The following is a 72,089-nucleotide window of genomic DNA, read 5'->3' on the forward strand; positions in this document are numbered from 1 at the left end:
TGGAAAAAGCAGAGAAACATGAACTCAAGAGTGGATAGTTCCAAAATTATTTCATATTAGTTTTTGCCTGTATTTTATTTGCTTTAACAATACAAAGAAAGGCATTTAAAATCTAATTTTCATGCATATAAATTAAAGTTCAGGAACATTAAGCAGAATGTCTATGAGAAGTAGATCTAGGAATAGAACCCCAACACATGCTATAATCTGAGGAGAATTCTTGAGAAAATATCATGGAGGGTGACAAAAGGCAATTATCAGATTTTAAGTGATCAAAGCAAAATTAAATTAAAGATTTTAAGGGTAGGGCACTATATATTGCTGCTTTTCAAACAAACAAATTTCATTTTAAAATGGAACCTTCCGGGGCACCTGGGTGGCTCAGTGGGTTAAGCATCTACCTTCATTTCAGGTCATGATCTCACGGTTTGTGGATTCGAGCCCCGTGTCCAGCTCTGCGCTGACAGCTCAGAGCCTGGAGTCTGCTTCGGATTGTCTCCCTCTCTCTGCCCCTCCCCAACTTGTGCTTGCTCTCTCTCTCTTTCTTTTTTTCTCTCTCTCTAAAATAAATAAACATTAAAAAAAATTTTTTTAATGGAACCTTGATGTACCTGGGTGGCTCAGTTGGTTACACATCCAGCTCTTGATTTTGGCTCAGGTCATGATCTCACAGTTCATGAGTTCGAGTCGAGTCAGGCCCAGCACTGACAGCGCAGAGCCTGCTTGGGATTCCCTCTCTCTCTTCCTTTCTCTCTCAGCCCCACCCCTGCTCCTCTGCTCTCTTTCTCTCTCTCCCTCCCTCCCTCCCTCCCTCCCTCTCTCTCTCTGCCTCTCAAAATAAATAAATAAACTATAAAAACAAATAGAACCTCAAGGGATGCCTGGGTGGCTCAGTCAATTAAGCATCTGACTCTTGATCTCAGGTCTTGATCCTAGGGTCGTGAGTTCAAGCCCTGCATTCGGCTCCACACTGGGCGTGAGGCCTACTTAAAAAATAAAATAAAATAAATAAAATAAAATAAATAAAATAAAATAAAATAAAATAATAAAATAAAATAAAACAAAACAAAACAAAATAAAACCTCACAAATTATCTGTACCTCCAGCATTCTTTTGATCAGCCTGAGACTGACTTTTTACAAGGACTAAAGAAGAATTTATTGGCCAGTTTGCATTTCTGCTTTTGTAGGCAAAACATATGACCATAGACTTCTTCTGTCTAGTCTATAAGGCCCCAGATACCACAGAGCCCCTTAGGAGATCATAGCCAGGGCATTCAGACACTTGTGCAAGCATCGTCAGCTTCCAAAACAATCTTTAAAATACTACTCAAGGAAAGAAATACATAATATAAATTCCATTAAGATGGATCATCAAAAGTCCAGAGAACCTGAAGCTTATAGCAATAGGGTGGTATGTCTAATCAACAAGCAAGCAATGTAACCAATTTAAAACTGAATATATGACCATATTCCAGACAATTCCACAGCAGTCAAACACGGAGTTTCATATAAGATTCTAATCTTGACTAAGAATTTTATCTTATTAATGCTCTCCGTGTCTAGTAATCAAGTCTGACAAGGCCAGGTAAAAGGGAATATATTTCTTGATAAAAGAGGAGCATGGGACTAAATAACACAAGTGAATAAAATTGCTTCTAACAATCTATTTAAAGATTCCATTAAGTAATGCTGGTTAGTTTTGATTCTTGATAATGGAGCTACATAGGAGTTCCACATGAATGTGAAATGATTAAAAACAATGCTCTCAGACAATGAGTATTAAAGCTGGTTATGCTAGTGGAAAACAGACAAGGGACCTTTCTTTGGTGGAACCGAAACACTGAGACTGAATATACATATGGGGTATTCTATGAGAAGGAAGCTATGGTTGAATGGATATTTAAAAAACAAAACAGTGCTGTGAATAGGGACAGCCATCCATGTAATTTTTGTCAAGACAAATGGACTGATTAAAGCTGTTAGATATTGTGATAATACAAAGGGAGAGCCAGTAAGAAGATTCAGTAGGCTCAAATGAATAATAAAACTGAAAATGAACAAAGATTATAACATCACTTCAACAAATGGAGCTAATAATAATGCTCTTTGTGTCCATAGCACCTTTTATCTTAGCAGTTCAGAGCATTTCACAGAACCACTGAATCATGACTTCTACAGTTGAAAGTGACCAAAAAGATAATCTACTCCAAACACATACTCAGGCTTCTGTCTGTACTGCAACATCTCCCACACAATCACACAACCTATTTGATCCCCTCTGGTAATTTCATTTCCTCCTGAGTATACCATTTCAGATCCATATTGACAAAAATCCAGAATATTCGTATTTGTCATTTTCTTTGCACTGAGGCATATAGGAAAGTTTCTCATCATGCAGGGCTATGAGGTCATAGCTCAAGAGAACAGGAGAGTAAGAGAAATTGACAAAACGTTTTGAGGCAAAAAACAAGAAAGTGGTAACTGACTTTGAGGACCTTAGAAAGTTTGAAACCTAATTCTATTGGATGTTAGATGATTGAGAGCCAAAAGAAAGACTATTTGCACCTCAGGATTCTGGAAAGGCTCAGGAATTGTGATAGCTCTGGTGGTGGTTATCAGATGGTGGTTATCAACACATGTACAGGGCAAGGAGGAATGCTAAAACTCGGTACAAGGAGAAGCCAGATCTCTGGAACGCTTCTCCCATTTTCATAGCCAAACAACTTTATTTAAAACTGCACCGAGTGCCTAGTATGTGCCAGGCATTGTTCTGGGAACTGTGGCTACGGAAGTAAACAAAACATAAAAACCTCAGCTCTCAGAGGTTAAATGTTGGAGAAAGGCTGCATAAAAATAAAAAAGGAAAGAAAGAAAGAAAGAAAGAAAGAAAGAAAGAAAGAAAGAAAGAAAGAAAGAAGAGGAAAGAAGTAATAAGGCAAAAAGTAATAAAGTAACATCAGATGGAGAAAAAATAAAGCAGGGATAGTAGACATGAAGGCAAAGGGGAAAGAGGTAGTTTATATAAGGTGGTCAGAACGGCTTTCCTGAGGGTGACAGTAGAGCAGCAATCTGAGGAAGTTGAGGTGAGTATCTGAGGAAACTTCCAAACAGTGGGAAGAGTAATTGGAAAGGCCTGAAGAGGGACTAAGTGACCTCATTATGTGTGGGATAGTGAGAAGACACTCCCATGAGGAGACCAAGTTGGCCCGGGTAGGGTGAGCAGGATGGGGAATGGTAGGAAATGCGATCTAGAGGTAACAAAGGAGCAGGAGGGAGTCAGGGAGTGCATCATAAAGCCTTGTAAGTTATTTTTAAGTTTGGACATTTGCTCTGAGATAGATGGATGCCACTGGAGAGTTTTGATAGAGGAGTGAAATATACCCTGACTTATAATGGTTAGGGAATTCCCATTTAAAAACTCAGACTTATGGGGCACATGGTTGGCTCAGTTGGTTAAGCATCCAGTTCTTGGTCTTGGCTCAGGTCATGATCTCACAGTTGGGATCAAGCCCCACATTTGGTTCTGCACTGACCACATGGAGCCTCCCTCTCTCTCTGCCCCTCTGCCACCCATTCTCTATCTCTCAAAATAAATAAATTTAAAAGAAATAGATTAAAAACTCAGACTTAATGCCATACAAACCCATCAGTAAAAAAGCCCCACCTATCACACATAGAGCTTCTGTTTTTGTCAGTCTGGGCTGCTATAAGACTGTAGACAGGGTGGCTTAAACAACAGAAATTTATTTCTCATGGTTCTAGAGGCTGGGTAGTCAAGGTGCTGGCTGATCCGGTTCCTGGTGAGAACACACATCCTTCCTGACTCCTCACACAGCAAAGACAGGAAAAGGAGGAGAAGGCTCTCTGGTGTCTCTTCTTATAAGGGCACTAATCTCACCCTGAAGGCTTCACCCTCATAACCTAATACCCTTCCTAAGGCCCCATCTCTAAATAACATCATGTTGGGGATTAAGGCTTCAACATATGAATTTGAGGTGGGGACGGGAGGACACAAAACTATACTCCATAGCAATTTCCAGTTGGTCTTTTAGCTCCTCACTCTAAAATATGAACACCCGAGGATCAACAAACATTTTTTAAAAGGCTTTTAGATGAAAAAGATAAGCTAAAATAAATAAACCTTAAAAAAGAATCTCAGAATAGGATTAATCTGATGACCAAAAACAAATGTTAAAAACTTCAAAATAAATTTCATAAAAGAATCAAATTATAACATCTATGAAGGAAGAATAGGATGCTCCAATAGAGGGACAAGGTGTTTCCAGAAAATAAAAAAATTAGAGGCAAAGTTATAATTCAGTAAAAAAGTAGAAAATACACTTGAAAAAAATTCCCTAGCAACTTAAAAAAAAAAAAAAAGGAATGTAAAATAACAGAGGACAAATACAATGAGAAAAAATTAGTCATTCAGTCCAGGAGATCGAGCACTTAAAGCAAGGAAAACAGAGGGGGAAAAAATGATCAAACAGATGATAGAAGTTATAGCTTCTATCAGGTGTTAAGGACTAAGTTTCCATACTGAAAAGGCTCTCGACTGCCAAAGAACTGAATGGAAAAATAGGTATGGGGAGAAAAGAGCTGTAAGTCTTCCTCCAAAGGAGAAAGTCAACAAACAGTTAAAGTTGAATATTGAAAAGTCAAGAAATAGCAGTAGGTAAGGCATGTTATTTGAAAATCACATGGTAAATGCCAAGAGAAACAGTAAGCAGGAAGCATATCACCCATTCTGGCTTTACCTTTGCACTTATCCTATTTCCTCAGGGATATTTTAAACTTTATAGAAAGAACCCAGAACCAGAGTGCATCTACCAGTTTGGGGGTGGGTAGGCTAGCCACTTAATCTCTCTACTTCAGGGACCTACTAGGCCAGAAATTAACTCTTACCATATACAGCCATCCAGGCCTTCCTAAAGAAGGAATAAATGTCTAAATACACAAACTAACCTTACACTTGAAGGAGTGGAAAAAGAATAGCAAATAAAGCCCCAAAACAAACAGAAGAAGGGAAATAATAAAGATTAGAGCAGAAATCAATGATACCAAAATTAAAAAAAAAAAAAGTAGAACAGATCAATGAAACCAGGAGCTGGTTCTTAGAAAGAATTAACAAAATTGATAAACCCCTAGCCATATTTATCAAAAAGAAAAAGGAAAGGACCCGAATAAATAAAATCATGAGTGAAAGAGGAGAAATCACAACCAACACCGCAGAAACACAAACAATAATAGGAGAATATTATAAGAAATTATATGCCAACAAATTGGGTAATCTAAAAGAAATGGACAAATTCCTAAAAACATATAAACTACCAAAACTGAAACAGCAAAAAGTAGAAAATTTGGACAGACCCATAACCATTAAAGAAAATGAATCAACAATCAAAAATTTCCTGAGGTCAGTAAATAGAATATAGGGCATCTGTGACCTTGAATGCTTAAAAAAAATAAATATTTAGTTTTACTAACATCTGACTGAAATTTAGCATGTTATTTAATTATGAATAAGCAAAAAAACCCACAGTGAAACCAAGAGTACCTGTTACTCTGTCACCAACAGAAATCATAGATATGTTCATATCATATTACACTTGGCCCAGCTATCTTAAAATATGTTCATGCCACTTTAATATAATGAAATTATTAGACCCATCACTAGATCTTATTTACTTAACACGTTACTTAATATGTTAGTTAAAAAGCACATATAGTGGCATATCGTGTTTGTTTCTTAATATGTGGATAGCATATTTCAATATAATTGGGTTTCTTTGTAGCTTTATGTAACTCAATTTATAGTTCACCTGCCTTCCAAGATAAATATAGTACATAAGGGCACATAGTACCAGAAGAGGAAGAGGAAGAGGAAGAGGAAGAGGAAGAGGAAGAGGAAGAGGAAGAGGAAGAGGAAGAGGAAGGAGGAGGAGGATAAGAAGGAGAAAGAGAAAGAGATTAGGCAGCTAGAAGCTATCTTCAGGGCTTATGGACTTTGGGGGTACATTGCACAGGACCATTGTGTATATAGTCCTGCAAAACAAAGGACATTCAGATATATACAATGATGGTCCTCATAAAATAGAACTTAATTTTTCTGTGCTGCTACCAGGGAGTCAGGGAACCAGAGATCCCTACTAGAGGGCTATGGCATCCAATGCAGCCAACATCCACAGAGGGAAGCAGACAAGACTTGGGCTGTCATCATCATGGACACATGGGTGAACAAGCACAAATGAGCATATCTTGTCACTCTACCCAATCCTTGCCATCACATGCTCCATTGTTCATTTGCTACTTCTTCACATTAAATTAGAATTATCTCCTCCATGTCCTCAAAACCTGCTACCATCTACAGCACTTTTTGACCGTGTCTCACTTTCCTTTTTTTTTTCATCCTGTCCCCATTACTCCTTTGATCCCCCAGGTTTCCTGCATTATACCTCTGACTTCTTATTCTCCCTGCTTCACCCATAAGTGATGCTTACCGCCATCAGCTGTTCTGTGGGAGCAAGCTACATTAACATCTACAGATGTCCCCAAACCACACTAGCTGCCCTGAAACAGGTGTCATCAGAGTACAGAAATGAGGTGAAGCAGGTGGAGATAGCATAGCCCCTTCTGGAATCCTCTGGTGGGTGAGTCTGGCTCATAGCAACTGTCTCAGGCAAGCAGTAAATATCTGCTAGCCTCCTGTTCATATGCCAACTTCAGGTCTCCCTCCCATCATAGCTTTTAAATTGTGATAACTAGAGGAGTTTATAAGCAGACAATGAAATCAGTGCCCAGAAAATATAATTGGAACAGGCTGAATTTGCATGGAGAAAAGAGCACCTATTGAAGGAAAACATAAACTGCCTCCCTTATTAGAAGGGAAGAAAGAAGAGTTGGTGGAGGAGGGAAAGAAAGAGGTAATTAAGAAAGGAAGCTGCAAATTCACTCCTCATTAGAACATTTTCCAGATTATCTGAACAATGAAGAAACAAGACAGGCAATGACAGACAAGTGGTCCAAGTTTCTTTACACACTAAACATGAGTTAGCTACAAGCAAAGCTTAAGTAGGTCTGTATTTCTACAAATATTCTAATTTTCTGGTACAGCAGTTCTTCAAAAACCAATTTTTAATTGACCACTCCACAGAATATGTTGCCTCCTTCTGCCTCATAGGAAGATACTCATGGTGAAGAGAGACACAAAATTACCACTGTTGAAAGTGTTATATGTACCCCCACAAAATGATGATTTACAGATGTCAATCAGACCTTGTTATTCTCCACATAACATCTTCTAAGAAAGTCATCTTGCACTGAAAATAAATGCCAATGTCCGTTCCCCACTGTACCAGACCTCCTGTGATCTGGCCCTTGTTGGCTCCTCCCATCTTGTCTTGGCCACTCCCCCTCTCTTACTCATGGCATCTAGCCATACTGGCCTTTCTGTTCCTCAAACAAATTACATTTCCCCACCCAGGGCCTTTGATTTTACTATTCTTCTGCTTGGACTATCTAATTCCCAAATTTTTCCACCATTAACCCTATCTGTAATGGTTCACTTTATGTGTCAACTTAACTGCGATAAGGGATGTTCAGAGAACTGCTAGACTATTATTTCTGTGTGCCTGTGAGGATGTTTTAGGAGGAGGTTAGCTTTTGAATCAGTAGACTAAGTAAAGAGCATCTACACCAACACAAGTGGGCATCATGCAATCCATTGAGGGCCTGAACAGAACAAAAAGGCAGAGGAAGATAAATTTGTTCTCTTGTTTCAACCAGGATATCCATATTCTCTTGCCTTTTTGACATTAGCACTCCTGGTACTGAGGCCTTGGACTGGACCTTATGCCACTGGTTCCTCTGGCTATCAGATCTTTGGGTTTGTGTTAGAATTACATCATCATTTTACTTTCCTGGGCCTCCAGCTTGCAGATGGCAGACTGTGGGACTTTACAGCCTCCATAATCATGTGAGCCAGTCCTTCATAATACATCTCTTTCTCTTTCTCCCTTTCTTTCTTTTTCTTTCTTTTTTTTTTTTTGTTTTCTTTCTTTCTTTTTCTTTCTTCCTTTCCTTTATTTCTTTTCTTTCTATCAATCCATCCATCTATCCATCCATCCATTGTATTAGTTCTATTTCTCCGGAAAACCCTGACTAATACACATTGTCATCATTCAGGTTTTAGCTTATATGTCATAATACTAAAGAGGTCTTCCCTGAAGTACCAAATTAATGCTAGCCACTCTCAGTCCCCCTCTATCCTACTACCTTACTTCATTTTCTTCAGAGCACCAATCTTGCATTAAATTCTTATTTCTTTGCTTATCTTCTTCTGTGTTCTCCATATAAGCAAGGATCTTATCATCAGTCTTTCCCACAACTATTAGAAGAGCACCCAGCACAGAATAAGCATAAAATACATATTTTTGTGGATTGAGTTAATTTTAAATGACTGTACTTGCTTAGAATGAGTTAATAGTATAACCTGTTTGTCAAGCTCTTACAGTTGGAGCTTAAACTGGGTCAGCATACAGGCACTCACAGGCCCAGAAGGAATCTTCTTTCTAGAGCCACAGTATCCCAGTAAGAAAATATTTTATTTTTTACCATTTAGTTAGCATCATCAACCAAACCCACCTACTGTGGGAAGCTTGGTGGGGACAAACACAATAGAGTTAAATTGTCAACCATGGGATGAATATATAAATTTGATAGGAAAAAATACTACTATTGCCATTTTATACACTAAGAATCAGCAGGTAACATAGAACAAACATGACTTTTGAAGTCGGGCAGACTTAGGTTCACACCCCCACTCTTCTATCTCTGCTATAGACTGAACTGGTCCTCCCCAAATTCATATATTGAAGCTCTAATCCCCAGTGTGACTGTATTTGGAGACAGGACCTTTAAGGAGGTAATTAAGGCTAAGGAAGGACAAAAGGGTGTAGTCACAATTCAACAGGACTTGTGTCTTTATAAGAAGAGAGACACCAGAGCTCTCTCTCCTCCCATGCACAAACAGAGAAAAGGTCATATGAGGACACAGTAGAAAGGAAGCTTTCTGCAAGCCAAGAAAAGATGCCTCGCCAGAAATCAATGCTACTGCCACCTTAGTCTTGGACTTTCATCCTCCAGAACTGTGAGAAAACAAGTTTTGGTTATGTGAGCCACCTAGTTCGTGGTATTTTGCTCTAGTCCAAAGAGACTAATCCAACCTACAAGCAGGATGATCTTGCATAAGTTATTAAACTTTCTAAGCTCAAAAGTCTACAAAACCAGGAAAAGAAACCTCAGTTTGCAGGATCATTGTGGGGTTTATCGTTAGTTTCATGGAGAGCTTAAAAATAGGTACTCACTGTCATCGACCAGCCTGTGAATCACCTGTTAGCATCCTCCTGATTACTGGAGATATTTGTCTCTACTAAACCAATTGAGTAGCCAGTTAAGAAACTAGAATGGTTCAACAACACGATAAAGGACATACAATTTAGTGGTAAAAGTAAATTTGCTACAAAATAAATAAATGGGAAGGAGGCTTTTAAATTCTGACCAATTGTTTTGGCCCTATAGATATATCATGTATTAATTTGGGATACTCAAGACATAAAATAAATTATCTTATAATAAATACCCAGTAATTATGTGAATACCAGTGTTACTTTTTTATAGTAACTGTTATTCCCTTAGTAACTCAGTCACCTCTCTGGGCTTCAGTGTTTTCATATGTAAAAAAAGGAGAAGTTGGCCTAGATTATTTTTTTAATTTTTTAAAGTTTATTTATTTATTTACAGAGAGAGAGCAAGCAGGATAGGGGCAGAGAGAGAGAGGGAGACGGAGAATCCCAAGTAGGCTCTGAGCTGTCATCATAGAGCCCAACACAGGGCTCAAACTCATGAACCATGAGATCATGATCTGAGCTGAAGCCAAGAGTTGTGAGCTTAACCAATGAGCCACCTAGGCACCCCAGTCTACATTATTTTAAAGGCCCTTCTAGCTCTGAGTCTAGGGTTCTATGGGTCTCTCTTCTTTGAAAGATAAGGCAACGGACACACTATTTGCAGTTATCTACATCAGGGATATTTCCATTAGAAGACATAGATCTGTAAAGACTCATCTATCCCCTCTCCTACCTGACCCCCACAAATTCCACCTTCTGATCTGTCACACACATTTACAGGTTAGCCACCCAGAGTTAGCAGTGCAGTCTGGAGCAATGAAATCAGACAATGTCCTTAAATATCCCTAGTACTTTAGTCTCTCAGTAATACCACCTGCTCTAAAACTATGGCTTGGAAGGTGATATTAACATATAACTCTTGGGCTTGTGTTTATTCTCTGATGGGAAATGTAAACTGTCAGTGCTGATAGCAATCTTTCATAGCTCAGATCATCATCACTGCATCAGAAAACCTGTTTTGATATAATTTAGCCCACCCCTAAACACCTCGTGCAATTCAAGATTTGTATTGTGTTGGGTCTCAGTGGTGCACGCAAAGAGCCTTAGTGCCTGGGAAAGGCTTAGAGGGCTTAGGGGCTTACATCTGGATTCCGAGTGCATGACAAAAGAGGAGGGCTGGATTTGCAGTGCGTGTTCACTACAATACCCCGAAGGATGTGTTTTTCTCTTTTGTAAAAGAAGAGGGTGTTAACTAGGTATTTTATTTTTTCCTGAAATGTTTGAACTTGCATATGAAGCGTTCTGGTCAGACAAGGAAAGGATTTGTGTCCCTTCTGATAAAACACAGAATTGTGTTCTATGCCCTGCAGAACTCTCCATAGCCTTCTCTTGACGTGATCTCAAGTCAACACTGTGACAACATGAAAAAGCACATTTGGTCACTAACACTTTCCTATTGCTGAGGCTTCCAATTGCATGTCCAAAATAGTTCCTCATATTTATTTTGTTCACTTAAGTCATTTCAATGTTGCCCCTTTGATCTTACCACACACAAATAAAACCCATTTTATATCATAATATTGAAACAACATTGAAATTGAATACGTAATCCTCGTCATGTATCTGTATAGTTTATATGTTGTTCATTGAGAACATGCAAGTTTTATTTCCTCTTTTACAAAATGATACCATTCACTCGATACTTTCTCTTGAATGACTCTAAAGCAAGGGAAAGAATTCATAGGCATGAAAATCTAACTATAGACATACACTTACATACATATATACATACACATACATACATACATATATAAAAGACATCAAAGTGAGTTATATTGTTGAAAGTAAAACTGTTCATTGTACAGAACATTAAACAAAATAGAAAAGTATAAAATAAAAAATAAAACTTTATTCTCTTCCCCATTTTCTGTCTCAACTCTCCAGTAATAACTAACATAAGAAATGTTTTGCATATCCTTCTAGAATTTTCCTAAGCAAATACCAATGTGTGTATATGTGTATGTATAAGCACACATATATATGTACATATGCATTTATGCATGTGCACACATACTATACATATCTTTCTTTATTAAGTAATGTTGATAACTATACTAGAAGCCAATCATATAAACTGATTTTGAGGGAACTCAGAAAAAAGGTCCTGCCATTGTTATATCATGGCTGAATTTTCTCACAGGAAAAAAAATCATACATAATAATAGAAGATGTAGTAATCACGAGAATAAAAACAATAATAATAAAATATATCTATCATCTCATTGAAACCTTACAATACCCCTATGAGTTTTTTTGTCCACATAGACATTTATTAAATATATTCAAAACTATGAGTCCTTTTATAAGTTATACCATCCAGTTCCCAAGCATTTTTCCCAGGGAACAGCAGCATGTCAAATTTTTAAGCTCTGAAGACTAAGCAATATTCATCAACTTTGGTGAATCCCTCTTTGTAAGTGCCCCTTTCATCCCAACTCATATTTCCCTTTCTTCATTCCCTCCCACATTTCCTCATTCCTTGAACTGAGAAAAGCCAGCAACCCTTGTTGACTTTCTTTCCCCATGCTGCCATCTTGTCCAGTTCTCCTTGGCAGGGAATCAAGTTATGAATCCTTCTCTCTCCACTCCACCCCAGGCTCCCTCCTTGTCAAGCCCTCCCACCCCACCCCACCCCGCATTCCCAACCCTCACCAGCTCACTAAATATACTTGCACATGGTTCCATCCCATTTGCTAGGTAATCTGAAAAGGTAAATCTGTGTAGAATTTCAGGGCTGCTAAGGGGCCACTCATTCCTGAAAGAGGAGGCATTCATTACTTCTGCATTTTTAAGTAGGCTCCTGAGATACATTTAGTTCAGCTCCAAAATGTAAATAACTTGGAAGTCATCAATCTAGTCCTTGCAACACAAAAAAGTGGACAAAATTCTCATCACAAAAAAGAAATGGTAATTATGTGATAAGAGGGAGGAGGTGTTTATTAATGCTGCGATGATAATCATTTTGTAATATGTAAGTATACCAAATAAAAGCATTGTACATTAAACTTACACAATGTCTTATATCAATAATACCTCAATAAAGCTGAGGGGAGGGGCACCTGTGTGCCTCAGTGGGTTAAGCAGCTGACTTCAGCTCAGGTCCATGATCTCACGGTTCGTGAGTTCAAGCCCCACGTTGGACTCTGTGCTGACAGCTCAGAGCCTGGAGCCTGCTTCAGATGCTGTGTCTCCCCTCTCTCTCTGCCCCTCCCCTGCTCACATTTGCTCTCTGTCTCTCAATATTGAATAAACATTTTAAAATTTTAAAACAAGAGAACTCAGGGGAAAAGTGAGCAAACTGACAATCAGCAACTCTTCTTTGCTCTTCAGATATCCTAGGGTAAACTGCCACCCCAAATCTGGAAAAATAGACCATCCAGAGAGATGCAGCATCTCACATTTGCTTACTTGTGGCAGAAGCTTCTGGATGCCACAAGTGGTAGGACCATTTACTTGACTAGTGATTTTGACAAACTCCTGGAGATTCAGTGGGGGCTAGCATGAGAGTGGAAAGTTCCTGGGGGACATAAAAATAAGCCCCTACTTTCAAGGGCTTTCCTTCCAGGAACTCCCAAGTTCTCATGGTGAAGATCCAAGAAAGGTCCCCTTGAGGGAAGGGAAGAATACCCACTGTGAAACTATTCCAGACTCTTCTCTATAATAAAAGCCTACTCTCCAGGGGGAAAGGTCACTGAAACCTTCCTGTCCGTTCTGGCAGAAGAAAATCCCTCCTTAGTCCAGCCTCCCTCTATCACCTAAAGAAGAGGGGTGGGGCGGAATCCATAGTCAGCTGGAGACTGGGTTTCAAGGAAATAGGTTGGAAATGCTGCAGACAGGAAAAGGAGTAGCGGGCACGAAGGATGGGGGAAAATGCTATAACCATAGAGAAGGACCTAGATACTTGCACAAGCCACATCTTTAAGGCACAGTCCCATTGAAAGACTGACGCTTTATCAGAAACTTATAGAATGATCTCTTTTCCCCCACACGCTACCACCACACCAACAAGCCTCCAGTATAAAAACAGTGGATGAGAGCTAAAAGAGCTGGAATACACAGCCTCTTTCTCGGAATCAGTACAGAAAGAAGGTCCAAAGCCAACAGAGGAGATAAAACAAGGACACCAGATGAATTAGAAGCCTCTGTAACCTATAATCATAACAAATATTAAAGATGACCCAACTCCTGGCCAGACTGACACAAACTCTCACACCAAAGGCCTATTTACCTCATAACCATTACCCATACAACAAATCTAGCTTTCAATAAAAAGTTACAAAGTATGAAAAAAGGTGAGGAAAGACACACTCTGAAGAGACAAAGCAACAAAGAGGCTCAAATATGACACAGATGTTAGAATTACTGAACAAGGACTTCAAAATAACTATGGTTTCTGTAAAAAGCTCTAATGGAAAAGGCAAACAACAGACAAGACTGGTAATATCAGCAGAGACATGAGGACTCTAAGAATGAACCAAAAGGAAATACTAGAAATCAGAAACACAGTAAGACAAATGAAAAACGTCGTTAATGAGCTCTTCACAAGACACAATACAAATGAGGAAAAGAGCAGTGAACTCAGGGGGCAGCTGGCTGGCTCACTCAATAGAGAGTGTGACCTTTGACCTTTGGGTCATGAGTTCAAGCCCCACATTAGGCAGGGAGCCTACTTAAAAAAAAAAAAAAAAAAAAAAAGCAGTGAACAAAGATAGATCAACAGAAACTTTCCAAACAAAAATACAAAAAGAAAAGGGTATCAAGAAAAAATTAAAAACAAAATATCAATGAACTGTGGTACAAAATCAAAAGAAATAACACATGTGATTAGAATACCACGAAGAGAAGACCATATACAGCAGAAGAAATTTTTGAAGTAATAATGACCAAGAACTTTCCAAAATTAATGACAGACACCAAACTTCTCCCTAGAGAAGCTCCCTGCTGCAGGGAAAAGGCCTACTTGTGTCCTTACCTTCCTCACACAAATCTCTTGGCCCCTGGTATTGAAACTGGTTTTAATGGGAAGGGGAAAGGTGGTTGTATTAGTTTCTCATGACTGCTATAACAAATTACCATAAACCTGGATGCATGAAATAACACAAATGTATTATAGTACAAGTCAAAAGTCTAAAATCAAGCAGGCCTGGTTCGTTCGATAGACTCTTGGGAAAATCTGTTGCTTTGCCTTTTCTAGCATCTGGAGACTTCCTGAATTCCTTCCAGAACCACTCCAGCCGCTAGCTTTCATCCTGTTAGAAATATTCCCATCTTCCCAATCAAAGGAGGGACGCAGAGACTGGGAGCACAGTGAAGCAAGGCTTTAATCAACGTTCTTGCAAAAGTGGGCGTCCGAGGGACAGGCACCCTGGGGGCAGTTACAGCAGACAATTTACTTCCCGGCATGCAAGACCTTCCCCTGGTTCCTCATTGGCTGAGTAGCACAGAGGTTACAGCCTTACCTGGACATTAGCTATGCCCATGTAAGGCAAAAAGGAGTCTGACTGTAACAAATGTACATTCGCTTAGGTGAGGCAGAGACCCTCAGTCCCTCCTCCCTTTGTTCTTTGGCACATGCTCATTGCAAAGCCTGTGAAAATAAGCCCATGAAATGGAGAGGGGAAGAAGAAGCATGAAGTGAACTATCTTGGGACTCCATTGTGGGTGTGTGTGTGGAGGGCCGGGGGGGGGGAGGGTTCATACATATTTCTAATAGGTTGTAAACATGTTGTTAGTTAGCACAGCTTTTATTTGGTATTTCTGAAAATGAATCACCTCCCTTACTTCTCACATGTCCCCACAGCTCCTACTTCTCTTCTGTAATCAAATCTCTCTCTCTCCCCCTCTCTCTCTCTCTCTCTTTCCCCCTCTCTGTTTTAAGGACATGTGTCACTACATTATCCCCTGAATAATCCAGGATAGTTTCCCCATCTCAAGGTCCTTAACTTAATCATACCTGCAAAGTTCCTTCTTCCATATAAGGAAACATTCACAGGTTCCAGAAATTAGTACCTGTATATCTTTAGAGGCCATTATTCACCCTACCAAAGTACCCTTTTGAGATCTGGGCAAAGCAGGGAAAATAAAATGACCACAATATACTTCCATGGATCTGGCATTCAGATACAGGTCTGAAGATTATTAAGAAGCTTGCTACAGAGCTTCACATTAGCTACTAAGGATACAAAAGAACTCTAAGACAAAATTTACTCAAAGACTTCCAGTGAGACAAGCTGCACACATAAGAAATGTTGGTAAATGCTTGCCTCCTTTGTTTTACAAAATAAAAGTCAGCTGTCATAGCCCTCTTTAATTCTGACAAGTTGTACAGACACTAATTGCAAAATAGAAGTTGTCTTACAAATTTTCAATATGAACTCATAGGCAGGGCTTTGAGTATCTTCCAACTTGAAGGTTTATTTTTGAAAAGGGAGAAAAAATAGTTTATTTTCCCATGGAGGTTGACATGGTTTGCATTCTTTCAGTGGAACAATAAAATTCATGACCTTTTAAGAATTTATTTTAGAGCATGAAGATGTCTTTGACATACATTCCTGTCACCCTAGGTGATAGGCTCTGGTATTATTAGAAAGAGACCTGAGAAAAACTAAGAGAAGGTGGTTTGTTTGTACTGGGGAGAGGAGTAGAGGAATGGGAGCTGGTTGGGGTATATATAGATGGAAATGACATTTATAACATTTTTAACAAACAGTACCATTGGCAGCAACCAGTAAGAATGAATGCCAGCTGAAAACAAGCCTTACGCCCTTACCGCACATATCTCTTGCTATCGGCCCTGAACATGCAGCAAAACTGTCATGAGAAAATAAACATATTGGTACTCTTGGTTCAGCATTCTTAAATTTCTGGACTTCCGTTGTGTACTACCGTTTATAGAATTACTCTAAAAAATTTTTTTTTAATCACATTCAAGGGGACGGGGAATAAGAAAGCTTCCAAAATAGCAACTGCAAAGAGGCAAAGCTTCCCTTTGGAGATAGGGATGGAGATGGTGACAGGAATTAAGGTTCTGAGCATCAGGGCAGCTAGCAACTGCGTCCTATCTAATGGGAATAAAGGGTCTTCTCATCGACCTTTTCTAAATTGTAGATCTTTCCTCTCATTTGACCACTTCTTCCCTTCCCTCCCTCCCTCCCTCTCTCCCTCCTTCTTCTTTTCCTTCTCCTTCTTCTTCTGCTACTACTACCAGTACTATTACTTCACACACACACACACACACACACACACACACACACACACACACACCCCTCTCTTTTCCAGGTCCTCCTTCACTCAGCACATCTTCGACTCTATTCCCTAGCTGGATGATTCTAAATTTATTATCCCAGTGGAACTCTTCTCTCCAAAATGAGTGTCATTTTGGAAATGTCCTACCTTTGCATAAAGGCAATTTCACATATGCCCTCAAATAGATCCTTGTAAAGTTATCTTATTAAAACCTTTGAAGTTGACATTAAAAACCGTACTTTCCAGGGCACCTGGGTGGCTTAGTTGGTGAAGTACCTGACTCTTGATTTGGGCTCAGGTCATGATCTCATAGTTCATGAGATTGAGCCCCACATGGGGCTCTGTGCTGACAGTGTGGAGCCTGCTTGGGAATCTCTCTCTCTCCTTTCTCTCTCTGACCCCCTGCACACATGTGCTCTTGCTCTCTCTCTTAAAATAAAGAAATAAACTTTCAAAAACAGCAATATTTTCCTTTATGGAGACATGAGGCTAGGACTCTCTGCTCTCTTCTTTTTCTGCCTGACTGCCATAGCAACCACCATTGTGCCATTTTGGTAATAATGCAGTCAAATGATTGGGCTGATACAGAGAACCAAGAAAATATATGGAAAAATTATTAGCAACTGATTTTTTAAATGACTTAACAAATTAGTTTAGTGAAAATTACTAATTCAAAATCTTCATGTGAACAAATGAAAATGTTATATATAGGGCTTGTAACAAAACACTGGTGTTTCAACATATACCATCTCACCAGCTGCCCACCTCATCACATTAGCCCAGGCTAGAGCTCCACTCCTGTGAACATGCATAGCTAATGACACTGTCACTACGTGGCCTGGGAAAACAGGACAGTGGCACGGCTAATACTAAATACAGTTAGGCATTAGCTAACTGACAGGTGAAAGATGAATTAGAAGTTTTAGAGCACTCTGCAAACTTGGCCAGACCAATCTGAAGCAACAACAAAGTTCTCAGAAATCAATAGTTTTCATCCTTTACCTTCCAGACTTCTGGTTGCCTGCTTCTAGAGATAGCAGTTCTAGAAGTAGCATTTCTAGAAGCTTCTCTCCTGTAGAATGCCAAATCACGTGTAAAGAATGAGACTAGCCTGGCCTTTCTGCCCTGATCAGCACCTCCAACCACCTAGGGAAGCTGACAGGTGCGACACAGACTTCCAGCTCAGTTCCCAAGCATCAAGCCTACACACCATGACCCAACATGCTGCCACTAAAACCTGGCACCGAAAGAGAAATTTCTTTCTGTGCAGATGCCAGGTCGAGCCTCATATTGGCAAGCAGCATGTGCTTGGGTTGGCTTGGTCTCCTCTGAGGCAGATTGTTCAAATCACAGGGAGAGTGTTGATTTTATGACAGACCCAAATGAGCTATAGGGCCTACCCAACTAGCGCATTTAAAGTAGGTGGAGTACCAGGTGAGACTTCTGTGGCATAAGTAATGGGAAAAGCCATGGGGCCCCTGAGTCTTGGAACACACCCAGGCAACCATAAAACAAAGAGCTTCTTAAACTAAAATGTTATACAGAAGCATTATCATAGTTTATTCCCTATCCTCAAAAGGACTAAAAAGTGAAACAGAACATTATCACAAGAAGTTAATATTGGCATCTGTGGGTGCTCCATGGTATGGTCATGAGATACTAGATAATTATAGATGTATATGATCACATGGCAATTGGTAAAAGTTACTGAGTATCAATAACCTTCTCAAGCTTTTTGCAAATTAATCCTCATAAAACCCTGTTACATGATAACTGGCTTTGCACTCATTTTAGAGATGAAGAAGCTGATGTTTGAAGGTCACATACTAAGGATAGACTTTGTATTCTTAAACCTCTACACAATACTGCCTCTTAACCATGTTCAACTTTTTAGAAAAATAGAATACTAAATGTCATAAAAATATAGAAAGACTACAGCTGTTTTTGCTCATTTTCAGGCAACCTAATGCACTCAATACTTTTCAAAGATGATACCTACTTACATCTACTAAGTACATTGTTATCCCTAGACTGTCTATCCCTAGAAAAATATATTAATTTATATGTTGCAGTTGGAAATTATATTAAGTACCTTTCCCAAAAATTCCCGTAAGTACAAATTAACTCTGTTATTCTAAACCCACTTGTTGCCTTCTTGCTCAAGAACTGCAGACATGCTGAGAACAATACTTGTCCTATGCTTCATTCATAGGCTAGAAAACCCAATCCCATCCCCACTGACTGATCTTATTATTTTCAGATACAGCAGAAGGAAAACATCCTCATTCTCTGGGCACTTTCCTTATGTGATTTCCGATTTCTGTGCATAGGAAAAGATGTGTGCAGAATTACAATAGTCTAATTTCCATTTGCCTTCATTTTCCCAATTCCATTTTCTACTCCATCTTTTGCCTTAAATCTTTTGTTTTAATTTAGCCAAGTTGATAGACAAATATTCTAGAGAGGAAGAAGAAGAAAAATAGATAAGGAAGCCTTTATTTAAAGGACATGGTAAAGAAAAAGAAAGTAGATACTAGATCAACATTCTGGGAGTGTTAAGATAGTTTTAAATAAAATTTCTCTAGTACAAGAGTAAAAAGAAACAAAGTGAATTTGTCATCATCATAAAAACTAACAGGTGTGAAGGATTACCATATGCTGAATGTTCTAGATAGAATATCTCACCAAATGCCCCAAACATGTAAATTAGATATGATTATCTCATTTGGGCTGGTGAGACTCCTTCACAACTTTTCTTTTTTTTTTTTTTAACGTTTATTTTTGAGAGAGAGAGAGAGAGAGAGAGAGAGAGAACGAGAGTCAGAGTGCAAGCAGGGGAGAGGCAGAGAGAGAGGGAGACACAGAATCTGAAGCAGGCTCCAGGTTCCACGGTGTCAACATAGAGCCCAATGCAGGGCTCAAACTCATGAACCATGAGATCATGACCTGAGCCGAAGTCAGATGCTTAACTGACTGAGCCACCCAGGCGCCCCTCCTTCGCAACTTTTCTGACTCTAGCATGTAGCCTACCCTCTGAAGGACTTTAGGCAGACCTTTTCTCCTGCGTTTATCACAGCATGGTGTGATTCATTATTTGTTTAACATTTATAATCTGAATATACTGTGAGGTCAATTAAAACAGGAACTGGACTCTCTTTACCTCTTTCTCCCCATATCTTTTCAGAATTGCAGTCCATGGTGAGTGCCCAGTTAATGCCTCGCAAGTGCATACATTAAAGTTAGAGGAAGGGAAATACAGGAAACACAGAATTTCATTTGAGGAGCTTTCGAATTAGGAACACAGTCTGTTTTGTGGTAATGAGAGAATTGTGGCCGTAAAATACCTCCTGTTCCTAAATAAACTTGGAGCCTTAAAATACTTGCCTTGTCAAAAACTGTGTTTGAATATATTTAACATTTGGCTTACCAATTTGCCTCTGGGACTGAGCACACAGTAGGGACTTTATGCACTGTGCTTTTAAATGAATGTCAAAAGGGGACTAAAGGAGAGTGTTGATATATTCCACTTATGTAGCCAGAGTGTTTTTTCATAATGACAGAATCAAAATGTCTTTGAGTGACTGCCTTTGCTACTCTAGCTGTGGCCCACATTGGGGTTCCTCCCTTCCTGTCTCCAAGCCACCCATCAGGACAGCTTCTTCCACTTTCTCATCACTCAGTATGGCGAAAAGCAAAGTACAGCCCCATTCAAAGGGAACACTCAACAGCTCTACCATACCCCCTCCTAGAGGAATAACAATTTCCAAGCAGGTTCAAGTTATAACCTATACTGGTCCTCAGAATACAAATTGTTTTCCTTGACTGTTCAATCTTCTTGTACCCAGTTTTCATTATGAAAACCAGACTTATAAGAATGATGCTTGTATGTGGGTTTCAGATGACCTATCATTCCACACAATAACAAACTGCAGATTTTGTCCTTCAACCTGACACCATGTTAGGTCCTTTGTACTGATGCTATATCCCTATAAGGTAGAAGTAAAGGATTTACTCCTTCTCTTAGGAGGTCAGTAAGCTTGGGCTGCAGTCTAAGTTCCAGGCATACAGTAGCTAAAGGAAAGACCCTGAGACTCTTCTTCACGGGAGCTGAGATATGCCAGTCTCCAAACAGCAGAGGAACAAAGCTCCAATTACCAACAAATGGCTAGAGAAATAGGAGATATAGGAGACACAAATAAGACAAACAGGAGAAATCTTTCCAAGGCCTCTACATGACAAAAAAAAAAAAAAATGGGGGTAAGGGAGTTGCAGTGGTGCTTTTCTTGCTCACTGTACACAGCCAGGGGAATCATGACTTTCTCAAATTAAATGGAATGACTTTCCAGGTTTTATTCAGGTGGTGATGTTGCCTACATGATCAACCCTCTTTTTCATCCTGGCTAGATAAGGTGAAATGATGACATTAGCAAAACTTGTGGAATTTATTAAACTCCCTGGATTAAAAGTCAAAAATCAACATTTTTAGGTAATAATTTTTCTGGATTTGGAGTCTGAGGCAGCCCCCTTTCTGAATTAGAACAGGAAAGAGTCAATGCACAATAGGTCTATGGTGTGCAAGCTTAACCAAGCTGTGTGGAGCTGAACTGATTAACTGACCTCATTGTAAGAAAACACCAGGAAGGCTTAATTTGTTCAAATAAAGCTAATAAGCACTGATATAGAGTTCTTTTTAATACAACATATAAGTCACAATATAATTTTGTGGTATATACAAATATTTGTACACCATTCTTATCTGAGTAACACTATAAAGTATATGAAATACAATGGGCATATGAGGATCTGATTAAAAGTCATTCTTGTCAACCTAATTTTATAGTGGAATAACATCCTCACTACCAAATGAGTAGAGTTAAAGAATCATTACAAAAATAGGTACTTTCTAAGAAGGGAGAAAGTGTTAATATGGTCTAAGTTGTAGATTACCTTGTATTTAAATAAACAGGTAAGAAAAAATATATATAACTAATTTTATGATAGCTGGATTTAAATGCTGCTCAAGTAACACTTACAAGAGATCACTGAATCTCTCTCGTAAGGAAGGCTAGAGAGAGGCAGAACAATTGTAGATTTTGTACTGTGTACCAGGCCCTGCTATATACTTGTCATCTAAAGTAAACCTCACATGTAGAATCATTTCATCATTCAACTACATTCCACAGATCTCTGAGTACTTACATGCGCTGGGCACCATTTAAAACACTGAAAATTCAACAGTGAATATAAAGACAAGATCTCTGCTCTCATAAATAGCTGTCAAACCAGTAAGAAAATAGGATATTATGAATTTTCTATAGTCATAAGTGCTACAAAGACAACAAAAGAGTAAAAGAGAATAGAAAGTGACTGGGTTTTATCCAGAGTGGTGTTAGATTGCCATATCATCCACCCTCTTTTCTATGCTGGTCAAATAAGGTGAGTTGATGGCACTGGCAAAATCCTTTAGAATTCACTGAGCTCCCTGAGTTGAAAGTCAAAATCAGCCACATTAAATAATGATTTTCCAGATCTGGGAGTCTGAGGCAGCTCCCTTCCTGAATTAGAACAGGATAGAGTTGGAACAGGTAGAGAACATGTACAGAGGGGAAATGCTACATCATTGGGATTTTCAAAAAATACCTCTGAAAACTCACATTTGCATTGAGGCAAGAAGGATAAGGGTTTAGCTGATGCAAAAAATGTAGGGAAACAGCATTTGAAGCAGAGAGACAGTGGCAGAATGAGTGAAGGGGAGAAGAGCTAAGGATGAGACTGGTGAGCTAGTCAGAAGCTGATAACTGGGATCTTTGGGTGCACGGGAAAGCATTTGGATTGTTTTTCAAGCGTAAAAGTAATATACCTAATAGTGTTAAGCAGGTTAGTAATATATCATACATCAGTAGAAGCACCTTAGGGCAAGGGAAGAAATGTTTTTCTAACACTCAGAACACTAGGAAGTCACAAGATATCACCAGTATATAGCAAGCCCTTGCTCTCCAGATAAGAGTTAGCCAATTTAGTTTTGACAACTTTTCTTCACACTCACACACACTCATACACATACAGCTGCAAGCATTCCATCATAGCACCCAGCTCCCTCCTTCTCGTGGGCTTGAAGGCTCAGCAACACTACTTTATTGCACCTCTGGAAAAAAAATGCATGTAAGATTTCTCCTGGCTCAAACAGGAAGGTTCTTAAAATGCTTTAGTTGATTTGATTCCAGTAGGCTATGCCTTCCATTTCAGGGAAGACATTATGTCCTCTTCAAGCCTGACCTTCTACCTCATGATATCCTTTGAGGGGAGGGAAACTTGGCTTTAAAGGCAAATACACAATTTAACAAATTCTTTTTGATAATCCTTAAAATCACACTGAGATTGTTCTGAGACCCATGAGAAAAACAAAGTTAAATAGAACATGATCCCTGGGCTCTAGAGCTGTGGCATATAAGTATTACTACTTGGTACTAATCAATTTGTCAAAGGTACATTGGCACTTGCTAGAAACGTTTTTCAGATCATCCTTCTGTACTGAGATCCAAAAATTACACAGTTGTTCTGATATATGCTGTACAAGAGTCACATTTGATTCTATATATACTTTAGCAAAATATCACTACATAATAGTGATAATAAGTGATACCTCAGAATCACATTCTTATTTCTTGTCATTTTTCACTTGATTTTTTTACCCAATTTAAAATTCATTGCTGACATTAATTAAAGCTAAAGTATTCAGCAACTCTAGAAACATCTGCAAAATGAAATGGTGCATTTGTATTTTTAGATCAGTTTTCTCTTAATTTCACACTTTGAGTGTGGTAGAGTTCAGAAGTGACAGTAGCTAACAATATTCATTTTTCAAAGCAAGATTGCATTTGAAATGGAGAGTTTGTATTCTTCAAGATAGGGCTAGTATTGACATGGGTCATATAAAAGAATTAATGAGAATTACAGAACTGGGCATTTAAAATTAGGGCCACCAGATAAGGTATAGACTATATAATTCCTGAAACTATAACCCACATTTAGGTAATGAGACTAATGGTGCCCATTGAGAGGTGGAGTCCAACTAGTTTAACAGGCTGAGGATAAAGATGTCAGCATCCCAAAGAAGATTCTTCTTTGATTAAATCCTATGAGAAGGAGCAGAAATCTGTAGTTTGGAGGAAGTGCTATCCTTAGATGGACCGACACTTCAGTTTTGTTTCCCCGGGGAAGGGTACTTTTCCCAAAGACAGGCCCCTAAATCCTTCCTCCTAGTTTAGTGCATGTATGCTCAGTAAGGAAATTTTTGGTTGTAAAAGTAAGATTCTTAAGTCACAAATGAAGATTTAATAGAACAACAACAAATGGTATAACTGCAAATTGTGTGCTTCCTTCCTATAGAAACATTTGACCATCAAGATGCTTAAAATGGAGTCCTACATGAATGACAGACTGGCCTAGAAGATTTCAAAGGCTCCTTCCCAATCAACCATTCCAAGAATATGGATCAACAGCTGCATTCTTTGTGAAGTGACAGTCCCACTACCATTTAAATCCCAGCTCAAATTACTTTAGAGCCTTTATCATTAACAACAACAACAACAACAACAACAACAATGAGTGCCATTTAAATATGCTGAGCTCTTTCCAAACTCCAAAAGAAATCATTTGCTTTTACTGCCCTCTATACATTGCTTGTTTCTTTTCTACTCATTTTCCAGTCCTGCTTCTCAAACACATGTGCTCTGCTCTTTCCACTACTTTTTGAGATGTGTCTTATATACTCCTGGCCATGTCATTGAGAATTCCACTGTTCATGGCCTACATTTCTTCTCTATGTTCATCTTTCTATCACAGTTGATACCAGGGACTCCTCATCTACCCTCTCTTTACTTACAATAATCTAAGTTCACGGAGAGGGTGTTTCTGGATGAGTTTAATATTTGAATGCATAGATAGAGTAAAGCAGATTGCTGTCCCTAATTGGGGAGCCCTCATCCAATTAATTGATCAAGACCTGAATAGAACAAAAAGGTGGAGTTAGAAGGAACATCTATGGCCTGTTTGCACTGGAACACCAGTCTTCTCCTGCCCATGAACTGGAACTTACACAATTGGTTCTCCTGGGTCTCCAGCTTGGGAGTGCTCAGCCTCCATGACTGTGTGAGCCAACTTCTTATAATCAACCTCTCTGTCTGTCTCTCTGTCTGTCTCTCTGTCTCTCTCCCTCCATGTATGTGTGTGTGTGTGTGTTTGTGTGTGTGTGTGGGGGGGTGCACACATGTTATCCTATTGGTTCTACTTCTCTAGAGAACCCTAATACACTTATTTCTCTCAACTAAAAAGCTCCTGAAGAACAGAAACCATTCCTTATTATTCTCCGCCTTCTTTTCCCATGTGTAGTGTCATGTTTTGCATGTTGTGGGTATTGTATAAATGTTGTTAAATGAATCCCTAGAGAAAGGAAATTTACTGTTGAAATCCCTTACTGAGAGTGTGATGTATTAGCATAAGCAATATTGCTTGTCAGGCCCATTAGAGCTCCCAGAAAGCCAGGGCATTTCCTGTGGACAAATAATTTGAGTGGCCCTGGTCACAATGAAGAAGAGGAAGGGGAAAGCCTTTTCTCTCAGCAGAGGGCTGCTGCTGAGTCAGTTCTCCTAAGGAGGCTTCCCCTGTGTTTGCAATCACTTCAGTATTTCTAAAATGGCCAGAAAAGATGCAAAGGAGGAAAAATCAAATTGCCACTCATCAAATCAGAATCAGAGAGAAAATTAAAGAGTTGGATTTCCTGAGACTTTATAGATTATTCCATTCAAAGAATAAAAACTTCATTTTTTTAAGTACAAAAATTATGAAGGGAGAAGGAGACAAAGAATGGCGAGTAGAGGCTCGGTAGAGCCTGGGTAGAGGCTCACTCCAGAAACTATTTAAAAAGCTACAGGCCTTGATCAAAAGGAATAAAAAAGAACAAGGCATGTTAATCTCTAAAGACAGCCTTGCTAAGGCATGTAACAATTCTCTCTCCATAAATACTGGAAACAGTGTTTGTCAGCCACAGCCTAGGCCATTTCTCAGTCTACTCTTTACAGTTCAAGGACAAGTAGGTAGCCAGTAGACAAGGAGGTGCCCAGTGCCTGACCCGGACACAATCAAAATTGTTATTCATGCAATTGATTCAAAACCCAGGCTCTCTAACAACCTTCAGAGAGAGCCTGACCTGACCTCACTGGGACTCTAGAGAATTTTCCATTCCCATTTCCAAAAACAATGTCATTGACCTCTATAAACAATAAGCAACTGGGATTCCAGGTTTAAAAAGAAACATCGAAACATCCTGGTACAAGTGCTGAACTTCTTGCTTCTTGAGAAATCAACCCAAAACTTAAATATAACCTGGAATTGGCACAGAGTATGTTTACAGTTTGAATGTTGATTGAATCTCTCCAGAGTCCCACAGGTTCTTATCTACAAAGCAGTAAGCTCCAGTGTCTGTAGCTCTATAAGCATGTGCATTCTCTCAATGGTCAGATTGTCTTCTGTGAATACGTTAGTTACATCAGTAAGTGAGACCAATTGCCTATTTGTTTTCAGGTTATGGAGCCATCATGTAGCCTGAATATACACACATGCTTCCAAGTGAATTGACATGCCTGTTTTCCACCATTTTTACCATTTCACTGAAAGTGGATTAAAACCTGATTGAGTATTGTTGATCTCAAAATCAAAATAAAGATCCAAAGAATTGAAAACCCTATTAACTGCTTCATATAAAGGGTTTAACTGTTAAGTATAAAACTGCCCATTACCTTAAATTAATCTATCCATTTAACTCAAAAAGAAACACTAGAAATAGTATCTCTGCGTAGACACATACAGCCTTGTGCTGCCTCAACACCAAAGACGTACCCAACTCGTTAGAAAGGGTTAAACATCCAGTTAGTACTAGGGATGGACTTGAGCACCAAGCCACAGGAAAGAATACCAATATGTACCTTAGGTCCCTATGACGCCAGGGCATGGTCCCACAGTGGGACATGATCCTTATTCCAGCAGAAGTGTACACAAAGCACACAGAAAGATACAGTGTCTGAGTGTTGACAAACTCAATTAAAAATATGTACTCAGAAAACCAAATCTCCAGCTCAAAAGTTAATGTGGGGATGACCAACATAGAAGATAAATCCAAGGGTAAAGTATCTGGCAGATTCAAGAGTGGACATTAGTGGTTAAGTGTAAAATATGCACCCAAAATTGCTATGGCACATGGGACTGGCAAAGCACATTTCTAACAATAGGAATAGCATTTGAATAGATTTGTTTGGTTGGAAAGCACAGGATTTTTAAAAAGTATAACCTGGATAAGAACCAGGTTATAACTAAGTTATAACTAATAACTAAGCCTGCCATAACATTAACTTTCAAGTCTTAAATACGTACTATCCTAGGGTAAAAACACTCTCCTGCCAAAACAGTTTTGAAAAAGAGGACAAAGTTGAAGGACTTACATTTCTCAATTTCAAAACTTACTACAATGCTACAGTAATCCAGACAGTGTAGTATAGCATAATAGTCATGTAGATCAATGGAATAGAATTGACAGCCCAGAAATAAACCCTCATATTTACGGCCAATTGATTTTTTGCTGAGGTGCCAAGACAGTTCAAAGGCAGAAAGAATAATCTTTTCAACAAATGAAAGAACAACTGGACATTCACATGCAAAAAAATGAGGTTGGATCCTTACCTCACACCATACACAAAACTAACTCAAAATGGATCTTTGACTAAAATATAAGACTTAAAACTATAAAACTCTTAATAAAAACATAAGAGCAAATTGGGCCAGGCAATGATTTGGACCAGGCAATTATGAAATTGGACCAGGCAATGATTTCTTAGGTTTGAAAATAAAAGCCCAAGCGATCAAAGAGAAAATATTACATAATTGGACTTCATCAAAATTTTAAAAAAAGTTTTGTGATTCAAAAAATGTTACCATCAAGAAAGAATAAAAACCTACAAAATAAAAGAATATGTTTATAAATCAAGTATCTACAAGAAACTAGTATACAGAATATATAAAGGGACCCATATAACTCAATAACAAAATGGCAACCCAATTTAAAAATGGGGAAAGGATGGCACAATAACAAACACTCAGATCAATGGAACAGAATAGAGAACCCAGAAATGGACCCACAAACATATGGCCAACTACTCTTTGACAAAACAGGAAAGAATATCCAATGGAATAAAGACAGCCTCTTCAGCAAGTGGTGCTGGGAAAACTGGACAGTGACATGCAGAAGAATGAACCTGGACCACTTTCTTATACCATACACAAACATAAACTCAAAATGGATGAAAGACCTAAATGTAAGACAGGAAGCCATCAAAATCCTAGAGGAGAAAGCAGACAAAAACCTCTTTCATCTTGCCCGCAGCAACTTCATACTCAACACATCTCCAGAGGCAAGGGAAACAAAAGCAAAAATGAACTATTGGGACCTCATCAAAATAAAAACCTTCTGCACAGCGAAGGAAACAATCAGCAAAACTAAAAGGCAACCCACAGAATGGGAGAAGATATTTGCAAATGACATATCAGATAAAGGGTTAGTATCCAAAATCTATAAAGAACTTATCAAATTCAACACCTAAAAAACAAATAATGCAGTGAAGAAATGGGCAAAAGACAGGAATAGACACTTCTCCAAAGAAGACATCCAGATGGCCAACCGACACATGAAAACATGCTCCACATCACTCATCATCAGGGAAATACAAATCAAAACCACAATGAGATACCACCTCAGACCTGTCAGAATGGCTAACATTAACAACTCAGGCAACAACAGATATTGGTGAGGATGCGGAGAAAGAGGATCTTTTTTGCATTGTTGGTGGGAATGCAAGCTGGTGCAGCCACTCTGGAAAACAGTATGGAGTTTCCTCAAAAAACTAAAAATAGAACTACCCTATGACCCAGCAAATGCACTACTAGGCATTCATCAAAGGGATACAGGGGTGCTGTTTCAAAGGGACATGTGCACCCCCATGTTTATAGCACCACTATCAACAATAGACAAAGTATGGAAAGAGCCCAAATGTCCATTGATGGATGAATGGATAAAGAAGATGTGGTATATATATACAATGGAGTATTCCTTGGCAACCAAAAAGAATGAAATCTTGCCATTTTCAACTACGTGGATGGAACTGGAGGGTATTATGCTAAGTGAAATTAGTCAGAGAAAGACAAAAATCATATGACTTCACTCATATGAGGACTTTAAGAGACAAGACAGATAAACAAACGTAAGGGAAGGGAAACAAAAATAATATAAAAACAGGGAGGGGGACAAAACAGGAGAGACTCATAAATATGGAGAACAAACTGAGGGTTACTGGAGGGGTTGTGGGAGGGGGGATGGGCTAAATGGGTAAGGAGCATTAAGGAATCTTCTCCTGAAATCATTGTTGCACTATGTGCTAACTAATTTGGGTGTGAATTTTAAAAAATAAAAAATAAAATTAAAAAAAGGGAAAGGATTTAAGTAGAGATTTCTCCAAAAAACATACAAGTAGCTAGTGAACACATAAAAGATGTCAATATTGTTAGTCACGAGACAAGTACAAATCAAAACCACATGAAAGACAATCACAGCAGAGGATCGCAGCACACATTTACCTGTGCGCACCTTGCACCCCTGCCCCACATACTGTAACAACAGCAGGGAGCACATGTCACTCACCAGCACAGTGATGACTATGTTGATCCTGTGTGGGCCCTGGTTCTTCTCCACAGGCTTCAAGGCAAACCCACCACAGCCCCAGTCAAAGCAGCAGGGATTCACAAAGCATCTAAATCTCTGAGAGACAGGAATCTTCTTCTGCAATTAGAGGAGATGTGGTACCAAAATGATGGACCCTCTTACTTAAGGGTGAGTGTAAGAAGCCAGACTCAGCTGTCTCTGTCCTCCTCCCACTTAGCTGAGATGCAGCTGCAGTCCCAGGACATATGCATTTCTAGATCAGGCCAAAAGACTGGAAAAAAAGAAGACCCAGGAAGCCAGTATAAGCACCAGTGGGATCACAGAGAGGTAGGAGCTCCAAAAAGCAACCCATGAAGTTGTTCACAAATTCTGACTCAATCCCAAGTTGTGCATGCATGAGTCTGACCCTAATTAGGATACCAAAGACCGAGAACTGAACTACAGGACAGACCCCATGCCCAAATCCCACACTGGCCACTCAGTAGGTAGCACACACACAGGATAGATCCATAAAACACTGCAAAAGCCTTGAAAATGGAACTGATACTAAAACCACAACCCACTGAAACCTATTTGGAACTTGCATCTTGAACTGAACTGGATTCACTGCATGCTAAAACAAAAACTGCAACATTCTCAGTGGGATTTAAGCAAGATCAGAGAGTCCCATTACATAATGCTTCACTGTTTAGGATACAATCCAAAATTACTCTGCATGTGAAAAACCAGGAAAATCCAAGCAGCAGGAGAAAAGAAAAAAAAAACCAACAGCCACCAATGCCAAGGTAACACAAAATCCTCAACAAATATGAGCAAAGAGAATCAAGCAACATAAAAAAGCAAACAAATACCACAACCAAATAGAGGATATCTCAAGAATGCAGGGCTAGTTTAAAATATGAAATAAAGTCGCATGATCCACCACATAAACAGTCTGAATAAGAACATCATGTGAATACATCAACTGAAACAGAGAAAGCATTTAACAGAATTCAATATCCATCCATGATAAACACTTTCCACAAATTAAAAAAAGAGAATGTATTCAATCTGTAAGAGAGCATCCACAAAAACCAACAACAAAAGCAAACAACATAACTATAGATAACATCATATTTAATAATGAAGGATTGAGTGCTTTGCCCTAAGATCAGAAACAAGGCAAAAATGACCACTCTATTCACTCAACATCATTTCCTACTCTACGTCATGCTGGAACCCTTATCTAATGTAAGAAAACAGGAAAATAAATAAAAGAGATACAAAATTACAAGGGAAGAAATAAAACTGGTCTTCCCAAGAGATGACATAAAAGTCTATATAGAAAATCCCAATTGTACAAAAAAATACAAAAAATAAATTAAGAAAGTATCCAGGTACCAATAAGTGGGTCTAGCAAGGTTGTAGGATACAAGATCCGAACACAAAACTTAATCCTGTTTCTATGCTAGCAATGAATAATTGAAAACCTAAAATTTAAAAAGCAGTATCATTTACATCAGCTCCTCTCAAAAATGAAATACTTGGGCATAAATCTAACAAGACATATGTACTGAAAGCGGTAAAACACTGACGAAAATTCAAAGAAAGCCTAAATAAGTAAGGAAAGTTACTTGGGCACGAATTGGAAGATTCGACACAGTTAAGGTGTCAATTCTCGCCAAAATGACCTGCAGGTTCATCTAATGCTATTCCAATCAAAATTCATGCAGAAAAATTTTGTAGACAAGCTGATTCTAAAATTCATATGAAAATGTAAATATATTAGAATAATTAACTGCGGGTGAGAAGGTAAGACGATACACCCATTTTGAAAAGAGTTTGGTAGTTACTTAAAAAGTTGAATATTAACTTATTTTACAACATGACAATTCCATGCCTATGTGTCCACCAAAGAGAAAGAACTCCTGTTCACTCGAAGACTTGTACACAAATGTTCACAGCAGCACTATATACTGTAGCCAAAAACTGAAAACACTCCCAATGTTCAAAAAGATAATGCAGTATTATTTAACAATAAAAATGAACCAACTATTGATACATATCAAAATATGAATGAACCTTAACAGCACTTGGCCAGAAAAGTCAAATATATAGATGTAGAAAGTAGATAAGTGGTTTCTCAGGGCTGGTTGTAGGAGGGAGATTGACTACAAATGGATATGAGGGGATTTTTTGAGGCAATAGAAGTGCTCTAAAACAAGATCGTGGTGATGGCTCTCTAAATTTACTGAAAATCACTGAATCATGTGCCTACAATGGATTAATTTAGAGACTGTAAATTAGGCCTCAATAAAGCTGTACAAAAATAAAACAGCAAGGAGAAAGCTATAGGGAGTTACAGATAACCAAAATTGGCAATATATGGTAACTGTTGAAACTAGGTATTGGGTAATGAGGATCATCATACTATCCTTTCTTCTTTTGTTTACGTTTGAAACTAGGATACTGAGGGGCAGCTGGGTGTCTCAGTCGGGTAAGTATCTGACTTTGACTCGGGTCATGATCCCACGGTTCATGAGTTCGAGCCCTGCCTCAGGCTCTGTGCTGACAGCTGAGAGCCTGGAGCCTGCTTCAGATTCTGTGTCTCCCTCTCTCTGTGCCCCTCCCCTGCTTACATTCTGTGAATCTCTGTCTCAACAATAAATAAACATCTAAAAGAATTTAAAAAAAAAAGAAATTAGGATACTGAGACACATAAATATCAGGATACTTCATGCCACGAAGTAGTCCTTTAGATAATTAAAGTTGTTATGGATATTTCCAACAAGGCTCAGACTGAGTCTGTTTTCCAAAACATTTTGATGTCTTCAAGATAATTTACGTAATATGATATTAATGACAAGCAGAACTTCCTAAGGAGATCTTAGATTTTACTAATGGATGAATGTTGGCAGGTTCTCCTCTATAAAAAGCTTGCCAAACAGGGACATTAAGTTATTTGAGATTCTCTCACTAGGCTGAAGTTGTGGCAAACAACTTTAGCATTTTAACACCCTCTTCTGCTAACTAGACTCAACACTTCCAAAAATGTCTTGTTTTTTTTTTTTTTCTGAGAGTTGACATTTTTTGGAGTTTTTGCATTTAAGGTTATCCCTACTTTTCTAGAGAAAAACTAAAATGAGTAAAGCCCATGGAATTTGGATTCAGAACTGGGTTAGATCCACTTCCAAAACTTACCAGCTTTTTGACCTTCAGCAAATTACTGAATTTGCTTCTTCATCTATAATACACGTAATAAATCTGACCCCGTGAGGCTGTAGTAATTACTGAAGCACATAAACTATACAAAGCACTTAACCTAGTACACAGTGGGTACTGAATAAAGATAGATATATGTATTTATTGTCTAAGTCATTTTTTCAATGAGAAGTATATCTCATAATAAAATGTAGTGACTACTGTTATAATCTTCTTAGAGCATATGAGATGTCCAGAGGTTTCCAAGTCCAACTTTATTGATGAGGATGCTGAAGTCCAAGGATAAGGGTCCCAAACTTTAGAAACCAAATCTGGACTACACTCCAAGTCTCTTAACTCTTAAAGTCAGTTTAGCAAAATGATTAAATGCCCCTTTTAATCAGATACCTTGGGTTTGGTTTCTAGCTTTACCACTTACCACTCAACCTCTTTATGTCATTTCTTCATCTATAAAGTAGGAAAAATAATATTAGCTATCTCAAAAGCTTACTGGGATGATTAAATAAAATAAAGCATACCAAGGGCTTAGAAAATAAGGGCCCAATTATATCTTCTGAATTCTAAGATATATTTTTATATGTTCTATCTAAAGTCAATAAGTGTCTTAAACTTGAAATCTGTTAATTTTAGTGTTTCCTTTTTCCCAAGAAAGTTACTGTGAATTCTACTTTTTATAACCCATGGTTACTTGGACTCAAGAAAATATCAAGTTATCAATTGTACTGGGTTCTGTTTGCTCCACACTTTAATATATCCAAAAAGTTATTAAGATCATAAGGCAAGTTGAAGGCTGGGACCATATCTTGTTTGTATTTGTAACCCCAATACCTAGCACTAACGAGCTGTAAAATAAGTATATAATGAAGGAAGGAAGGAAGGAAGGAAGGAAGGAAGGAAGGAAGGAAGGAAGGAAGGAAGAAAGGCACAGAGGGAGGGAGGGAAACAGGTGAATAAAGATGATTCAATGTGATGAACAAGCGATCAGATATTCTAAATGTTAGAATTGCCACATATTGTTAGACAATACTGGATTACATCTAAGCCACTTTTTTTTGTAACCTTCAGACAGGGATAATGATACCTACACAGAGTTGCATTGGGGATTAAATGACACAATAACTGTGACAGACTCATATACTCAATTGTCTACTTTTAATCTCCACTTGGATGTCTATCTTGAACTTAATATCTCCAAAGCTGAACTCTGATTCAACTCCCCAGCTCAGTGAACAGTGCCTCCATCCACTCATTATTCAAACTAAAAACCTTGGCATGTTCCTTGACTCCTCTCTCTTCCTTATTAACTACACCCAATCCACTTGCAAGTGTTCTCAAGTCTGCTTTTAAAAAATATATCCCAGATGCTGGTATTTTTCACCCCCTCTACTGTTACCCACAGAGCCCCAACCACTGCTGCCCCTTGGTGTGGCCTAGGAGTGATTCTTTTAAAAGGATCTAATTGAGGGGCGCCTGGGTGGCTCAGTCGGTTAAGCGTCCGACTTCAGCTCAGGTCACGATCTCACGGTCCGAGAGTTCGAGCCCTGCGTCAGGCTCTGGGCTGATGGCTCAGAGCCTGGAGCCTGCTTCCGATTCTGTGTCTCCCTCTCTCTCTGCCCCTCCCCCATTCATGCTCTGTCTCTCTCTGTCCCCAAAATAAATAAACGTTAAAAAAATAATAATAATAAATAAATTTAAAAAAGGATCTAATTGAAATGTACATCAGATCCAGTAATTCCTCTGATCTCAATTTTAATTGGTGTCACAACCTCATAAGAATAAAACCCACAGTTCTTAAAGTTCTGTTGCCCCTTCCCACAACTTTGGCAAGAGCTCATACCTATAGCCCTCTTGTGAGCTCCAGCCGCTGGCATCCTTGCAGTTCCCTCTGTCTGCCGCTTGCCCTGAGATTCCCAGGGCTGGTGTGGATAAAGGTTGGTTGGGACCTGAAGCTAATATAATTATGACAGGGAATGTTCTTTTAGAAAAAGAAATAAAACTTTAGGTTACATTTTTTTTTTTTTTTAGAATAAGAACAGAAACTATAGCAAATTATGGGAGCTCTGGAGATGACTTTGGAGTCCATTGTTCACTGTCTTTGGAGATATCCTCATCATTTAAACAGAATTGCCTACACAGAAATGCTTCCTGATGGCAACCTGCTCTGCCTCCACATAATTCCACTGTGCAGCACCCCGCAGCTCCCTTCACTCACAGACACCCGTGCAAGTGCAAGTCCCTGAAGCTTAGGCTTCACGTACTTCACAAGAAGTGCAACTCTGCCGGTGGCTGCTTCAAGTCTCTGCCCGAGAGCCACACTCCCATCTCCCTCACTATCCTCCTGCCCTGCTTCCCATCTGTCATGGCACTTGCACATTTTGTCAGCACCCGAGACGTTGGGTATTTGTCCTCATTGTTGTTTAGCATCTGGCTCCCCGGCCACGTCTGACTGGAATGTGAACTCTAGTATTCGGGTAGGGCTTGCGTTGTCCCTTGTGTCACTGGTGTCTAGAGCAGTCAGTGACATATAGTTGGTTCTCACAAAAATAACCACTGATGGAGTAAATGAGTGAACAAATAAATGAACTTAGGTTGAAATATCCTATGACAGCCTGAATTAATTTTTTGCCTGATGTATTTTTGCTTTTGTGGAATGGGTATCTGTTATCAATATCTGGAAACAAAAATGACCTCTTCACAAATGCGTCTATTTCTAAGATTTTGGAATAAATTAATTTGACATTGATATTGTAAGCAAAATAACTGTGAATTTAATGAATCTCTTCAAAGCAGATAACCCTAGCAGTCATCTGATATGTTTCCACATAGTACAAATATTATGATGGTTGAAACTACAGACATTATGATGATTGAGATTACACTGATTAACTTATGTTTCAGATTCTTAATGAATCTACTAAATTTGCTGTATTAATCAATGTGTTATGGCATGACTAATAAATATAATTCAGAAACTATGGTAAGCCTCAAAGTGATCATTGTGGGAGGAAAAATAAAAGTGCTACTTATTTGAAAAATCTATATCCTATCAATTCTCAGAAAAGAATTTTTAGTTAATTTTAAAAGAGTCAAAATCCACTTGATTAGTTGATAATCCAGGAATCAACAAGTTCTTACTAATGAAGCCTCTTTATTATAATGTAATAAAGCAAACCAGTGTTATAATTATGGACCTTTATCATTTGTCCTGCTTCCCTGTGGATCACCCGCGGATAGGTGTATGAATTTAGCAGAAGTGAAGAAACAGTGGTTATCAGGGCAAACTGAATAGTCAACAAATGCCTTCAAGATGTGTTTTAACTATAATTATCTCAGTATATCTGTCCCAGGATTCAGGGGCTGCTTGTGCTTCAAGCTTCCTGATGTGCACTGTGCCTAGATCCATTTGCTACTTTCTTAGGAGGCCCTTCTCTGACTCCTACATTTTCTTATCAAGGCCAATCCTAATTCTGAACTTCTCCCCACCCATACACCTAGCAACACCTTCAGGAGCTGTTATTCATATAACCTTCCCCTATTATCATCAGCTTATACTATTAACCAGATGTCTGGATGTTTAGAAGAGTGGGTAAGAGACTAATTAAAGACTAATTAAGTTGAGAAATCTGGAAAGTAGCTCAGTGACTTATTCCCACCCTTTGTTCTTTTCTCCTTCATTCCCAGAATATATACTGGTTGTTGCTGAATTGGGTGAAATTCAAAGGACTAGGCATTAGCACTAACAGGCTGACTCAAGGTTGGCATTTTTAAATTAGTATATTTCTGTATTAAGATATCACTAAAACATTTCAGTAGCACCCAGACAGGCCTACTTTCCTGGAGTGAAAGACAAGAAGTTATTATCCCACTTCAGCTACAAAAGCTTTTCATCAGATCTTCAAAGTATAAATCATATGCTAAATTAAATTTTAAAAACTCAATGATAAGCCAAAGCTCGCGTAAGAAGGACTTTCAGAAAATAATAATATAGGCCTTAGCTGGAATCCCCTTTGGGGCTTCACAGGGTGCATCTTTATGTGGTCCTTAACAGAGAAGATTCAAAATGTTCCCCCTGAATTTTGGATTCAGTTCTTTCTGGCTTGACTGTTCCAATACATTATCTGTTTGTTCTGGATACGTGGAAAAGACTGTCCACATGTGAATCAAAGGAAGATCTGGGCTCTATCTACCAAACGTTGACAGTAAATAAATAAATTGTTGAATAATTTTTTTAAAGTTGAATAAATAAAACTTCCAGACGTGATTGAAATTCTCACACTTGGCATCATGTATACTTAGTTTAAATCAGTGAACAGCAAGTATTGTGGGTTTAATGGTGTGCCCTCAAAATTCATGTCCATTCAGAATCCCAGAATGTGCCCTTACCTGGAAATAGGGTCTTTACAGATATAATTGGTTAAGATGAGAGGACACTGGATTAGGGTTGACTCTAAATCCAATGACTGTTACCTTTGTAAGAGGAGAAAACACAGAGAGACTCAGAGGAGAACGCCATGTGAAAACCAAGGCAGAAATTAGAGTGATGCATCTACAAAGCAATGAATGCCAAAGATTGCCAATAACCACCAGAAGCTAGGAAAAGAGCAAACTCTCCTTCCCTAGAGCCTTTGACTGCAGACTTCTAGCCTCCAGAACTGAGAGAACAAATTTCTGTTGGTTTATGCCACCTAGTTAGTGGCAATTTGTTACGGCAATCTTAGGAAACTAATACAGCAACAAACAGAGAAGATTCCAGAGCAGTTCCCAGGCCAATTTTGGGAGGATTTTTCCTTGAGAATAGTTTGTAAATGATAAAATAAAATAAACACTATGGGTAAGTCCACATCAATTGGAAATAGTTGTCTTCTCCTCAGGGAAGGAAAATTGTAAAGACTGACTCTATTTGAGGAAGTTTCAGGGTGCCTGGGTGGCTCAGTCAAGCGTCCAACTTCGGCTCAGTCATGACCTCACTGGTAGTGAGTCTGAGCCCCGTGTTGGGCTCTGCGCCCACAGCTCAGACCCTGGAGCCTGCTTTAGATTCTGTGTCTCCCTCTTTCTCTGCTCCTCCCCCACTCACACTCTGTCCCTCTCTCTCAAAAATAAACTTTAAAAAAAATGAAGAAGTTTCTAGGTACCATTTATTCACAGCCATAGTTGCCTTCACTTTATTCTCTCACTTTTCTTATTTACAGAAAACAAGGTTGTGCTACTAATTATTATTTTTCAAATGGAGACATTTTGGTTTCAAGGTGTTCAAGGTTTTGTTTTCAGCTTTAGGCAACAGTCTATGATTGTGAGGCTATAATCTGCTGCTTAAATCAGGCATACTGAGTGGTTGTTACAGATTGGAATTTTTTATATAATGCTGCAGAATGTTCCAGAAAGTCAAGAGTTAATCAGAATGAAGTAAATCACAAAACAATCCCACCCTCCAAAATAAGGTGGAAAAACTAGAGGGAAACATAATTAAGTCAAATTTGCAATTTTGTTTACATATAAATTAGAAAGCATGAAATTGAGTGCTTCTGGCCAAAGGTTAAGGAATTTGTATCCAATTTGTAACTGGCAGTTGGCAGCAAACAGGAAAAAACAAAGACAAAAATTCAGCCTTCAGAGATCCTCCCTGCATGCCTGCCCAGGGAAGTCTGCTCACTGACTGATGGCCCTCTTCCAATCTTCTGCACATCCCGCTTCAAAACCCTAAGTACAACCACAAGTTTCAAGTCGCTTGAGCTACAGAAAATGGACGCAACTTGTTCTGAGATTGGCTTCTCACAGAGACAGAAAGGGGGAGAATTCTGTTGTTTTTATTCATGCCGAGCTTTTTTTAATGCCAGAGCACTGAATGAAGCTTTCAAAGGAAAAAAGTAACAAAGAAGAAAGAATCAATAGTAAAAGCCAGCTAATGGCTAGCAACTGTAAATGTGTGATATACACAATATGCACCTGCAGGAGGGGAAAGGGAGGAGGCTGAAATGCTGAGCAAAAGAGCTCTACTCAGTTAAAGGAATGGGAAGGAGACTTTAAAATGAGATGGTAAAGAGAGTACATATTGAAGCCACTCTTTGCACTGACCTCTCCCATTCCCTTCTTCTGAGTGCTTCCTGAAAAAGAGCCATGGATGCTTGCTGAGTCTCTCTTGGAGGAAGGAGAATATGGGCTGGTTTTAGCTTGTTTACTTATAATGCAAGAATGGTGGGAAAATGTGTTTTCTTGCTGCACGTGGACCGCAATTTAGGTTTGGACAACCTTTGTCCTTCCACATTTACATGCTCTGGGTTTGAGCTGCTTGCTCAAACAACAAGGCTGGAAGGAAGCCATGCAGTTTCGCGCCTCTGATTTGTGAGAAAAGCGGAGTCAGTGCGAAAGCAGTTTCTGCAGGACCTACATGAAAAAACCCCTTAAGGCACCAACTGGCATAGTACCTGTTGAGACTGTTAAAAAGATAAACTGAGACATATTAAAAATGTTAAGAGTTTAGGGGCCCCTGGGTGGCTCAGTCATTAAGCATCCCACTTCTGCGCAGGTCTTGGTCTCACAGTTCGTGGGTTAGAGCCCACCTCAGGCTCTGTGCTAACAGCTCAGAACCTAGAGCCTGCTTCGGATTCTATGTCTCCCTCTTCCTTTCTGCCTGTCCCTGACTCATGCTCGCACTCAATCTCTCTCACCCTCTCTCTCAAAAATAAAAAATAAAAAAAATTAAGAGTTTATTTAAGCAAAACTCGATTTAAATTGGGCAGCACCAAACCAAAAGTAGTAGGGTGTGCTCTACCAGCAGGAGGCCTGGGAGAGACTTCTATAGAGACAAGGTGGAAGCAAAGCCAAGAGATTCTTGACTGGCTGTAGCCTTAGGCCTAGTTGTCTGTTTGTGACTGGTTGTCCTTAGGTTTCAATTTCGTAAACTTGAGGCATTTAACAAGCTGAGAGTTTGGTTTGCTTACGTAGACTGCTACAGCCTTAGAGCCACCTCAGTCTAATGGCCTCCTTATTTAATTAATTTAACCCGATGTAGTTATAGATAAAGGAAAGTGAACAAAGTGGAAAAAGGATGGAATTTGGAAGGAAAAAAGACACGCATCCTGGCTCCTCCTCACTTGAAGATGGAGACAGTACAATCAACCCCACATAGCAACCCTAAGGATTAAAGGCAGGAGCATTTTCTAAATTACATTTTCATTATTATAATGTATCGTTTCCCTCCCTGGGGGAAAAAGGCCCTGGCTTTTATCGGGAGAACAATTGCTCTGTTCAAATAGTTTCATTATCATTGTGAAAGTGTGAACAGCAGAGGAGACAAGATGTGTTTTTGCTTTGTGTGACCTCTGCAATATATTTTGAAACTTCAAAACTCGGGGAAGTCAGCAACATTTTAACGCCGCACTATTTTATACACACATGTGAGTTCCTGTCTTCTCCAGCAGCTAGGGCCAACCCTCCCACGCAGCAATAGTCACCAGAACTAAGCAGCAGCTGTCCTTTTTGGACAGGACGTGTTCTCTCCCCTTCCACACCCCCACACCCCCAGTTAATGTCCTCTTAACTCCCGAGACACACAAGGAGGGTTGGATAGGTGTCACTTTTCAAAAGACTTGCTTGTTAGCTTTCCTTATACCTGCCTAGTTTGTTCCATGTGGTAGCCCGAATAATGGCCCCCAAAGATGTTCCTGTCCTAAATTGCAAAACCTGTGAATGTGTTACCTTCCATGGCAAGAGGGACTTTGCAGATGTGATTAAGATTCTTGAAAAGGAGAGATTACTCTGGAGTATTCTAGTGGTCCCAATGTCATCGAAAGTGTCTTTGTAAGAGGGAAGCACTTAACTATCTGTCAAGGCCCAAAGCCCCAGGTATACAAAGACACTATTATCAGAAAGGATATTCCAGGGCTTAGAGGTTCCCTCCCAGAAGCTGGTCAACAGCCAGTCCTTTCTTTGGAATGTGCAGCCACTTTACTGCACAACCACCACCCTGGCCCTAGGCCTAGGCTCTCTTACAGCAAAATGCTCCTGCTTGAACAAACTACATTTAGTTTAGCATTTTCATAACTGATACAGCAATAGTATCGATATAAATATGCTTAAAATTTGAGGGAGTGCTGTGGATTAGGGGTAGATTTAAAGAAAGACCATAAAGCTATTATATATATTTTTATATTTTTGTGCTAATTTGATTACTAGTCTACTCCCTTTGATCTATCACTCTTTATCCCTTATGATAAACTTGTACTAAACTATTTAGTATAGAAATTAGCTGATGGTTAGATAAATCCACTTCTTCTCCAGGCCAGTCATTTTCCATTGGTATTATGTCCCAAAGAGGCTTTAACTAAACCTAACACATTTGATCATCAATATCAGTATTATCATACATCTGACTTATGTACATAAGGTCATTGACTTTCACCCACAATCCCAGGGTTACATCTTAACACAGAATGGTCATGATACAATTCTATTTCATCACAGAACAAATCAGGAAAAATTACAGAGGTTATCACCATGCCTTATCAGAATTGGCCATTGCCCATATACTGGATTCTATTATAGACAGGAATTATTACAGTTAGCCACAGCCGGGTTATTTCTGGGCTCTAAGTCCACTGGAAACAAAGCTAGTCACCCTGTTCCAGTTCACAGACTTATACTGGTACTGGTTCCCATTGGGTGCTGTTGTACATCAGGGCTGACCTCCCTCTGAAGACATGGATAGTATTCGGAATAGTTCTAATACTACCCTGCTAATTGTACTACAGGATAGGTCTTACTGTGATGTATTCTTGGGGTTAGGGCAGTTATGATGTATCGACATAATTGCAAATGGCCTCAGAGAACTTCCATAGATTGGAAGGTCCTTAAGATCCCCACAGCTGTGATCCTTGAGCCTCAACAGTTAGGATGAGGACCACTGCCATGGCTACGTTGTCCTATAGCTACGTTAAAACAGTCAAGAGGCCCTGTTGGGTCAAAGCACAAGCCCTTTCCCGACACAGTGGAAATTATCTAGCATTATTTTTTAGCCTTCTTTTCCCACTTCATCCAACTTCATTATCTTTCTGGGCTGAATCCCACCTCTTACTTTCCTCCCAGAATAGAATTTCCCCTAATCTCTTTATTCTAGTTAACAAATCTTTTCCTCTGAATGCTGCTCCTCATCAAAGATGAATTTAGCTTGTTCCATGATACCCAGTGAGGCATCTATCTCCCCTAAAGCTCTTTTGTGTCTTGTGAGCCAGTGTTAAATCCACCATTCGTGTCATTACTGTTATACACTAATGGCCTGAGTGCAATCAGGATACATGTTCTATACCCAAAAACGTTGGGCCACCCACACTAGGGTTCCATGAGTAGTATCACACCTAGATTTAGTTTACTTTACTTTGACTAAATCCATAAAGCCTCCATCATCTCAGGATGGGGCTGTTCCCCAGGGAAATATGGACCTCCATGTAATATCTGCTGCTATAATCCCATCAGAAGCCCATGATCTCTTTCTATTCTGTTTAATAGCTTTCCATCCACAAAAACGAGGGCAATATGTATTCGTGGATAGCACACTGTGGCAGGGCAGGCATACCACTGCTATATTTTTTTCCCATTATAACCAGGGAACTTTCTAAGCATTTTATCATCAAGGTTTATAGTTACACAGTAATCAGTCTGCCAAGAGTTGTATACCATGGGGTTTGATGGTCTGGTAGGGAGTAGTTTCTGGAAATTCCCTCCCAAATGTTATCCTCTGTGGTAGTTGTAACCTGAAATGACAGTCAGTGGACACTAGCATATTACTAGAGTTTCCACCGAGTAACTAACAACTCATCCAGTTCATCATCATATTGTAAGACTAAAATATCTCCCAGAGCAATACCAGTCAGGTTTTCAGGCTTCCATTTGGCCTTGTCAAAAAAATAGTTTCAAAAAGCAAGAGTGATCGCAGCAAATATATGATTCCATCCTTTCAGGTATCTGGTATAATTGTGCTGAGAGAAAGTACTGTTCTCTTACTCCAAGCCTCTCTGAAAGGATCAGTGTTGTATCAGATTTCCCTTGTTTCATAACACACATATTCATTCCTTCACCTTCAGCGACTATTTCTCCTTCTCACCATTTGTCATTAATTTTTTACCAAAACTGTTCCACCTTTGGAACGGGTATTAGGTTCAGCCACTGTGCTGGTCCAGATTATCAGCAGCAATTACCAGTCTGTCAAGTGTCTTCCCCTCAATTCATTCCCATCCACATAGGGTAGGATTACATGGGTACAGAACTATCTCATAGGGCATAGGTACAGGGTTATCTCAACCACTGAGCAATATGGCTGCATTTACTGTTAATGCCAATTTTGCCAGATGGGATACAGACATAATCCATCCCATCAGGCCATTAGAGATTTGGACATAAAGGTTTAAAGGTACTGTTACAGTTTCTTACACAGGGATCATCCCCTGCTTCTGGCACATGTACTTGCAGCCCTGGTCCCAGGATCTTTGATTCAGATAAGAAAAAAGAAAGAAAAAAAAAAGCTGAGGTGATATGAGGAAGGTTCTACTAGCATACTTCCCACCCACTTCCACAAATCTCAAAGAAAAGTGGAGGAATCAGAACTAGATGAACTTACATGCCTTTTGCTTTATAATACTAGATAGGGAAGTGTTCTGTAATCATATATAATATCCATCCTAATAATGCATTCAGGTGAAAGACACAAAATCACTTCACGTAAAGCCCATTCAAACATTGCAGTTTTCACCCAAAGAATTACCTAAATCCCATCAACTGTGTGTCCCGTATCTTCCCAGTCTATCTGTAGCCCCTTTTAGGATTTCACCAACAGGTTTTAGAATCACAGTGCATTTGACTCCTACACGAAGGAGTCCTAGAAAAGTTTCTTCTCTAGTCCTTGACCATTTTCCCCATATATTGTGCATATGGCCTTCAGTCCCCTTCCAGGAGATGAGCTAGAAGACCCTTGCTCTTTTAACAATCTTTATTCTGATTAAGTTGCCAGACCATCATCCCCAGCAATTAGAAGTCAGTTTTTTCATTTTCATCTTTGCCTTCCAACATTTTAAATTCTTACAAAGTAGAGTAAATACAGTATATTTGTTTGGGATCCTTCAACACTGGGGAACAGCAAGGACCCCCACCAGTCCACCCAACCTCCCATGGTGCTGCATTGAGACCTTGTTTCAACCTCATCAATGTCCACATTATTCATCCTATTCATTAAGAACCTTCTAACAACTTCCACCCTGCTGACGTGAGTCCCTGGAACCTCCACTTTGTCTTTCTTCTATTCTTTTGTGAATCATTCTAATTTTCTTAGCATTTGTTAAGACCCATAAGGGGAAGTTGAGACAAAGCTGATAAGGTCTCCCAAAGCACTCCTTGCTTTTATGGCAGTAAGTACACATGGGCTGCCCATGCAAAAGGAGCTCCCTCAATCATAGAACTTACCATGACCTGGTTAAGGGGTATATTAAATGGATGAACATCTCAGTCATCATAGTGTCAATCCAGCATGGCTTATATACAAAGTATATCAGACACTTCATCTGGGGAGTTCATTTAGCATTTAAAGGAAGAGAAAGATAATCCCCCTTCTCACAGTAAGCAAACATTACATTATCTAGTCCCCCAGCTGTCCTTTCTGAAATAACCTTTTATGTGTCTGGATTATATACAGCCATCTGTAATTGTTCAATAGTGAACTGTGCATCCTGTATCGACCAAGACATGCTCTTCTACTCTGCATTCAAAACCCATGATACTGCCCCCAAGTTGGCCACTCTCACATTCATTTTAGTAAAAGTTCTTTAGGAAGCTGATGATATCAATCTAAAAGATAAAACAACCCCTTCACATCATACCTCCTGCTGGTAGTTGTTTCTTGGTTTTGTCTTCCTCCTACCTGGATTATCTTCTTGGTGAAGAAAGGTCATAAAGGTTCTATTATCATAGAACATCATAAATTATCATAATTTATCTTTTTGATGATGGCCCTGAGGCTAGAGCTTACCCTGAATTGGCTGAAATCCAAGCTTGGTCCAGTATCAGGATCTACTCTAACACACTCCTTTACTTTCACTTTAGCTATTACAGATAATGATAACTAAGAGATTGTATATTTGACTTGTTTCTTGTTATTTTGCATTTCCTTATGTATCCAGGGAAACACCTCCTCAGGAATTGAATTTATCATATTTGGATTTGACTGGTAAGTTTTACATATAGTAACTGATCACAACACAGATGCTTTTTCACACCATGGGTGAGCAGGCAACCATCTAGGAATCAAAAGTTTGTCAACCTCTACCCTCTCACTCTTCCTTTTCCTAAGCTGCATTTTCATCATGTTTTATTGAGTCAGGGTCAGTCTAGTCAATCCCAGTTCTGACACAAAACTGTATCAAGGGTTCCCCAAGACCACCTTCAGGTTCACTGATTCACTAGAACAAGTCAGAGAAGCTCTTAGACTCATGGTTATGGCTTGTAATGGTGAAGGAATACCAATTAAAATCAGCAAAACACAGGCACCATGAAAGAAAAGTCAAATGGGTAGTGTTTAATTCTTCCAGCAATGATGTGTCACAACATGTGCAGAGTATTGCCAACCAAGAAGTTCATCTGAGCCTTTGTGCCCACGGTTTTTATTAGGGGTCAGTCAGTAGGTACAGAATGTCTGTGTGGCGGACCTTACCTACTCAGTCTCCAATTCCCCCAAAGGTCAAATTGATACAGCATGGACCAGGACATTCACTATAAATCACATTTTTAGCATAAACTCTGGTGTGGCCAAAAGCCTTAGATACATAAAGACACTCTTATCAAGCAGACTATTACAAGGGCCTAGAGATTATCTCCCAGGAAAGGATCAAGGGCCAGAACTCCCTCTGGAATGTGCAGGGCTTGAGCAAACCAAACCTGCTGAGCTAACACTTTCGTGCACAACTTTTAACTTCTAGTCAAGATTTTCTTGAAATAAACATACAGTTCCCAAGTATCCAATAATCAAATACAAAAAAAAAAAAAAAAAAATGACAGTGTGATCTCTAGTTCCTTATAGATATCACACTGCATATGAAGAAGTTATCTGTGACACCTGAAGAAAAAGAAAAGCTTACTTGCAACCTATGTACACAGACATAAGAATGCATGCTGAAATTGAAATTTTTCATAATAAAAATAAAAAATTATTTTAAACATGTCCTATATTTGAATCAATATAGAGAAGATTTAAGATGTTATTGACGATATTGTGTAAATTGAAAAACGCTCTGTTGCTATTGACAAATTCATAATTGTCAATTTATACAGTATTTATTCAATTAAATGTTAATAATACTGAGTTGACAAAGTAATAAAGTTATTTAACTTTTATATACATAGTTTTGAAATTGATGTGTTTTTGTTTAAAAATCAAATCAATTCTTCTAAAACAGATGAATTTTGTCAACATAAGTGTGAATACCAAAGGAAAATCATTTTTGATACTCAATTCAATTATTGGAAAACTTTTAAGTAGGTTTGGAACAACTCAGTATGTGATTCTACTTTTTCAGGTGTATCCTAGGATGAGATAGGAAGGGAATTCAAATTGCCAGTAATCTTTTATATCTTAAACTATGTGGTAGATACAGGTGTGTTCATTTTATAATTCTTTATACTTTTTGAATTTCTGAAATAAGTATTAATTATAAAAGGTAAAAAATATTAAGCATGCTGGGCCCATAGGGGGCACCTGGGTGGTTCAGTCGGTTGAGCATCTGACTTCGGCTCAGGTCATGATCTCATGGTATGTGAGTTCGAGCCCTGCATTGGGCTCTGTGCTGGCAGCTCAGAGCCTGGAACCTGCTTCGGGTTCGGCGTCTCCTATCTGTCTCTCTCTCTGTCTCTCTCTCTCTCTCTCTGTCTCTCTCTCTCTCTTTTCCCCACTCTCTCTCAAAAATACATAAACATTTTTAAAAAATGGTAAAAAAAAAAAAAAAACAACATTGTGTGATACTTTTACTGTGCATAGGGTGCTTTCATAAAATTATTTTGTTTGATATGTAGGATAAACCTTTGAGATAGTGAAAGTAATTGTCATTAACATTTTTATTTCATTAATGAAGAAACCAAGGTTCAATAAATATGCTACAAATAGTAAATAGAGAGGCGGTTGCTAAAACTAGCTATTTGGGGCCCAAGTCACCACACTCTCTTCAATATGGTAATATTTGGTCAGTGAGAATGTAGTCAGTTCATAGTCAAGGCTAAGACCACCCCAATTCATCCTTTTCTTGATTTGTATTAAATAAAATTGTGTTAAATAAAATTGAAACCAAAAAATACTTATTGAGTTGCTGCTGCTATGTCCAAGGTTATGAAAGGTCTTTATTCCAGGTTTTCTGAAACTTTATATTTTATCAATTCCTCTCCCAGAACATAAGATCAATGTAGAAGGTATCAGTTATTATTCAAAACCATAGAATCAATTTTTTTCTCTCTAGAAATAAAAATTCTCTATAGCTACTGAACTGAAAAGCAGTAAGGGCATCAGAAAATCTGGGCAATCAGAAACTGAAATTGTATTCTTCACTTTGGCATTGGGTTTATGTTGGACTTTATTAGGTCACTTTGTATAACTGTATCTTACTTTATCCAGGTGGGGTTGAAATAGACAACTTGACCATTTAAAAATACTCAAAAGTCATTGCATGATAACAAAGCACTATCTCGCATAGCTTACTGCACTGCCACCTTCTTAAACTAGCACCTATTTAGTTTGCTGATCCCAGAAAAAGGATCGCAACGAGTTAATCTGCACTACCATTTAATAAACTTTATCAAACATCTGAAGTTATACTTCTATAATGAGTGCCAATCATCAGATCAGACAGTATAGCATGGCAGTTAATAGTGTGGGCTATCCCAGATTCCTGATCTATAAGATGAGAATAATACTGACTACTTCTTAGAATCATAATGCTTAAATGAAATTTTATACCACACACACACACACACACACACACACACACACTTAGCACAGTATTGCTTGAGCCCAATAAAAGTTGGTTGTTTTCATTATCATACATAATCACCACATTAATTGATAGTCTTATTGACTCACTGACCTGTCCTATCAGATTCTGGATTTTGAGGGTAGTGATTATAAATGGTCTCCCCTGCACCACTTTTCTAGAAAATTGCAGCTCAACTCCCCAATCCATTCACATGACAGCAGCAAAAGCTGCCATGCTTCTATAATGTCTGTGCCATTTGCCACAGTTAATTAGTCCAGGGGTTAACATCTGACCCCAACTGGTCTGAATATTTATTCCTAAAAAATATGAAACTTGAAAGGAGAGGGATAAGAAAAAAGAAGTGAGAGAAGAGAGAAAAAATGCAAGAGTAAATAAGAAGGCTATTTTCTTTCTTAATCACTGTACCTATAACATGTAAGACTAAGACCATCTTGATGTCCATGCTTCCTGCCCTGTGTACCAGATGCAGGAGAGGGAGAAAACTAAGACAGAGAGGCAGAAAGAAGCACAGAAAAGAGGTGTGGGAAAAGGCAGTAGCGTTCAGGTCCCTAGTTCCAGAGGGCAGCTGCATTCATCTTTGGATATTGTGAGACGCCCAAGCATTGTCCTCTTTTACTTAGCTAAAGTTTGACTATGTAACCAAAAATAAGTCCTCATACCCACTTTTCATCCTGCTCCTCAATCTCTAATGGGAATACGGTCTGTCCCCTAAGTCAACCCCCACAAAGCCTTTTGAAGTCTCCTGTCACATCCTATCAATTCCCAGCCTCCTACCACTCAAGGATGGATTCCTGCCCTCTGACTCCTACTCCTATCATTCTGCACATCAATCCTTCCTTCTGATCCCCCTGACATCGGGTCATGGGGAACTGCTGGGAAGAACAAATTAGAAACGGCTGAAGCCACAAATCTAACAAGTTGAAGGAAGCTAGCCGTGAAAAATCATCTCTCAGCAAAGGCATGTCAGTTCACAAAGCAAGTCAGAGCATGTGGCCACCTTCAGTTCAGAATGAGCTCCACCATGGCAAGGCAAAGGGAAAAGGAAAGGATGAGGTCTGAGGAGATAAGCATCAGGAGAGGCAAACAAAGAGAGTGAACACAGAAAGGCTTCAGAGGCCAAGGACAAGACCACACTGATGGCTCCGCTACATCATCTCAAGCAGAGAAGAGATTCCCCTGGGGGTCTCTGACTTCAAGCTGGAATGGAAACTTGTAGGCCTCAGTTATCTCCAGCCTCCAAGTAATATAAACACAGGGCAAAAAGCAAGTAGCTTCCTACTCAAGGTTAAGCGTGCTGCACTCATGGACTATTCCTTAGCTGACTTTTTTGGATATATAAACTTTTTAAACACCAAAGTCCTCACTGTTTAACTAGAACAAATTCAAAAGCCTGACTGTGTACTTCCTAAACCAAGGATTGGCTAGGAGGTGAGGATACAGAAACAAATGAGACAATCCCTGGAATTGTGTAGAGGGCATAGAGTCACTCCAGCCTCATTTGATTAGTCTGACCTACCTTCTAACAGCATTACCTGCAGCAAGGTACTTAACCTCTACGAGCCTTAGTGTTCTCTCCTATAAAATAAAGATACTACTATTGACTTTCGGGGATACAAAAAGATTGGAATAATGTACATAAACTGTATAGAATGTGGTGGATGCCAAATTAATGGTATTTATTACTAACATGTCTATTGGTAGCCCTATAAATGCTCTGGAGTTAAAAAAATCAAACTGAAAACTTACAGGTAATAGTTATCAAAATCATCCACCATCCTCTCCATCCAGTTGAAAAGTAGAAGGTACTTATACATTTTTAGAAACAAATGCTTCTTCATTTTAGCCCATTAGCACTGTAGACCTAGGTCTTCCAAGAGTAATCAGTATTCAGTGGTTATAATGCTAGGAACTTGCTACAGATGTTCCTTGTGTTCATCAGTGCAAGGTGCCTGAAATTTGAGTTTTAATGCCTAATAGAATTTAGCCTCAGGGAATCAGAAATTGGCTGGACTTGATTCCTTAAAAAGCACTATTGCATTCAAATAGACTCACTGCTCTGCATTGCCTTAGCTTCCAATAAAATGAATCTTTTAAAAAACTCATTGTACACAGGAGATTAACCACACTCGGAAGTCACCTTCGAGTTAGGTACACACCTTTACTTTCTGATATCAGTTCATCATAAGGAACCCAGAAAATGTGGGACAATCATGGAAACTACAGAAATCAGGTATAAAGTCCCCAGAATATGCACCGCACAGTGTTACCTTCTGACTGAAAGTTAATTTGAAGCGGTTTGTGTGGCAGAGCAGAAAAGACTTCAGATTAGGAGCTAGGACACAAAGGATTTGGTCCCAGCTGAGCTATTAACTCATGATGAGTCAGTAGAAGTGACTTTTTATGATCCCCAAATTCTGACTCAGTTTCTACTCCTATCTATCAAATGAAGAGGTCAGACTACCAGAGGGGACACATGGGTCTCATCTCACCAACTCTACCCAGTTGCCATGATCACTGCAGTAACTGTGTTAAGAGAATAGCATAGACTTCCCAAGTTGGAGAAGCATGCTTTCATTCAGTCTTTTTTTGTTGTTATATTTTCCCACATTTCCTTCATTAGATATTATTTTTATGATTACATATATACACCAAAAGCATGCAGAGAGACAGCAAATTTAGCTTGACTGACTGTAGTTCATCCATCAAGATACCTATTTCCTCCCTCAGAAAGTCTTTTTGCCTCGTCGCCCCCCAACCTTCTCCCCACACACTCCTAATTTTTTCTTCTCTCTCACAGAAAGTTCTCTTCTGGCTCTGTCCAAGCATGAACTCTGTCATTGATGACAGAACAAGATCTGTGTCATAATAATCCTGATACTTGTCCCACAGGCACTATAGTGAGTGGGAATGAGGATTAAAAAAAGGAATGGATGGGTGTGTGCATCCATGAACAGAAGAGTAAACACCTTCAAGGTTCTCATGGGAGGGAAACCCAATTATCAGTCAACCTGATCCATTATATTAAACAAAAGGCTCTTCTCTGTTTCCTAAAATTGTAGCTGCACATTTAGGTAAAACATTCAGAAAAACTGAGTACACAAATGTCTCTGAAAAGATACATGGCCCAGTTTCTTTGCTTCTACAAGTTACCAAAGGGTATGTATACCCTGATATCTAGACCATACAAGTTGAATTTTCCAGTGATAAAGAGAGTTGGATGGCAGTGATGGATGACAAGCCATATGATAATAAGGTATTTTCCATCTAAACACTGAGTCTCATGTAATTAAAATTTCTTTCCAATATCCTTTCTTTTCTTCTTTCTAATGTTTACCAATTTCAATTTTCCCAAGCATTACTACTTTTCCCAGCATACAATAGGTACTATTCATCAAAGATGACACATTCACTTAAATTGTTTAAAGGAGCCTTAAAAACCCTCTAGGTGGCGCTTACCCTATGTGTGAAATAGTTCTGTGGTAGATTATCCTATGTGTCCTGTTCCTATATACATGTTGCTTGGTTTTTAAACTGTCCACATTTCTGTTTTCTTTTCCCTTGTCAAATGTGCATCCAAGAAAAAGCAATCGGGGGCAAAGAAAAGGCCAAGTTTCTTCCACACTTTCCTCAGGCAAGATTTTTTAATGTTTCGTTTGCTGAAATGTGGCTTCACTATTGGCCTTTGTAGGAATTTGTTTGATTGATTTCTGTAGCTTTCAGTACAGCTAAAAGGTCATAAATGTGTATGTAAAAGACCCCAAAGAAAGTTCCAATGAGGCCTACCAGAGTGAGATTAAGGGGCAGGCCAGCCAGGCAGCTGACCAGGGCACTGATCAATAAGAGGCATTAAAACATCACTGGAAATGTAATTAAATGGAGACGCTTGCACTTACCAGAAGTCCTCTCAGGAAGACTATAAGCTGTTGGAAAGAATTTCTGATAAGCCACTCTGGATGGGATTTGAGACCTCCAGAAACCTACGGATTCAGTATTACCGCTGAACTCTGATGTGTCCAATCAGGTGCACATGATTGTGCTATGCTAAGTGTGATGTGAATGTTTAGGGCCAGAGCTGACCACCGAGGAGAAGTTGAAGGCCACCTCCAGAGAATCTCCTTCTCCTGCTTCTCTCATATATTCTCTGCCTTCCCTCTAAATAAATAATGAATAACTTCTTGAAGAACATTATTTCCAAGGGACATTAAATTATTGACCTATATGTGGTACTCATATATCCTGCTCAGGGGAACATCCATGGGCAGATGACACTCAGCCTCAGAGCGTTAGCTCTTTGTCAAAGGATGGGCCGGGGAACAGTATTCTTTAGAGTCTCAAAAAGGAACAAGAATGCTTTGAGCTGCAGGTGCAGACTCCCAGGAATGAGGCTATTCAAGGGACCAGAAGTGACACACCAATGGGTTCCCAACAGGGAAACAGCTTGGCAACCTCAGAACCTTTGTTTCTAAATTGTTTTCATGGTGTGATCTGGGATGTAGAAAACATAGACATGCCCCCACTGGGGCCTCCTTTTGATCCATGAATTTGGAGAGGTGGAAGGCATCCTTCCAACAGTGAGCAGAGTTCAGTGACTTCCACCCTATCCAATCCATATTCCCTGAATGTTTGGCCTCCAGCTTCAGTGAGGTTTTTCATGGTAAGGAAATTAAAGCAATCCAATAGGATAATTTTTTAAGCATCTTCAACTGGATGTTTGTTTTTGTTTGTTTGCTTGCTTGCTTGTTTCTGCCCAGTGAAAATTATCAAAGCCCACGGGATGCATGAGCCCTTAATTCAGAGAATTCTTAATCTACTCCTGGGCCCAGTTAATCCACAAGACCACAATGCATTCTGATCTCATTAGCTAAGCCCTCAAAGAAATAATTTTGCTGATTAAAACTTTAATGTTATAATCTCATGATACCTTGTTCCCTCCCCCCTCCGCACCACCTGTATCTCCTTGGCTGCCAGCAAGTCTTGATTCAAATTTAATTTTCCTTTTATTGTTTTAAATGTTTATTTATTTTTGAGAGACAGACAGCAGAAGCGAGGGAGGGACAGAGAGATAGGGAGACAGAGGATCCAAAGCAGGCTCTGTGCTCAGTGCAGAGTCCAATTTGGAGCTCAAACTCACAAATGGCGAGATCATGACCTGAGCCTAAGTCAACGCTTAACCGACTGAGCCACCCAGGCACCCCAAATTTAATTTTTAATTGCTGTTACAACAGTAACATACATTTTGTCACATATGTTTCTCCCCACTTGTATAATTTATTGTTGTTGTTATTGTTAGTTGTTTTCTTTCTGCTTAAAAGTGATATTGTGAATGTGTCTTTTACTTGTAAACTTCTCAAATACCTTTTGGAAAGAAATAAAGGATACATCATAAGTTACAAATAGAAAAAGATCCTGTTTTATCATTCATCACTGATATTTAATGTATGCTCCTCTTCTGAATTTCTCATTAGGAAATAAGAAATTTTGCTATTATTGATATGCCAGATCAGAGAAATGTAGACTATCCACAGTTTTTTTAATCCCTAATTTATTGATATAATGAGGGATCCATATCTGATACTCTGCTGTTCTGTATAGAACTTGTTTGTGTGACTTGTCATGTATTTCTGTCCAGAGCTGCACATATACAATCATGGGAGGTTTGTTGGCTTGTGCTCTGTATTTGGCCTCAGGACCAGAATTGGCCCTTCTGTTCCTGACACCAAGAGGGCCTCACATTCCTCCTGGAGCCAGACTAGGCTGGCCCCCTGGGATGGATCTGGGAGGGAAAGGAATAAACAAATGCCCAGGATCCTGGGATTGTGAGATATGACAACACACACACACACACACACACACACACACACAAAACCTAGCTTGCTCAGGACTACACTTAGGCAAACTTAATGACTTACCATAGATCATACACGGATGGTGTATCTATTGCCCTGGTGGGAATAGTTAGTTGGAATCCTCACCTGAGGGGAATACACTCTTCCCAGGACCCTCATTCAGGACTCCAACCAGCCAGGCTGTGCACTGCAGGGCTTCCCCAGCCAGAAGGCTGGATGTTGTGAGTACCTGATTTGATGTATTAACCCTTCTTTGTTCTTCTCTGTACTTCTCTCCCTCTTTATGTTTACTATAATTGTTTAATTCTGTATATTCCCTTTCCCTTATAATAAAACTTTCCTCCACGAAACAAAGTGCAGCTATCGTGAATTACCATTATTCAGAACATCTGCAACAGTGGAGAATCCTAGAAGGCTCAAATGAAGTACAACTGAAGTCTGAGACAGGAAACTTGAGGACAAACCAGGAGCACTATAGGAGGCAGGATTAAGAGGACCTAGGCTCACCTCGTCCCATGGATACAACGAGGTAACACTCACATCAGCATAAATAACCCAGAAAATGACCCAAAGATTGGCAGAACAGACTCTACAACTAAAGGTAGAGAAGAGGCCACATCAAAGAGGGCAGGAAGGGCTGAGAGGCAGTGAAGAGCAAAACAGACTGCAGCTGTCCTGGGAGAGGATGGAGCAGGGGGAGTGGAGAAGTGAGAGAAACAGACTCTCTTACTAGGGAGCCTGCATGCGAGACGATGAATCCCCATATCATTTGGTTTTGAAAGCAAGAGGGGCCACGTTTCATGAGTTCTTACAAGGAGCTGTACTTAAAACATGGAATTTTAAAACTGATCAGGCTCCACTCTGGGACAGTCCAGAGGGCTAGAGGAAACAGAGTCGCTACCTGTAAAGAGACAGCACAATAAACAGCCCTTAGAGTTACAGCATAGAAGGGAGAAGCTTGAAAAACAACTGGCACACATGAGAGGAAGAGTACTCATTTCAGAAACTGCCCCAGAGGAGCAGGGATTTTAGGGGGACCCCTCTAGGTACAAAGGAGCTGGCAGGCATCATCTCCTTTCCCGACCTCTAGCATAAGCACATGGCCACTTATGGGAACCAGCAAGGCTTTGACACTCACTACCTAACTTACACACACACACACACACACACACACACACACACACACACACACACAATAATAATAATCCAATAATGCAATTAAGAAATGGGCAGCAGACATTTCTCTAAAGAAGACATACAGCTGGCCAACAGACACATGAAAAGATGTTTAAAATCACTCATCATCCGGAAAATGCAAATCAAAACCACAATGAGACACTGCATCTGTCAGACTGGCTAAAATCAACAATATGGGAAACAAGACATATTGGTGAGGATATGGACAAAAAGGAATCCTCATGTACTGATGATGAGAACGCAAACTCGTGCAGCCACTGTGGAAAAGAGTTTGACATTTCCTCAAAAAATTAAAAATAGAACTACCCTATGATCCGGTAATCACATTACTGGGTATCTACTCAAAGAATAAAAAAACACTAATTAAAATTCAAAGGGATACATGCACCCGTATGTTTACTGCAGCATTATTTACAATAGCCAAGATATGGAAGTATCCCAAGTGTCCATCATCAGATGAATGGATAAAGAACGTGCAGTATATGTACAAGAGAATATTATTCAGCCATAAAAAAAAGAATGAAATCTTGCCAATTGCAACACATGGATGGAGCTAGATGCTAAGATAAATAAGCTAAATAAACCAATCAGAAGCTGAGACAAATACCATATGATTTCACTCATATGTGGAATTTATGAAACAACAGATAAAATGGAAAAAAAAAGGAGACAAACCAAAAAATGGACTCTTACCTGTAGAAAACAAACAGATGGTGGGGTGATGGGTGAAAAAGGTAAAGGAGACTAAGAATACACTTGTCTTGCTGAGCACTGAGTAATGTATGGAACTGCTAAATCACTATATTGTACAACTGAAAGTAACATAACACTGCATATTAACTACACTGGAATTTTTAAAAATTAAGAAATAAAATAATTTTTAAAGGGAATACTGTATTTATAAAACAGATAGCCTTTTTCAATATTACCTCTAAGATATGATTCATAATCTCACTTGATCATGGTGAATGATCTACTTAATGTATTACTGTATGCAGTTGCTAGTATTTTGTTAACAAAATTCAACATCTATTCATAATAAAAACTCTCAACAAAGGGCAGTTAGAAGGAACATATCTCAACATGATAAAGGCCATATATGAAAAACCTACCTCCAACATTATACTCATGGTAAAAAAAAAAACTGAAAGCTTTTCCTCTAAGATCAGGAATAAGGCAAGGATGTCCACTCTTGCCACTGTTATTCAACATAGTACTAGAAATCCTACCCCTATCAATCAGATAAGAAAAAGATATGAGGCATCCATAATGGTAAAGAAAAAGTTATAATGTAACTATTTGCAGATGTCATTATACTACACATATAAAATCTTTAAGACACCACCAAAGAACTACTAGAAGTAATAACTGAATTCAGAAAAGTTGCAGAATACAAAATTACTCCACAGAAATCACTTGCATTTCTATAAATCAATAACAAAGTAGCAGAAAGAGAAATTAAGAAAACAATGCCATGTGCTGTTGTCCCAAAAAGAATAAAATACCTAGGAATACACTTAACCAAAGAGGTGATAGACCTATACTACAAAAACTATAAAACACTGTTGAAAGAAATTGATGATGAAAAAAACAAATGTAAAGATATTCCATGCTCATGAATTAGAAGAATTAATACTGATAAAATGTTCATATTATCTGAAGCAATCTATATTCAATGCAATCCCTCTCAAAATACATCACTTTTCACAATCCATTAGAACAAATAATGCTAAAATTTGTATACAGACAGAAAAGCAATAGCCAAAACAAACTAAAAAAAAGAACAAACTGGAGGTACCACCATCCCAGATTTCAAGATACACTACAAAGCTGTAGTAATCAAAACAGTATGGTACTAGCACAAAAATAGACATATAGGTCAATGGAACAGAACACAGAATCCAGAAACAAACCCACATTTATATGGTCAATTAATCTACGACAAAGGAGGCAACAATATACAATGGGGAAAATACAGTCTCTTCAATAAATGGTGCTGGGAAAAGAATGCAAAAAAATGAAACTGGGGGTGCATGGCTGGGTCAGCCAGTAGAGCATGCAACTCTTAACCTCAGGGTTCTAAGTTTGAACCCCATGTTGGGTGTAGAGATTACTTAAAAATAAAATCTTTATATAAAAAAATGAAACTGGACATCTATTAAAACCATATACAAAAATAAACTCAGAACGGATTAAAGACCTAAATGTGAGACCTGAAACTATAGAAAATGTTAGAAGAGAACATAGGCAATAATTTCTCTGATATCGGCTGTAACATTTTTCTAAATATGTCTCCTAAAACAAGGGAAACAAAAGCAAAAATAAACTACTGGGACTTCATCAAAATAAAAGTTTCTGCACAAAAAAGAAAACCATCAACAAAAGAAAAAGACAACCTACTGAATGGGAGAAGATATTTGCAAATGATATAACTGATAAGGAGTTAATATCAAAAATACATTAAGAATTTAAACAACTCAACTCCAAAAACAAACAACAATTGAATTAAGCAATAAGCAGAAGAACTAAATAGACATTTTTTCAAGATATACAGATCCAACAAATATATGAAAAGATGCTCAACATCACTCATCAGGGAAATGCAAATAAAAATCACAATGAGATATCAGCTTACATCTGTTAGAATGGCTAAAATCAAAAACACAAGAAATAACAAGTATTGATGAGGCTACGGAGAAAAAGGAACCTTCATACACTGGGGCTGGAATATAAATTCATACAGCCACTGTTAAAAATGGTATGGAGGTTCCTCAAAAAATTAAAAATAAAAATACCATATGATCCAATAATCCCATTATTGGGTATTTACCCAAAAAAAAAAAGAACACACTAATTTGTAAAGATATATGTACTCCTATGTTTACTGCAGCATTATTTGTAATAGCTAAGTATAAAACCAATCTAAGTGTCTATCAATAGACAAATGGATAAAAAAGATATGGTACACACATACACACACAAACACAGGCAATGGAATATTATGCAGCTACAAGAAAGGATGAGGTCATGCCATTTAAAACAACATGGATGGACCTTGAGGGTATTATGCTCAGTGAAATAAGTCTGACTGAGAAAGATAAGTACTATGATTTCACTCATAAGTTGAATCTAAAAACAAACAAACAAACAAACAAACAAACAAAACCAAATGAATAAACAAACTGATGGCTGCCAGAGGGGAAGAGGATGGAGGGTTGGGCAAAATGGGTGAAGGGGAGTGGAAGATACAGGTTTCTAGTTATGGAATGAATAAGTCACAGAAATAAAAGGCAAAGTATAAGGAATATAATCAATGACATTGTATTAGTGATGTATTAGAACAGATGATAGTTACGCTTGGGGTGAGCATATAGCATGATGTATATATAAACTTGCCTAATCACTAAGTTGTGCACCTGAAACTAACATAACATTGTGTGTCAACTATATTCAAACTAAAAAAAGATATGACTCATAACAAAAATGCAATAGATTCAAGAAATATTTAGAGAAATTTCAGGATGGGATAATAGTGTCATAATAGACTAATAAGGAAGACCAGAGATATTTTTCTGACGCATCACAAACACTTGGAAATTAACATCTCACAGGATAAACATGATTTCTATAATGCATTCTCTGTATCACTTCCAAAGGAAAAATATTGAACCATAAGATTCAAGTATGAAACTGTGAATCTGTTTCGTGTCCTGACACTGCATGTTCAAAGTCTCAGTTAAGAACTAAATCAACTCCCAAGCTTTGTTCTGTGAAGCACTGTGCTTCGGGAAGATAGTAACAGAGGTACCCTGAAAGGGGACTCCTTTGTCAAGTAAGTTTGGGAAATGCCCTATCCCATGATATCATTCTTTGAGGTTCAAAATACTCATTAACTTATAATGTCTTTAGGAAATCCTGCGGGCGAGAGAGTTGTTTCACTTTGCTTAATCTAGCTTTTCAAAAGCCTTCTTTGAGAAGAAAGGCTGTTTCCATGGGATCCCTATAAATATTCTGCACTGAAATTTATGAAACTACTGTAACAGGTAGCCCACCCTGCTCCCTGATTGAAATGAGTTTAGGAATTCTGGGACTCCGCAGTTTTGTCAGCCACGTCCACAGAACCCTACAGAGCGCAGTCCTGCCAGCCAAGAAAAAGAAAATGCCTGGAGAGTCAATGACTTCGTTAGCTCATCTTTCTGAACTACTGCAAAGCAGGGAACCTGCCATTATTCCAATTCACAGATGAAGACACTGAGGTTCAGAGGACTTAAGATCACATGTGGCAGAGCTGCGTTTTAAATGCAGGTCTGTTGGGCCACAATGACCATGCTTTTAATCCCTGAAGAAGGGAACACAGGAGAGTTTTAGAAAACCATGTTGATGAGTGGGATAAACACAAACACCCAAACTTCTCAGTGTTTATTAAAAGATGCTACAAGTGCTGTACGTGGTGGGCACCATTCATCCATTCATCTGAGGGAAGGGAAATTGTAATAGCCAGGCAACCCCCCACTGGGCACCCCACCGGCAGTTATTTGGCTGACTAATCTACTTGCAATTTACTGATCTAACTGTTCCTTTTCAAAATCCTTGTCTTTCTTTACCGGTGCTAATCCCTTTATAAGGGTAATCCTTCCCCCATTTAGCTCCTGGGAAATCCATTCTTTCAAAAGCAACTCAAAAGTCCCTTCCCCTGTGAAGCCTTCCCTAACTTGTCTCTCCCACACTGACTTTCACCCACAACCTCCTGTGGTCCCTGAGGACGCTGTAAATGCTTGAATATCGCGCAGCTCTGATTGCAGAATCATTTGCTTGTTTATTTATCTGCCTTCCACTTTACACCACAGTCATGTTATATCTATTTCTGTGTTTCAGCATTAAACATGGGGACTGACAAGCTGGAAGGCACTTTAAAAATATTCCTTGAACACGGGGCTGGATGGCTCAGTCAGTGTCAGACTCTTGGTTTCAGCTCAGGTCATGATCTCACGGTTCGTTAGTCGGGGCCCATGGAATCAGGCTCCATGCTGACAGTGCGGAACCTGCTTGGGATTCTCTTTCTCTCACTCTCTCACTCTCGCTCTCTCGCTGTCTCGCTCTCTGTCCCTCCCCCCCTCGCACTGTCTCCGTCTCTCTCAAAATTAAATAAACTTTAAAAAAAATTTCCTTGAACAAATACACTCACACATGTGTCAATAATTATATATAGCTTCCATGACTATGCTAAGTAACCTGGGAGCATTGTACGATTAAAAAGGTACAAAACAGAAGTGAAAGTTGATCCTCTTTTGAATAAATATTACAACCATTCTAATGATTCATATAATGGGATACTATATTAACAGCACTTAAAAGGAAAAAACTAGAGCTACAAGTATTGAATGGGTAAATATCTCAATGCTGAGCTAGAAAAGAACCTTGTAAAATGATATCTATGAGAGCATTTGTATAAATTTTGAAACATGAACAACAGTGTTCTGTATTACTTAGGTATAGTAATAATAACTGATTAACAGCATGCACAGGGGTGATAATCATTAATTCAAGGTCATGGTTACTTCTGAGACAAAAACCAGGAGAAAAGAATCAGTGAGAGACTCTCCCGGCACTTTATCTGTATGCTTCAATTTGGCGGGTGGGCGGTGGGGTGGGGTAGGGGCGGGAATCTAAAGGAAATATGGCAAAATAAATAGACCTGACCTGATGGGTGGATGGGATCTGGTAATGTGTTTCTCTACAACACATTGAATGTTGGAAGTATTTTTAATAAAATATTCATGTATCATTACCTCTGCCAACTTGTGGAAGAGCTGGACTGCGGGCACACAGAACTGGTGGAAGAGGTAACCTAGTTCAGGTGAAAACCCTGAAAGTCACAAGGGTTTAAGGTGGAGGGCTGAAGTTGGAAGTGCGATGGGTTTCTTGAGGGAAGAGTGGTGGGGACCAAATGGGGCACCTATTTCACCCCTGAGCTTAAAGTTGCCTTAAAGAAAACATCCCAGTCCTGGGGGCTCCGGGCACCTGATGGAACTTCAGGAGATGCCCCCACGTGCCCCTGTGCCCAGTGCCGTCTGTCCATGCAGTGCCTTATGCAGCAGTAAAGGACTTGTTCTCTGGGTGGAAACAGCCCACATGGACCAGAACTGGGCAAGCAAGTGGCACCTTTGCCTGAAGAAATCAGCTCACCTTCTCCAGCTGAGAGGCAAGCAGGACCCCTGGCTCAGGAGCAAGACTCAGGTTGCAGGGCTCTCAGCCCTTCCAGATTCATCTGCACAGTAACTGAACTGCACTGACCAGTGAGACCTTGCGTTTCTCCTAGCTCTGGAACCACAAAATCTCTAGGTGTTCCTCCCACTCTTTCTCCTCCAAATCAAATGTGGGGGGTGGGGACAAGGGGTCCAAACTCACCTGAGATTTACTTATCTCTAGGTGTGAGGTATCCATTTTCATGGGGCTGGAGTCCCCCACCCTCTACAAAGACAAAGACAGAGACAGAGATGGAGAGAGGGAAGGAGAGAGGAAGGGAGGGTGGGAGGCAGGGAGAAAGGGGAAGGAAGGCAAGAGGGAGAGAATGGGGGGGGGTGGAGGATGATAACAGGATACATTCACTTTTTCCCAGCACCCTGCTCCTCCTCTGGTCCCTAACCTTCACCCTGCCCCTTCTCCCTAACTTCCTTCTAGGAAGCCCCCAAGATGCCACTAAAAACATCTACAATCTCCAGCCCAGTCCACTTGGTTGGCCCCCCAAGAAATGGAGACAATCTCTAGACCTTTTAATTTCTTTCAGGCTTAAATCTTTGTTTTATCTTCAAAAAGTACTTTTTAAAACATCTTATAATATTTTCACATTACAATCTGGTAATAATACCAGAACAAAAATGTAATATTCCCACTAAAATCACAAATTGGTGCTTACTTAACCAAACCTCCCTAGAATTCAATACTCAAATATATGACTAAATGAAATTCAATAGAAAGATCTTCAGTTGATTTCACATCACAAATCAAAATACAATTTTTATAGCCACAGGTGACATTAGTTACTCCAAATCACAAATATGTCTATGTCCATAACATTTACTGAACACATATTCCATGCCAGGATTTGTATGAATCTCTGCAGACAGTCTATGCTCTCCAGGATTTGCTGTCTATACATTATGAATGACTCATCTCGTATAGCTTACAGCTTTGAAATGTATTTGACAGACCACATAGTATCGTCTGAACTTACAAATAGAAATTAGCTATTGCTTTGATTGCATTGGGATGGATGGTACCATAATTATGTCTTTCACATTTTTGTTATGATTACTTTCCTGACCTGTACTGAACAGAGCCCACAGTCAGGAGATTAGCAGTGAATCCAGAACGTGCTTCAAATTGATTAAAGAAATGTAATTGCCACTTACAAGAAGGCAGAAGTTTTGCAGCTACAAATATCAGTAAGTGTGTGGCCACCAATCACTTACCATTATCTAAATTATGAAGGTCATGGATAGGAAAATATGCAAGAATGGCAGAAACACTTGTTCTGCTGCAGATGGGGTAAAGCAGAGATCAAGTTAATAAACATATCTGGGAATGTAAGTATGAACCATTTCCTCCTGCTCAGAATTTTGTGGCTCTGGACTCAACAGCACATTACTGTCAAATATTGTCCAATAACCAGCAACTGAACATTAATAACCAGCACCCTTGATTTAGAAATCCATGTGTGGATATAATTTATATAAAATGCAAAATTCCTCCAGATATCATGACCAGAGTCACGCATTGTACCATTGAAAACATTACTAGATGTCCGAAATGACAACACATTACTGTCTTATAACAGGAATATTCACCTCTTCTTTGGAAAGACCACCAAACCCAACAGTTAGAATTTTTCGGGAGAACCTTATACATCCCTTCTCATTTGATTGAAGAAAACCTTCTAAAACGTCCTGGTAGATGACTGTCTAATGTCTGCTTAAAGAGATCATGGTGGAGAACTCAGCATTTCAAAAGTAGCCTCGCTGCTCTTTCTCACACTACAGTCAATTGTTATGGTGAAATATTTGAAATTTAGAGCCAGAAAAACTTGCATATGAATCTCATGCTAGTGGTGTGACCTTAGACACAATTCTTAGCCTCCATATGTCTCAGGTCCCAATCTGTAAATGGGGATAATAGTACCATTTCAAAGAATTGCTATCAAGATTAAGTGGAGAAAGTATATAAAGCACTAAACAATTAATGATACCTAGTAAGTGTGTAATTGATACTCACTGATAATCCTAGTGTGTGTTTGGTCTTGTTCTTATGTTATGTGACTAGTCTGGGGCATTATCTCTGTTGACCACAGCTCCTTCTTGAAACTCTCTCTCTTGCCTTGTTTTCTGTAGGGGAGAAAAAAATTTTTCCTTAACCCTCCTCAGGTTCTCAGCTAGGGCTCTGTGACGAGACAGATTAATAAGAGAAAGAGAGAAGCATCAAATTTTATTTAATGTAAGTTTCACATGGCATTGTGGAGGGGCTCATAGGGAACTGGAGACCCAAAGAAGTACCAAACCTAAATGCTTTATATATGAAGTTGAACAAAGAGAGGCAATTGGGGAAAAGTAAACAAAGTATGCGGACAGACTAAAAGAAGATAAGCACTATTTTGACAAGATCTGTTTGTACAAAATTCTCTTGACCCTGACTACTATCTCTGATTCCTGGTATAGGGATAGCATCTTTCACATGGGAGTTATATCTCCCGCTTTCAGGAATATAAGGAGAGGTCAGAGAGGTCTTCTTGCACATGTTTCAAGAGGCTTTAGCTCAAAAATATTCCTTATGCTAAAATGGCATATTTTGGGGTGGTCCTTTCTGCCAGCCTTCATGGCTCTCTCCTGGTTCCCCACCTATACTCTTGAGTCCTTCATCTCTCTCACTTGTTAGTTTCTCTTTCTCTGCCTCCTATGCAAATGTCAGAAAAATTGAACATGATAGAAATAAAAGATTTACAATATCTACCACTCCATCCCTGCTCCTGCAAGGGATGAGGATACTTATTTGCTGGGCCATATCTTCTTTCTTCCTATTATATGCAGAAGCAAAGTAAGGGGTAAAGAAAATAAGTCTAAGGAATTCATATAGAACCACATTGATTTATAAGAAAAATAAATAAGAAAAAAAGTGGATGAAAGCCTTAAAGAGATCATTCATTAACTGACAAATTACTGAAGTTTGTGTAATCTTTAATTTCTTTAGTAATAATCAGAGAAACTCTTTAGTAATCAAGAAAATGCAAATCAAGATATGTATTGTGTATTTATTAATATTATACATAACGTATGTGTATACATACATATGTGGTATGTGTATGTAATTTGAACATAAGCCAAGATAAAGTGAAAATACCGCTTCCATACTCCACTAGTAGGAGTGTAATTCTAGAAGAAAACTGAAGTGAATGTATGAAGAGCCTTAACACTAATAGTCTTATTCTGCCTATAATTTCATTTCTAGAAATCCATCCAGAAAATGTATACATAACAATATGAATTCAGTGTTGCATAAATATATCTTTGCAGCATTACTCATTATTGTGAAAATTGAAAATGACTTAAGCATCCAACAATAAGAGATTATGTATTCCCAAAGTGATACATCCATAGATAATCATATATCTAATTAAGTATTATTATAAAGGAATCTGAAATAACACATAAAGATTATTCTCAAAATAGGATCAACTTTTTAAAAATGTCACCAAACCATATATCCCAAATGTATAAAAACTGCATATGTATATTCATATTTTTAAAGACCTGAACAAAACACCACAAATGTTAAGCAGTAATAGGAATCAAAGGAGGTTTGGGCTTATTCCTCCTTATTTCTCTTTATACATTTCTTTATGATCCAGGTTTTACAGATGTGTATACAATTCTAATAGAAGAATAAATGTGTTCCTTTTGTGCAAAGAGAGCCAAGTCCTTTCCCCAGAGCTCCTTGGTCCCCCACACCAGGCCTGTTAGCTCTGTGTTAACACCAGGTCCTGAAGAGGCTTCCCCATGTTACTCCCTCTGCCTTGTGAGAGCTAAAATGGTAAAATATTAATCAGGTGTTCTGCTTTTAGCACAAGAAAATTCTAAGCAGCTCTCCAAAGAGTTGAATTGTGTTATCACTGGTACATGTTGCTGTTTGGCCTGTTTTATAATCTGAGCAATGCACATGCAGGCTCCGCCGACTCTTCCCACAAGGATGTCCCTCTGCTTCTTTCGCCTTTCATCCTCACCCATCTCTCTCTACTGAGCTCCACTCTTAGATATGAATATTCACCTGAACACCTCCTTCACTCACTCCCTTGCCACACCACTTCACTGTTCTCTTGCCTGCTACTTTCGATTCATTCGCTTATTCAGTTATTGAGCTTTAACACATTTGTTACTAGGGGATTTCATGTGCAAGGCACAAATACACACACACACACACAAAAATTAAAACCCCCACTTCTTGCCTTAGAGCATACAGTCTGCTGGGAAGTCAAACAGACAAGCAAACAATCACAGTATTCTCACAAGATTGCTTCGATGGAAGACTTGGGCACTTCAGGTTGAGCACGAAAGCCTTCCCTTAATGGGGAGTCAGGAAAAGCTCTGCAACTGAAGTCACATCTCAACTGAGCTAAAAAAAAAAAAAAAAAAAAAAAAAAAGAGTGCCAAAGGGAGATGATCTGTCTCCAAACAAAAGAAACAGTGTGTCTGAAAGCAAGTAGGTAGAGAAGTACAAGTGCAGGTGAGGGGAGGTGGGGGGTAAGAACCACTGGGAGGAAAGATTCGATGGCATCATCTTCTAGACCCTAATCCCACCGCATCTCACCAGTGGTCTGGGGTAACCAGAATGTGTCACTTGAAAGCTGGGCCATCCCAACACAAAAGAAATGAGGCCCCGCTGTAGAGAGCAGGTGGCCTCAAGTTCACTGCTCATACACAGCCTTGGATGTCCTGCTCCCGCTTACCCATCCACCTGCTTCATAATAATAACGTCCATATAATTATTTTCCATACTCCACTTCATCCTTCTCAATGTGCCATCTAAGCAAATGACCACTACCCCCAGTTTTCTTCTGTTCCAGTCCTGGAATATGCTCCTCAAAGTCCATTGACTCCATAATTTAATAATTTATAAGGCACCAGTTTTTAAATCCTGGCTCCTTATTCCTAGCTGCAAAAGTTACCTATTATTTCTAAACTTTAATTTCTTCATGTGTACAATAGAGATGATAGCAATAGTACCTACTTTGGACGGGGGTGGGGGGGGTTGCAAGATATTTTTATTTATTTTATTTATTTATTTTTAAATGGTTTTTCAAGTTTATTTATTTTTTTAATTGTTTTCTAATTTACATCCAAATTAGTTAGCATATAGTGCAACAATGATTTCAGGAGTAGATTCCTTAGTGCCCCTAACCCATTTAGCCCATCCCACCTCCCACAAACCCTCCAGTAACCCTCTGTTTGTTCTCCATATTTATGAGTCTCTTATGCTTTGTCCCCCTCCCTGTTTTTATATATTTTTTTGTTTCCCTTCCCTTATGTTCATCTGTTTTGTCTCTTAAAGTCCTCATATGAGTAAAGTCATATGATATTTGTCTTTCTCTTACTAATGTCACTTAGCATAATACCCTCCAATTCCATCCACGTAGTTGCAGATGGCAAGATTTCATTCTTTTTGATTGCCGAGTAATACTCCATTGTATATATAAACCACATCTTCTTTATCCATTCATCCATCGATGGACATTTGGGCTCTTTCCATACTTTGGCTACTGTTGATAGTGCTGCTGTAAACATTGGGGTGTGTGTGTCCCTTCAAAACAGCATACCTGTATCCCTTGGATAAATACCTAGTAGTGCAATTGCTGGGTCATAGGGTAGTTCTATTTTTAATTTTTTGAGGAACCTCCATACTGTTTTCCAGAGTGGCTGCACCAGCTTACATTCCCATATTGCAAGACATTTTTTAAAAAAATAGTAGCAATGAGTAGAACTTAGTAAGTTCTGAATAAAAGTTAGCTATAACTGTTAATATTATAGTTATTATTATCACTACTCAACACCTTCTTCAGAAAAACTAACCTTCACAAATTATAACATTGGAAATATTGTAAAATCACGCTAGTCTGTTTCTGTTGTTAAAATTTTCTTTCACTTAGCTTCTCACGCACAACCCACCTAAGCCCAGTATCTTAAGTTTGCTCCACACCCCTGAGAACTATTGAGTTAATCCTTGATGCTACTGTCTTCCTCACACCATGTATGCTGTCCTCCATGTGTATGAGCTCATCTTAGGATTTCTCCTCTGTCTCAAGATTTAATCTAAAATTTTCTAGACTAGCAGTTCTGGCAAATATGTGTATTGTCTATTTTCCAAATTTTGGACTTATACCTGTACCTTCCCAGAAAATACATAAAATTTGGGGTTATAGATCATAGTTAAGCACTCAAACCAAATTAAACTAGACACTCTAAATTCTGGGGATGGTCTTGCTCTATATCAAATATCTGTTCATACCAAGAAAATAAAATAGAATAAGTGGAATGGATGCAATGTGGCCACTTGAATACTGCTGCTACCTACATGTTTTTCAATCAACAATGAGAACAATTCAATAATGTCTTAGGAAATCCAAAATAAGGTTAAATTTCTCTTGAATCTATCTACAGGGGTGCCTTTTCAAGTGATTTAAATGTTCTCATAGTCAGAACTCTTCTCTAAATTGGATAAGTTACCTACAATTGTTTATTTTCCAGATTTGTAGATAGTGATGGGAACCAAGATGATGACAAAACATGAAGATCTTTACAATACTATGTCTATTTCATCCCTCAGAACATACCACCACTGTGTTTAGCAGCCAGATATCAAAAAGCAACATCTGATAGTTTTCTGTACTGAACAGGCAGATTACAGATTTGGTTATTGAACCAAAAATATTTGAACATAAATAGGTATTTTAAATTTGTACTTTTTACTCCTCCAATGCTCAGTCACTGGCAAAAATAAAAAAATAAATTAAATAGCTTTGGAGTCATACAGTCTTCATGAATTATGTAACCAAACTCAGTATAAGCTGTCTAGTTGAATGACTTAGGTGAGATAAATTAGGCAACCTACAAATAGATCCCTCTCCACTTAGCCAATTGACTGTATCTAATATATGAGAAGAAGGTAGTAATAATATTTTTATTTATAACTGAGAAAATGAATATTTAGCAGTCAATATTTTCATAACCTTTAAAACTTGGTTTCTAGAATGCAAGACCACTGGTCTTGTAGGACCTGGGTACCTCTCTAGCATATCACATAGGAGGATTCCTTAGAAAAGGCTACTGTGCAAATACATTTAAATGAATTAGTAAGGCTTTTATTATCATTAAAGACATACAAAAACTCAGAACATGAAGAATTAAAAATTGCCCTAGCCTGTTCAAAGAGCAGAGGGATGGGACACTTGGGTGGCTCAGTAGGTTAAGCATCTGACTTTGGCTCAGGTCACGATCTCGTGGTCCATGAGTTCAAGCCCCACGTCAGGCTCTGTGCTGACAGCTTGGAGCCTGGAGCCTGCTTTGGATTCTGTGTCTCCCTCTCTCTCTGCCTCTCTCTCACTTGCACTCTGTCTCTCTCTCTCAAAAATAAATGATAAAACATTTAAAAATTTTTCAAAGAGCAGTGGGAGATGGGGTGTAAGGAATAACTTTTAGGAAGTAGCTTAGATGAAAATGATCTATAGCCTAATGTGTCTCTCAATTAATATTCAAATGCTACCTTCAGACATCCATAAGCCTTGCCTGTATGATAGGGACCCAGTTCCTATGATTATATCTACCTAGTGGCCAGTTACTAAGATGCCTATTTTCTGACCACAGACACTGAGGCCATAGGACACCATAGGACACCATAGGACAGGGACCCTGTTCCTATGATTATATCTACCTAGTGGCCAGTTACTAAGATGCCTATTTTCTGACCACAGACACTGAGGCTCTCTATCCTGCTCAGGAAACTTTCTGTCTTGCTTTGGGCTGTTCTCCCGGGCACGATGAGACTCCCTTCTGAGATTTTAAGGTCCTTATAATTCTGTTACAGTTCTGACTACTCTCACAGTACCCCTCCCCCCTTTCAGAGCAATAGCAGCCAGAATTTCAGGCAAACATGTTTCTAAAAAAAAAAAAAAAATACCCAGACTTTAGAAAGCAGTCCTTGAAAATTCAATGTATTTCAACGACAGCAAATGCTACAATCTGTTTATCTCTTGGTAGGAAAAGAATGGTATGGCTTGATAAATAGCCAGCACTTATATTTACATCAATTGTACCTTTCCAAATAATACTGCACTGTTGATGCCTAGGATAGGATTTATGCTAGAAATTCAATTTAGTGGCTGAAGTGAGGCAAGTATTTACAGTGTTTCACTGAAAGCCTCTTTCTCCAACCCTCCCCCATTGTCAGGTTTGTGGAAAGTACTAAAGATCGATGAGCCCTGGTATAAACCTGACTCATTCATTGATGGCCAATTGAAGACTATTCTGTACACGTTTAACTGGGATTGAGCTATTGAACGATACTTATTTATTTGTTCATTTATTCATTGCTTGCCTAATTAAAATTTACTAAATGCCTGCTCATTATATGAGTCACTTCCAACAAATATAGATATACATTTAGAATAAAATGTAAAAAAAATTCTTGAAATTTGTTTGGACCATAAGACCTAATTTAATTCCTTGCCAAAACATTTTACTTACTATTTCATCAACACAGCCAAAAAGTTGAAACATCATCTGTGATCAAATAAATCACCTATGAAACTGGATTTTCGACTACAATTGCATGAAATAACCTCATTAAACCTCTAATGGATTTTTATGCATTATTCTATGAGAAGAACAGGCACACTGAAGTCTACTGCACTAACATATTCCAATATGTTCATGTTAGTGTTACTTTGTAAAAGATAAAATGGGTCTCAATATGAAGATAAAGAGAGTGTGAGGGACTCCATTGCCAGTAGTATGATAGTTAACACCACTGTCTTTAAAAACAACTAAAAAGACAGGATAAATTATTAAAGGTTTTTGGAAAATGTTTGAAATGGATAACAGAAATGGTAAGAAATATTCAGAAGCCAAACATTAAGTGGAAATAAGAATTCAGAGAGATGACTAAATTGCTAAAGCCAGATTTTTCCCAGGAGCATGTCAAAACTGGTGGATTTGAGTTTCATTTGCATGGCTCCCTGGGGCACTGGTTACAGAAGATAAAGTCAGGGCCATCCCAAGTCAGGGAATCTCATAGAAGACTCCATCCATGAAGCTGGCTATCCAGCAGCTACAATCACAGAGAAAGAATAAACTTGGCATAGACCCACATCTTCTTCATCCCAAAGATAGCAAGAAATCATTGCCTGTTGAATTTCAATGCTGCATGTCAGGAGGAAAATTCTTCTTTAAAAGTTCTTAACTATAAGTCAGCCTTCATGAGTTCCATAGCCCAAATTCATACTACCTGAATGGTCTGAAAAACTTCAGCAGAAAATTTAATGTAAAGTGCCTGGAAGTTGGCAGTTGTTAGTTAGGGTACTGGCTGTTCCAAAAAAGTGCCTAGAAAAATGCAAAGAACAGACTGATATACAGTACCAAGAAAATTGAGTTCATAGTCAAAGAAACAGCACATAGAAAAATCAGACCCAAACAGATCAGATGTTGGAATTATCAAACACATAAAAAGCATAGCTAACTTTATCATATAGAGAGAAATATAAGAGATAAAAATAAAAGTAAAAAGCAAAAATTATTTTTAAATGGCCAAGAAGATTTGAAAAACAAAACAGAACTTGTATCTATTTCTAAAAATGTTAATGATAAATAAATGTAGGAGGATTGACGGATGCCTGGGTGGCTCGGTCAGTTGAGCAACCAACTCTTGATATCAAGTCTGGTCATGATCTCAAGGTTCAAGATCAAGCCTTGTGTCAAGCTCCATGCTATCAGCTCAGAGCCTACTTTGGATTCTCTCTCTCTCCTCTCTTTCTCTGCCCCTCCCCCACTTGCATGCACACACACACACTCTCTGTAAGATAATAAATAAACTTTTTTTTTAATATAGGAGGAGGAATTTAAGAAACAAATGAAAATAGGGGAAGGGGAGGAAAAAAAAATAAGATAAAAAACAGAGAGGGAGGCAAACCCTAAGAGACTCTTAAATGTAGAGAACAAACTGACGGTTCCTGGAGGGGAGGTGGGTGGGAGAACGGGCTAAATGGGTGATGGGGATTAAGGAGGACACCTGCTGGATGAACACTGGGTGTTATATGTAAGTGATGAATCATTAAATTCTACTCCTGAAACCAATACTACACTATTTGTTAATTAACTTAAATTTAAGTTTAAAAAAGCAGGAGGAATGGTATGATTAAAACACCATTGATTAGAAAACATAGTAAAAATAATTGATTCAGTGGAATCACCAATGAATAGTAGAACCACTGCATAAAAGTTTGATAAAGCACAGAACATTTACATAATTTAAAAGTTTCTCTCCGCTGATTGCTTATTCATTGCAGAGGGAAAAATGAAAACTTTACAGTAGAAAAACCTGGCTGACACCCCAGGTGACTGAAATTAATACTGTCAATAATGAGAAAAATTGACATTCTGATATCAGGCACTGAAAAAGGAGGAGTGTAACTTATATGGTGTTCCTATTCAAAATGTGACTGGACTCAAATTGAGGGACATTCCACAAAACAAGTGACCTGGGTACTCTTCAAAAATGTCTTTATCATTAAAGACACAGGACAACTGATGAAATGTTATAGATTAAAGGAAACTAAAGGGACATAACAACTAACTGTGATATGTGACCCAGATTGGATATGAAATCAAGGAGAGTGTTGCTATAAAAGACATTATTGGGATAATTGTTAAAATCTGAATGTATTTGTAGAGTAAATAATAGTAGTAGATCAATATAAAATTTCATGACCATGATAATTATATACACTGAAGTCTTTAGGGATAAAAGGCCATTATATCTGTAACCTACTCTCAAATGACCCCAAGTAGATATATGCTGCAGAAGAAGATAAAGTGAGGAATGCCACAGCAGCTAATTATTCTTTGAATCTATAGCAGTTAATACACCATGCTAGTGGTCAGACTAGAAAAATAAACCAAAGGTACAGCATACATAGCCCCCGAAAAGACCCTCAAATATATATAATACAGATGTGTGACAAATATGACATTAGCAGGAAGTGTGGAAAGGATGCCTTTTCATCAATTGGTTCTGATATCCCTGGCGTCCACATG

Source organism: Panthera tigris, chromosome A3 (genome assembly GCF_018350195.1).
Source record: "Panthera tigris isolate Pti1 chromosome A3, P.tigris_Pti1_mat1.1, whole genome shotgun sequence".
Taxonomy (NCBI): domain Eukaryota; kingdom Metazoa; phylum Chordata; class Mammalia; order Carnivora; family Felidae; genus Panthera; species Panthera tigris.